General features: G+C 42.1%; 1 protein-coding gene across 1 annotated transcript; it reads right to left on the bottom strand.

Moving 5' to 3' along the window:
- Positions 1-12,054: 12,054 nt before the first annotated feature.
- Positions 12,055-70,158, bottom strand: STK38L (serine/threonine kinase 38 like). The gene is made up of 14 exons (XM_065417320.1): positions 70,079-70,158; positions 34,878-35,022; positions 33,477-33,528; positions 31,011-31,133; positions 30,289-30,372; positions 25,194-25,317; positions 24,444-24,598; positions 23,261-23,363; positions 22,053-22,114; positions 20,007-20,124; positions 19,416-19,539; positions 15,991-16,086; positions 13,814-13,905; positions 12,055-12,183 (listed from the first exon to the last, which is right to left on the bottom strand). The coding sequence occupies exons 2-14, from the start codon at positions 35,009-35,011 to the stop codon at positions 12,056-12,058; spliced, it is 1,395 nt and encodes a 464-aa protein (XP_065273392.1). The 5' UTR covers positions 35,012-35,022; positions 70,079-70,158; the 3' UTR covers position 12,055.
- Between the last annotated feature and the right edge of the window lie 1,931 nt (positions 70,159-72,089).

Below are 72,089 nucleotides of genomic sequence, written 5' to 3'. Positions count from 1 at the left end.
GTCCAGGTCATGCTTGTTGGGGATAAAGACTAATGCCAGCCAAGCCTACAGGGGTCTGAGGTGGGAGCCACACGTGCCGCACCACATAAGTACAGACTGCCATGTAGCCCAACAGCCTCAGGCACGTGCGACTGGTGGTGAGAGGTTGGGCCCTCACATGCGAGATCAGGTCGGACATAGCTCGGAAACGGGCCTCCGGGAGGAAGGCTCTGGCCTGCCTTGAGTCGAGTACCACTCCTATGAACTCTATTCACTGCAACGGTGTCAGTGTCGACACCGACACTGGTGACAACGGTGTCAGTGTGACAGGTGGAACGTACCAGATCGAGGTTTCTTTGCACCTGGTCCCAAGATCGTCCCTTGATGAGCCAGTCATCGAGGTACGGCTAGACCCGAAACCCTTGATGCCTCAGGTAAGCGGCTACTGGTGCCATACACTTAGTAAATACTCTCGGGGCCGATGAGAGTCCGAAGGGTAATGGCGTGAATTGGAAATGGCATTGGCCCACCACAAAATGGAGGAACTGTCTGTGTCCTTGGCAGATGGAGATATGACAGTATGCGTCCTTCAAGTCAAGGGCGACGTACCAGTCTCCTGGATCCAGGGAGTCGGTGATGGAGGCTAGGGAGACCATGTGAAACTCCAACTTCTTGAGATATTTGTTGAGGCATCGCAGATCCAGAATGGGTCTTAGGCTCGCTTTCGGGATTAGGAAATAGCAGGAGTTGAACCCTTTCCCCCTCATTCCTTGAGGGACCTCTTCTACCGCCCCCAGCTGTAAGAGGTTCTCCACCTCCTGAACTGGGAGTTGCTCGTGAGAAGGGTCCCTGAAGAGGGATGGGGAAGAGGGGTGGGGTGGCTGAGAAGGGTTTAGCCCAAGGATATTATACAGTCTGAGGTTACTCATGACCATGCCAACTGGAAGGGGCACAGGCAGTTGAGGAAAGAATAAGAAGGTGGATCCTGGGATCTGACTGGGGCGCTGACCTCGAGCACACCATCAAAATGCCTGCATCTGGCCCCCTTGTTATCTTGCAGGGCTGGACTGTGCAGGTGAATGAGAGGAAGAAGGGTGACAGCGTTTAAACCCCCTGTCTCTTTCTTTCCTCCTGTAGGCACTTTGTCGAGGAGGCCCCCAGGACCTAGGTGGTGGAGGGGGCTGGAATTGTTTTCTCACCTTCTGTGGCATGTGGAGGCCCAGCGAGTGCAGAGTGGCTCGGGAGTCTTTGAGGCCATCCCTCAAACGGAAGGTCCTGGATGGAGGACTGCATTTCCTGGGACAGACTCAAGGATTTTAGCCAAGAGCTGTGCCTCATTACCACAGCCGAGGCAATGACTCTGGCAGATGAATTGGCAGAGTCCCAGGCCATCTGGAGGGAGCCTCTTGCCATCGCCTTGCCCTCCTCCAGGATTGTGGAAAACTCCTGGCCAAGGTCCTGTGGCAAAGCCTCCTTAAACTTGCTGAGGGAGTTCCACAGATTAAAGTTATATTTCCCCAACCAGGCCTGATGGTTGGACACCCGGAACTGGAGACGGGCTGTCGAATAAATTTTCCTTCCAAAAAGGACCGGTCTCTTGGCATCCTTATTCTTAGGTGTGGCGCTTGCCTGACCCCGCCTGTCCCTTTCATTGGCTGCAGATACAACCAGCGACCGAGGGGGCAGTGTGTATAAAGGTATTCAAATCCCTTAGCGGGAACATAATATTTCTTTTCTGCCCATTTGGAGGTGGGCGGCATAGATGAGGGGGTTTGCCACAGCACCTTAGCAATCTTGAGAACCCCCTCATGGACTGGCAGTGCGACCCGTGCCGGGGCTGCAGCCGATAGCACATCAAAGAGGGTATCTGACTGCTCTGCCAGCTCCTCGGCCTCCAGTCGCAGGTTGGAAGCCACCTTCTTGAGCAGGGCCTGGGGCTCCTTAAAGTCATCTGGAGGGCTGGAATGGGAGGGGTCTGCCACCATCTCCTCCGGCAACAAAGATGACAATGGCATCATGGCGGAGGGGGCAGGGCACTTTCCGCCTCTGGGGATGGCTCCCTCAGCATTGGCACCTGCTCTTCCAACCCCGTGTCAGAGTCTGCACCGTGTTCTGAGCCTGGTACTGATGATGCAGGGGGTCGCTTGTCCGAAGCAGCTAGGGAGGAGTGGTGCGAATTAGGCACCGGTATCATAGACCCACCCCTATGGGTTCCAATAAGGCCAGTGGGCAGGCCAGTGGCCTGGCTGCCACGCGGCCTGTGCTGGTCTCTGGAGCTGAGGGAGATCAGTGCTTTCTCAGTGAGGGGCTAAACTCCCGCTTTGGCTCAGACCAATCACCTTCTGGGGACCAGGGTGGGGCTGTGGAGGCTCTCTGTCGGTGCAGGGGACCGGTGCCTGGAAGGCAGCAACCAACACCCTTCCAAGGAACTGCAATGGGGACCAGTACCGTGGCGATGAGCGGTGCCACACTGGCGGAGACTGATGCGTTGAGGGCCATCTGGGGGATGGGGACCTATGCTGGGACATTCGCTGGTGATAAGCATGCTGGTGCTGGGACTATGGAGACTGGGGCCTTGAATCGGCCCACATTGGTGGAGACAACGAACGCGGTGCCAGGGATCTGGGCCATCTGGTTGGTGACTGCGGCTGTGGGGTCAGGGTTCGTGGCAGCGGAGACGGGGAACTACGCCTCTGCTCCGGGGACCGGCGGTGCTCCACTGTCCTTTGAGGTAGCCCCATGGCTGGGTTGCCCTTGGATTGAGGGCCCATAGCCACATCTGCTGCCGGGCACAGCATAGGTGGTACCAGAAACCCCATTAGGTCCCTAGCCGCCTGGAAGGCCTCAGGTGTCGAAGGCACTAGTAGGTGCCGGCGTTCCCTACCGCTCCCAGGAGTTGGAGGTGGATCCCTGGGTGGGCTAGGGGGTCCGACCAGAGTGGTACCCCCTTGTAGCTCCAGGACGGGCATATGGCCTGAACTGGGTTCTTTGCTCAATGCCCCCTTTCCCTCCTTGTTCGGTGCCAGGGAGCCGCGTTGCTTCTTCTGTTTTTTTCTTGGGCACCGGCGAGGGGGAACTGTGTCGGGCGGAACCCGTCCTAGGGCAAAGTCCTAGCTGGGATTCTAACTTAATAACAAACACTTAATCACTAACTAAGTACTAACAATTATATACAAAGAGACAGTCAGTGGGCTGTTAGAAACCGCTATCCACTTGTGAAGCAAGAGAAAGGTGCTCTGATCAACCATTATGGGTGGTAAGAAGGAACTGAGAGGGCATAAGGCCGGTGGCGCCTCATATACTGGCATATGAGCGCGGCACTCCAGAGGACGCCACAGCCAGGACTATGGATACCACTAAGGCAAAAAATTCCATGGAATCGACATGAGCAAGCACTCGAAGAAGAATTGTTACCTATAATAGAGTCTCCAGGACTTTTCAGAGTTAGTACCCTCATTTTAACATGTTGGATAGGCATGATATGTAGAGGCATAAAAATTCAAGGCAGCTCAAACAGCTGCCAATAAATCCATTTGAGAGACAAGGAGGGTGAAGTAATATCTTTTATTGGACCAACTTCTGCTGGTGAGAGAGACAAGCTTTCGAGCTTACACAGAGCTCTTCTTCAGGTCTGGAAAATGTACACCCAGTGGCACAGCTAAATACAAGGTGGAATAGACTGTTTTGCATGAATAGTTAACACATTGAAGGGACCATTCACAGTGAAGTGGCCCTTTAACTCCCCTCCAGTCATTGGGAGAAGGGAAAGGCAGCTGGGGGAGAGGTTGTTAGTGGGTTATAGATCGTTGTAATAGTAATTTATGGTTTAAATCCATTGTCTCTATTCAGTCCTTGATGTTCAGTGTCTCTGTAATATCCTGAGCCTGACATGGCTACAACCTTATGCCCAAATAAATTTGTTAGTCTCTAAGGTGCCACAAGGACTCCTCCGTTGTTTTTACTGATACAGACTAACACGGCTACCGCTCTGAAATAAATCCATTGTCATTTTAATAAAAATTGTATAACTTGTGCACAATGGGCCAGAGCCTCAGCTAGCGTCAGAATAGCTCCATTAAGGTCTATGCCAATATACTCCAGCTGAGGGACTGTCCCAGTTTGTTCAGTGTCAATTTGCACGTGAAGTTTTGAAATTGCAGGTCTTACTGAAATACCTACTAGTTAGTCTGAGTCACAAGTGACTTCACCGTTTCCTTGTTTTAATGCCAGCAGATTAATTCAAACTCCATATTAATATAACATTAGGTTCAACACTGTTCGAGCAAAATTGTTTTATGTCAAGCCATGAACCCCTGAGCTAGCAACAGGGAAAAACTAGCAGCTGGCTTCTAATTTGTTCAATTTAAATAATAATAGGATATTTTGTAATGTATCCAATGTGGATTTTTTTTTAAATACCGTAAGTAAAATTTTCTCTTGGTGTTAAAGTACTGTGTAACTGTCCCATCTTTCACAGATCAAGCAAAAATGAATCCCAGAAAATGCCCAAATTCTGTTTGAAAATCCCACTTTAGGATTGTTTATTTAGCTGCTAGATTATAATTCAATTAAATATTTTACACCTGGACACTTTCAAAAACAGTGAAATGAATAAGTAAAATAACCAAGCTTAGCAATATCTTTGGGGGGGAAATAGCTCTTCAAAATTTTTTGTCTGATCCTTCCCTCCCCCTCTCCAATTCTTGCCCCCAAACTCAGATTTAAAAAGTTTAATAACTGACCACAAGACCCAAATTATGAATGGCTAGTCTCAGGTACAATTAAACATTACTTTTATTTCCTTTTGCCCAGGTCTCCTTTGAGTAACAGTAATCTATTTTATGCTGCATCTTTAGATGTGCTCAGAAAGTCCCAGCCCCATTGAAGTCAATGGCAAAATTCCGAGGCCTAGATTCACAGAAGTACTTAGGCACCTAAACCTCAGACTTAATCTGGCTTTAGGCACCTAGGAGTTTAGGCTCCACTGCAATTCACAAAACTCCAGCTGAACCCTGTAGGAGCCTAAACTCACTTGGCACCCGTTTTTGCACTAAAAAGTTTCCTAGCTACCTACGTTTCTGCTTCTGAATATGGCACTGTTGCCTCCTTCTAGGCGTCCAGGCACCTCAGGCCCAGAGCAATTCACAAACCAGGAGAAGATAGGCATTCAGCTTCTTGTGTTACATGTGGGGCCCGATCTGGTAGGCCTCTTTGGCTTAGTGAAGTACTATATTTTGTACACATGAATAACATGGCTAATATTTTCAAAGCTGCAGAAAACAGCCAGGGGCAGGGAATGAGGGGGAGGTGTTCCCTCATAACTTTTAGCCCACTGGTTAGGGTACTCGCCTGGATGTGGGAGACCCCCAGTCCTAGTCCCCCTGCCACCTGAGGGGGAGTCATTGGAGAGAGAGAGGGGAGAAGCATGTGAATGGCTCTGTAGCCTTGTGGTTAGAGCATTCGCACATAATGTAGGAGACCCAGGATCCAGTCCCTCTGCTCCAATAGCTCTAGTCTATTTGCAACAGCTTCAACAGGAGACCGAGGGGAGCCACGCATCAGACTATCCCATAGCCCAGTGAGGGCACTCATCTGAGAGGTAGCAGATCCCTGTTCAAAACCCTTCTCCCCCTCAGAGGCAGGGGGACTCGAATCAGGGGTCTCTCACATCCCAGGTGAGTATCCTAACCACTGGGCTAAAAGTTTAGAGGGAGGTCGCACCTGCCCCATCCACCAGCTTCTTGCAGAGGTGCCTAACTCCAAAGAGAAGTTCCTGGTTGAGAATTGCAAGCAAAGCTAGGCCCGTGTGACACTCTGTACCTCAAAACAGCACACTGGAAACCCCCTATTTACTACTGTCATATAATTATGTTTTGTACAAAGTAGGCCTTCTGAGGTATCATTTTAAATGTCTTAATCTGTTGAACATTGATATCCTGTTGGATTGTATGTGCTATCATTGTGTGTGAAGTTATGAAGTTTTGCTATGTGTGTGTTACTGAAATATATTGTGAGGTTGGGAACACCCACAACAAGCCTTTAAGATACGAGAGCGGAGTAGCCAGACACGCTGACGGCCCATTAAAGGGAATCCACTCTTCCAACAGCCATATCAGAAGACTTCTCAGAGAGAACACGTAGACAATAGAGACTGCTTGACCAATGGGGACTGCCTGATCCCCAGGTCAAAAGATCTTTCCAGCAAGCTGGAAGAAGCTATAAAAGAGGGGAAGTGACATGATCACTTGGCCTCTCCCCGCTCCCAATTAAACACCAGGAAATAAGTCTGGACTTGGAGGGCAAAGACTTTGAACTGGGGGAGGTGGTCCCAAGCCAGGAAGGAGTTCAAGCCCGTGTATTGAAGATCTGTGACCTGTTTGTACCATCTGTCAGGGTGAGACACTGCTTGATTCAAATCCTATTTAGTTTGTAGAATTCAGACTGCGAATTTATTTTTATTTCTTAGGTAACCAACTTTGGTCTCTACGCTTGCTATTTATAATCACTTAAAATCTATCTTTCTGTAGTTAATAAATCTGTTTTATATTTTACCGAAAACACTGTGTTTTGGTTGAAGTGCTTGGGAAATCTCAGCTCAGTTTACGAAGTCTAGTGTATGTCCTCTTCATATCAAGGGAGGGGCGGACTGGGTAATGAATTTGCAATGGTCAGAAGCCTGCCCAGTGTAAGACAGTACAGTTCTGGGGTGCAAGGCTGGAGAGCTGGGGGGGAATTGGCTGGAGCCTCCCTATCGATGGTTCACGAGTGCCTGGGAGATCCTTCACGTAACTCAGTTGGATGTGTCCCTGCTTGTGGATGTCTGTGTAAGTGCTGTACCTGCCAGAGGTTTGTGGCTTGACACAGCATCACAGTGTGAGAGGGATACCCCAGGTTGGTGGGGTAGAGGGCTCAGTGGTCCCAAGATCCAGTTTGCATTCCGGGGATCCCATCACAGCACCTCCCTGCAATCTTAACTTAGGTGCCGATCTCTGTGAGGGGGTGGGACTTAGCACCCCCCCCACTGGTCAGCATTTCCCATTGGCTAGTTTGGGCAGCTCCCCACCTCGAATTCTGACTTTTGTGAATCGCTTTTTAACACTTTGTCTATCCTGGAAAAAACAAAAAAACAAAACCCTGGCACCAAGTCTCAGAGCCCAGTTCAACTGACTTGAGCTCACCCTGTGGCACTAAAAATAGCAGTGTGGCTATTCCTGCTTGGGCTGAAGCCTGGGCTCTGAGACCCACCTCCTTCACTGGGTACCAGAGCCTGGGCTCCAGCCTAAGCAGGAATGCCTACACTATGATTTTTGGTGCCACAGCATGAGGCCAACTGTGAGATTTGCTGCCGCAGGGCTTTATTTTTTCCAGTGTAGACATACCCTCATGAGAATCTCTCTCCATGTTCATTGTCTAGGGCAGTGGTTCTCAACCAGGGGTCTGGGGTCCCCTGCAGGGCCACAAGAAGGTTTCAGGGGTCCACTAACCAGGGCCAGTGTAAGACTCGCTGGAGCCCAGGGCAGAAAGCCGAAGCCCCACCTTATGGGGCTGAAGCCCGAGACCCTGAGCCCTGCCACCCGGGCTGAAGACGAAGCCTGAGCAGCTTAGCTTCGCAGGGCCCCCTGTGGTGTACGGCCCCATGCAATTGCCCTGCTTGCTACCCCCTAATGCTGGATCTGGTTTTTATATGGAGAAAGAAAAAGGTTGAGAACCCCTGGTCTAGGGAACTCAGGTGCTGGACTGAAGCTTTGTGAACTGCAGTGTATTCTTGTGAATTTGTAACTTTTAGGTGCCATGACACTCAGTGTCACAATGCCTAACTCCTTCTGTGCATGCAGGTCCCAGAAACTTTAATAGGGCCAGGATTTCTCCAACAGTATCCCTCTCAAATCTCGCCTCAACATTACATCGCTCAGTCACCAAGTCTTTACTCAGTCAAAACTCCTCTTGAAATCAAAGAGCCAGATTCTTATCTGTTACAATACTGTAAATCCACAGTAACTTTCATATTACTGGGACTTTTGACTCAGGAAGGACTTCAAACCTAAGCTCATATGGCCTGATCCTGCCAAGTGCTGAGCAACTGTTAAGGATGCTCTGCATCTCAAGGAATTGCTCAGGACCTTGCAGGATCAAACCCTTTGGTCTGATTAATGCAAAATCTAGGGCAACCTTGGGAGACTCTGAGCACTTTCAACTCTGACTGAAGTCAATGGGAGCTGAGAGTTCTCAGCACTGTGCAGAATTGGGCTCCCCAGTGTACAGAAGACTGAGTATAAGATATCCAGCTAGGGAACGTTTGGTACAGGTCTTAAGTAGTCTCAGTGAATAACTTTCTAAAAACATGAAGAGAATCTTTGGAAATAAAAAGTACCCTTTAAAAAAAAAAGGGGGCAGGGAATAAATTATAGCTAAAGCAAGATGCAGCCAAAAAACAACAACAACACCACCTGCTAGTTTAGAATAGTCTGAAAACTCTAAAAATGCTTTTAAATGCATGATTATTCTGTGCAGGAACTAAATCTCCCAGTAATATAACTTTAAAAAAAAAAGGATGATTGCACACATACTATTATATTGTTACGGTGTCTCCCCAATTTCACCCCAGCTCAATTCTTTCTCTCATCCACATATTATATCTTGTCTTTTCACTTGTAAGCTCTCTGTCATTTATTATATTTTTGTATTGGGCCTACCACAATGGGACCCAACCTAGCTGAAGCCTTTGGGTGCTACAGAAATATAAATGTTAAACTATCACCATCACCCTTGGTCTTCTGCTTTTCAAAACCTGGCAATAGCGGGTTGTTAAAATGATATTTTGTTATCTGAAGTGTTGCAGTAGCTATATTGTGAATGGACTTGCAATAAGAAAGTATGTTTGCAGTGTTGTTGTAGCTGTGTTGGCCTCTCTCAGATCCTGGGACAAGGTAGGGAAGGGAATACTTTTTATTGGACCATCTGCTGTTGGTGGAAGGGACAAGCTTTCGTGCTTCATGACCTGAAGAAGAGCTCTGTAAAGCTCGGAAACTTGTCCCTTCCAACCCCAAAAGCTGGCCCAGTAAAATATATTACATGTAATCATTTGCAACAGTTGCCACAGAGATGATATGCGCCCGGGGAAGGGAGGTGGTTCTTCCCATAACAAATAGGTGGGGCAAGTTCTCCACGAGAGACTCAATTTTACTAAAATGTGGTCCACACAGGAAAAAGCCTGGGAAGCTATAATAAATAGTAATAACTATTTTTAAACATATGGTTGCGTCTATGTAATGATAGCAACAACAACATGGCTAATTCTTTTGACTGAAGGCAACTGTAGCTTTGACTGGTATATGATGGAATTCAATATGGGCATATCCAACACCGAAAGCCTTCAAATGTCTCAGAAGTCCTCTGTCGTCTACGCATTTGGAAAGTAAAACAAAATAACGTTATGAACTGGGTTAAAAAAACTGCAACTTTACAAAAGAATGCTATGTTTATTTTCAAATGCTGTAAAAAGCCTCATATAAATCTTTTATAATGCTTCTATGTAACTTTCCCCACCACAACTAATGCAACAGTCCAGGGAAAAAAAATATAGCAGTTGCCATTTAGACTCTGAGAATGAGCTTTTGTAATATGAACAACATTAAAAGGACAAGGTACAGTATGTTACAATGCTTGTAATTATCCCACACTGTATGCAATGACTTAGGTTTTTAATAATTGACCTATAAAAATAAAATTTACCTAACTCGTCAGCAAGGCAAATTAACAGTGCAAATGCAGTCTCAACAATATTCAATTCTGAATGCTGGCAACATTACTTTGTATTTTTAACCCCTTCTCACACACACAAAATAATCCCCCTGACCATCATTTACTGCCTGTACCTCAGTTCATTAACCCATGCTGATTCGAGATGGACCCAAGTCCACAAATTCAGCTGTATTTCAATCCAAACTTCCTCCTCAGTTTGTGGGTAGTCAGATACAGGATTTTGGTTCAGGCTCACCTCTATGCAACTGATGATTTAGCAGTTTCTCCTGCTGGAATAGGTTAACTTCCCAGAAAAAAACTTTTATGAATTATATACCCCATTCCACATTTAACAGAAGTTAACAAATCATAGGCATGGAAATCAAAACTTCACATGGTTGCAATCATCAAGCCATTTCAGGATCTTTGGTACTCTGAGAATAAGAAAGAAAATGGCACAATGACAAACACTGTCAAAAGAAAAAATTAACAAGCAAAAAGATACGTTGCACTTCCTTGTTTTTGGAAAGCCAGTGTAGATAAACCTTCTGTTGTCTTTAGATCATTACAGTGTCACAGTTTTGCCTTTAAAAAGAATTCCCACTACCGTTCTAAAAGCAGTACTCTAATATTTTCTTTAATTTGACTTGCTGATTAGATTAAAATAATGCCATTTTTTCAGAAAATAAAGAAATTCAACTATCACAATAAGGGAGATTATTATGCTAAATATACTGCAGTAAGTCTCCCTAACAGTGTAACTCCTATGTGAGCATTCATTTGATTAACCATCGGCAGTTTTATATGCAAATTATTTTTAGTGTTATGACTAGGAGGGTGTAGATTTTCCCCTGGTGATAAACCAATCAATATGTACAGACAAGTCAGTGTAGTAGGTAGCTTTAAGTTAAATGTATATACTTCTCCTCTCCCCCCACACACAAACCACCAGTTTTTCTGAGTGTTTGCTATTTCCATGAAATCTCCTTAATAAATTACCTTCATGTATCTTGCAAAGTTCAATCACATAGGGCACATTTTTGATAAAGAATGGCTACTTACTCTATATTAACTGTGGTTCTTCAAGATGTGTGGCTCACATGTATTCCACTTCTGGGGTGCATGCACCTAATAAGTGTGAGATTAGATTCTTTTGAAGAGCAGCGTCTGTTGAGGCCGCATCTGCGTCCTGGATGTTCTGAGGGCATAAGGGCCAGAGCAGGCCCAAACATCCCTCAGGGAAGGTGGTCAGGCGGTCAGGCTGTAGAACACATCTCAAAGAACCACAGGTACTGTAAGGCAAGTAACCTTGTTTACGTAATTGTCCACATATGTGCCACTTCTGGTGCCTCACAAGCAGTGACCTCACTGTCCAGAGGTCTACTTGCAGTCTGTTTAAACAATGGTTGCAGGACAGCTCTGCCAAAGTGGACATCAGATCTGGAGCTCTCTACTAAGGATTAGTACTGAATGAAAATGGTAGCTGCCCTACATAGCTCAAAAAAAGGGAATGCCACTTAGAGGAGCTGCAGATGCTGCTGGGGCATGATGGAATGGGCCCTGATCTGCAGAGGTGGAGCTACAGAAGTTGATTAATAAGGTTAAGTATAGGGTGGAACCTGTCCTCTAGTTGGTATGCTCTCACTGCTGAGCAAGAGGAGGAGTATCTTTCTTCCATAGGTGGAGCTACCCTTTCAGGTGTTCTCGGGATTTCTGAAATATCTGTACCAAGGCGAGGGGCTTCTTCGAGGAAAAGAGCAATCTTGTCTCTGGTTGCTTGATGACTGTTAAATTACTCTGTGCATGTACACCAGGAGAGGAATCCATGTGGACAATCACTCGAAGGAGACCTTTACAAATATGGTTGATGGTTTTTATACCGTATATCTAAAACCCACCAGGTCAGCAGTAAAATAATGGTGCTGCAACATTAGCCCATGTTGCTTTTTAAAATGATATGTTTTTCTCCTGGGTGGATTAGATGGCTTACAGTACAAACAAAGCCACAGTACACAGAGGCATAATTAACCTTTATACACACATAGGCAGTGCAGTTGCAAAGGGATGTATGATCCTTTTATTCCAGTACCTTTGTATAATAAAGTTAACAAAAATATTCAAATATTAAAAAAAAAAAAAAAAAAAAAAAAGCCAGCTGGCACTGCCAACTAATTCCTGTAGTAGTTTTAGAAATCCTAATCCTGTAGAATTTCCTTGTGAAGTCGATGCGCACCAGAGTCACTGTATTGATATCTACGCCAAGCAGGCCTGGTGATGCAGCTACCTGAGGTTTGTTTTTTGTTTTGTTTTGAATTTTATGGGGTTTTGTTTTGTTTCACAACTTCCCAGCTTTCATGTAGGAAGGGATAGAGCCACGCTGTGTAAGCCCTTCAAACCTCTTGTAGGTATAATTGAGGAAAACCCAGTCTTTGGATTTGTAGTCAGGTTCTGTGGTATTTGGCACTGGAATGTAGAAGTCAAAAAGAAAGAATTAAAAAAAAAATTAGTATTGCTGGTAAGAGAAGTCACCACACAATGTCAGGCAAACAATCCTGAAGTTGGTTCTTTCTAGCATTATAAAGACTGCAGGTGAAATCCTGGTCCTAGCAAAGTCAATGGAAGTTTTGCCATTAACTTCAAAAGGGCCAGGATATCACCCGGCATCTTTGAGGAAGGAACGGCCTTTATATTGCCTGCCACAGTAAGATCCTGATCCCCAACTGTCACCACAATTAAAAAAACAACAACTTTTAGGAACTGACACACACACACACAGACACACACACACAGACACAACACACACACACGGTATCCCACCAAAAACAGTAGCAAAAAATCAGACCTTTCCCAACAGGACTGTACCACTCTATACTTATACTCTTTTTGAATTTCTTCACTAATTAGTGCTTTTGTGACATTTGTAGAGCATTTAGGAGAGCTAACATTTTACTTTATGAACATCTAATATTATTCCAGTGCTGAACACAGAACTGTTCTTGTAAAATAATTATTCAGATTAATGTTCCTATAGTTCTAAGCCAAAATGTTCAGACTTGGTGCTGAAAGTTAAGTTCTCAAGTTAATATTTAGGCATCTAAAGAATAAGCAACATTTTCTGTGATACTGTGTATCATAAATGCCTATTAAAGTCAATGGGAGTAATAGAGCCTCAGAATTTATGAAAAGAAATCCATGTAATTTAATTAGCTGCCTAAATATAGAGTTAGGTACCTAACTTCAGGCATCCAGGTTTGAAAATTCTGGAATTAAAGAGGAAAACCAACTTGCCATTCTATAGGAGCCATTTCAGAGTTACAGAAAAAAAAATTAAGATTTGGGGTGAGTGGGATGAGCTAGAAGAATAGTAAAGACTGTTTGACGCCAACATACTTAAGCATGCGTCTCACTCAACACACATAAATAGTTTCATTGAAGCCAGTGGGAGCTGAGGGAACCCATCACCTTGCAGATTCAGGTCTTATACATTTAAGTATCTCCCGCTAAATGCTGACTTGGCACTTTTGAAAAAGTGCCTATATGACTTAAGTGACTTAGGAGCCTAATTCTCATTGTAAGTGTTTAACCTTAGTACTGCTGCTTGTCAATCATTTAGATGCTTTTGAAATTTTGCCCACAAAGAATATAACATTTGCATCTGACTTAAATTTCAATGTTACCAAACATCTGAAACCAATTAGTGCAATACATTTTACCAAAAATGTGGCAATATTGTCTATATGGTGAAATCCTGTAACTGCTTACCATTAAGGCAACACACCTTCGCGCTCACACACACACACACACACACACACACACACACACACACACCACACCCTTTTCCTCCTAGATTAAATCAATATTAAAAGCTATATTTTCACACACCCCGAGAAAGAGGATTAAGGAAGGGGTAGCTCACAGATTTTTTTTTAATTTATTTAAATGCAATTCACTAACAAAGTTCCCAGATAATCCAAATACAGTGCAGGTCTGAAGTAGCTGGATCAAGATACTGGAAAAATGAATATAATGGAAATAAAATTTATGGTTATATTTTGGGATGTGTTAGATAAGATTGCAATTTACAAGGTCTCACCTGGCTGTAAAATATCAGATTCAGGAAATTCATCGAAATTGGAAGTGTCATCAATACTTTTGATTTCTATAGGGATTGCAGCTGGCCTCTCCCTACACACACAAAAAAGAGAACTGAATAGTAAGAAAAGCTTCATTACTTTTAATTTTGCTACAGGATGACAATATCCCCCTTGTAAACACGAAGGGCAAGATTCTCAGCTGGTGTACAATGTTATACCTCCACTGACTTCAACTGAGCTAAGTGAGCTGCAGGATTGGGTGGGGTGACCATCAAGGAGAAATATGGGCTTTTACATATAAAGGTACAATATTTATAAGACACAGGTTTACCCTGCATCCTTAAAGGATGGTGGTAGCAGCAGCAGCAGTCTCTACTGGCCATATTTTGAGTGCCACTGAAGTCAGTTTTAAAAGAGATGCCCTTGTGTTTCACTCATAGTTGCAGCCTTTTCTCCTTTTCATTCTCTTTCTCTTTGTGATTTCTGTGTATGATTTTTTTGTTTGCTATTTTTATTTGCTGGATTTTTTTAATTTTCTTTTTCCCCCCTTCTCAAATGACCTGGTCAGAAGGCTACATGCGGGTGACCACTGGCTGCTCTCTGGGGATGGGCCACGTGTATTTTCAAAGCCATGAGCTATACTGTCAGCCTGTTACAGTATGGGTAGCTGTGGGAGCAGGGGGGGAGAGATGGCTGGCTTCTAAGGTCTGGCCCACTGCAGCCATGGGAGCAAACATGCTGGGGGTAGGTGAGTGCAAATCAGGAATCACTCTGATTTCCCTGCCACCACTGCTTTCTGTCCTGCATCACTGCAAACTAGTCTGGATTCTCTCTAGTTTGGGGAATGCTGCATAAAAAACGGATCAGCTCTATGAATGTCAGTTCCCTCCTCTGAGAACAAGGCTGGAATTGCTTGTTTTTCCAATACAGTAACTCCTCACTTAACGTTGTCCCAGTTAACGTTGTTACATTGCTGATCAATTAGGGAACAAGCTTGTTTAAAGTTGTGCAATGCTCCCTTATAACGTTGTTTGGCAGTTGCCTGCTTTGTCCACTGCTTGCAGGATTCTCTGGAAGAGCAGGCCCTCCTCGTGGGGATTAGAACCACGGGGAGCCGGCAACCCCAACCCAATCAACTCCCCTAAATTCCCCATAAGGTATGTGGCTCAGCATCTGCCCAGCAGCAGTTCAGATGGCCTTCCCCCCACTGCCGTGCTGCTCCTGACCTGCCCTCTGACTTGGAGCTGCTCCTGGGAGCTTCCTGCTTGCTGGGGGAGAGGGAGAGAGGAGAGGGGTGCTGATGTCAGGATGTCCCCCTGTTCCTGCCCCTCCCCTCCACAAAGTGGAGGAGGTGACAGTCACAGGGCTCGGGGACAGAAGGGGGCGGGGAGAGTTTGCAGGAAGCTGTTGCTTCATGTCTGAACTGGCTGAACAGCTTAAAAGGGCAATGTACTTGAAGTGGCGTCAGCGTACTTAAAGGGGCAATGCACATCTCTCTCTCTCTCTCACTCATGCACGCACCCCCCAGCACTTTGGAAAGTCAGCACCTGTGCAGTCGTGCATGTGCTGTCAGGAGGAGGGAGTGGTGCGCTCCAGCTGGATAGCGTGGGTTCATCATCATGTTCAGTTTTTGCAGGGAAGTGTTTGCAGCTACTGCCCTGCATCTATTGTATTTCCTCCCTCCTGCCCTCAGTCCATGCTGCCTTGTAGAGTGTGAGGCTACATTAACAACAGCCTATTAACCCTTGAGGGCTCAGCTGAGTGCTTGTTCATCATTTAGCAGAAAGGCATTCCCTGGGAAATATCCCACCCTCTTACTCCACCACCTCAACCAAGCTTCACAATCATTCATTGCTGTGTACAATATTAAACTGTTTGTTTAAAATTATTTAAAACGTATACTGTATATGTATATAAGGTCTTGTCTGGCAAAAAAAATTTCCCTGGAACCTAACCCCCCCCATTTACATTAATTCTTATGGGGAAATGGGATTTGCTTAACATCATTTCGCATAAAATCGCTTTTTCAGGAACATAACTACAACGTTAAGTGAGGAGTTACTGTAGTTACACTTTATAATAAAAAGCTAATTAAGATAAGTTATTCCTGCCTTTGCAGCATATGAAATTATTGCTACCAAGATTTCCATCCAATATACAAAGCACATCTATATACCTGATATGTCCCCAGTCAACTTCTTCAAAAAATGGATGATCCTTTATTTCCTCTACTCCATTACTACCAATTCTATTTTCCGAATCAATACAAAATCTGAAGGGGGGGAAGAAAGAATGTTACAATATAAAATAAATCATTGTACAATCCTGTAGCAGAAATTTTATAAAATCTATTAAATTGTTTTATCTTTGGATTGTTCAACATCCCATTACACCTAGAAAAATCACAGAAATAAAATGTTGTCAGTCATATTATAAAAGGCACAATGCTACAATGGTAATATATCATATTTCCCTTTCAGCTCCAGGCTTTTGTGAACAAGTTGCTGCCAGAGCTGGTTATTATTCCAAACCAGTAACAAGAAGACATTTCGTTTCTTGGAATTTCCAGTTTCTCCACATGGTCTGGCCCAAGAGAGATATCTTGATTTTAAAGCATCCATTTCTGCTAAGTACTCTCTCTTTTTAACCAACCTCCAAAACCTTCTTATCCTCCCACATTAAACAGCAGCACGTTCCACCAGACAAGTCAGTGCTGTGCTGTGATTCAGCCTTCTGGAACTGGTAGTTTAGCCACCAGACAATTGGAGAAGCAAGTGCCTTGTCAAGCATCCATAATGGAGAAAAAAACAAGGCCCTTTCAAACAAAGAGCCCGGTCCCTTTAGGTGCTGAGCCACCGATTGATCTAATGGGAGTTGAGTCCACTCAGCAATTTGCAGATTGGGCCTTCAGTTTGCTGCATGACAGTGTGCTGCCCTCCTATAAACTCCTTTGCTGACGGACATGCTGCTTTTGTATAAACTAATGTTGCTTCTGAAAGTTGATTTGTTTAACTAGATTCCACTTCTGCTTTCAAGTAGTCATCTGTTCCGCACTGAAAGCGGTAGACAATTTGTGCTCAGCAGCAATTGTTGTCCAGCAGATGGAAGATTCTCTCCATTATTTCAGGCAACAGAGTGACAAGAGTGTGTGTTTGGCAGTGGCTAACATACTCAGAGCAATTCATTTATAAGAATCAATATGGGTAACTGGCTATACCTAAATGATCACAACATCCAGATTCATAAAACATTTTACCTGCCAAACCTTCATAGAAACAAAACCTCCTTCTTGCCAGCACAAAGCAAGTTCTGACAGGCATTTCAGTAATGTGACAAGTCATTCAGGTTATAAATTGACTAAGCTATACTCCCACAAGAGTAATATTCTTATCTTACATCTGAATGGCACTTGTTGAGATGTGAAATTATTTCCTAACTTTGAAAATATCAAAGTACCCTTCCACCAAAAAATAAAAAGCCAAAGAAAAATTATTTCTAAGCTAATCCTTGAAATCAAATCCCTACAGGTCAATCAATATTAGGTAAGGAATAACCACCATCACGAAGAAATGGCTTTTGGAAAATGTGATTTTATCCATACAGTCCAACAATCTCTATATTGGGGTTTTCAGGACAAATTACTTAGTGACCTCTGAGTGCGGCCACCAACTCTTGCTGGTGGCCACTCTCACACTTTTTCCTAAAATACTTAATTAGCTTTAGGAAAAACAAATAAATATGCACATATACACATCCAAATTATTGTAATTTATTTATTGCTAGCTAGTAAGTCAGTTGTGAAAAGTGATATTAACAAACATACAAGTATCATTTACTCAGCCCCAGCAAATGTGGGGGCAAATTAAGCCCTGGATGGGGGAGGAGGGGGTCAGGGAAAGCAGGGGGGGCCATGGGGAACTGGGATGAGTGTGGCTGGGTGAGGCAGCTGGGGGCCGGAGCCTGACACTGAGGGGAGGGGGCCTGGGAACAGCCCGAAGCTGCGCGGACAGAGCCTAGGGTCCGCCACCATGCATCCAGAGCTCAGGGCTGGAGCCCGAAGCCCCACGGCCAGAAGGTGGGGAACTCACCAAGTGACTGCTCCTCCAGCGTTGTGCCCCAGGTGCCTCCAGAGGGGGACAGGGTCCAACTCCTGCTGGAGGCCCCAGCAACCAACACTAAGGCAGTGCATCCAGGAGCAATGGGGAGTGGAGGGAAGGAGGCACTGCTTTGCCCCTCTTATTCCCCATCACAGCCCAGGAGGCTGTGGTTGCAAGAAAAGCCCATGGTGGCCACATGCAACCACAGTGGCTGCATTTGAGAAGCGCTGATTAAGTCAAACTCCATTATATCTGCTGCGTTGTTTTGTTGGCTCTGAATTGATGTGCTTTATGTGCTGGATGCTGTTCAGTTTTTCCAGTTCCCCAATGGATAACTGAAAATTTGATTTTTAAAACATTCTTTTTCCTTCAGATCTGTTCTGTCTCTATTGCTGGAGACAGACACGCCAAGAGATTTGCAGTTGCATTATTCCGATTCCCTCACGCAAAGCATTCAGATGAGAATTTGGAACAAATTTTTGTGAGGTGCAACTGAAAAACTGAAATATTTACCAAGAATGGATGAAGTGGATAGGAGAAAGGGCAAAGTGGGAGAGGTACCTGGCTGGGGTCCTTCAACTTCTCGTTCAACCTAAAACTTTCTCTGTGTCTAAAATTAAAAGATGCTTTGATCTTCCACTTGATTGAATAATTTCTCCCAGATAACTGTGGACCATTATTAATACTTTTTATGGTGCTTGTCAAAAAAGACTGCTTCTAAAGTTATATCTTTTGAAAGGTAGCTGTAATAAAGACTAATGCAGCCTATGCAGTCCATGCATCTAATGCTTTACAAGACCAAGTATTACACAGAAAATCTATTATCACTGTTCTTTTCCTGCATCTTCATGATCCTCCCTTTATTCCTCCCCTCTCCCCATCTCTTATATTCTTTCAGGGCCCAGTCATGCAGTCCTAATACAGACAAAACTTCCATTGAATGGGGGTTCTGTCAGCCTCAGCACAGCAGGATCAGGTCTTTAATACATATAAATTAGTAAAAAGAACAGGAGTACTTGTGGCACCTTAGAGACTAACAAATTTATTAGAGCATAAGCTTTCGTGGGCTACAACTCACTTCTTCGGATGCATCCGAAGAAGTGAGTTGTAGCCCACGAAAGCTTATGCTCTAATAAATTTGTTAGTCTCTAAGGTGCCACAAGTACTCCTGTTCTTTTTGCGGATACAGACTAACACGGCTGCTACTCTGAAACATATAAATTAGTGTAATTCAGGACTTCCCTCCTTAGGGCCTACTCTTGCTCCCATCAACTTCAGTGGAAGCTTTTCATTAACTTCAGTGGTAGCAGAATCTGGCCCAGCGAGCTGAACTTTCCATCCCTGTAAGCTTGGCCTCCGGAAATGGTTATATGGGGAGAAGGAGATGAGTTCAGCACCTTTCCACCCTGCAGAAATGAGTTTCTCCACACACTGGAAAATGAACGTAATGGAAGAGGATCATGTCTATGGGTCTGAATGGCCACAAAAAGTTTTAGTTACTAACCTTAGAATTAAGTCCTTTGCTTTCTCTGAAATGGGCACCTCTGGAGGAAATACCAACGTTTCTTTCCAGTTCATAACTTTCCTATACGTTTCTTGTGGCGTTTCAGAGCAGAAAGGTGGATACCCTATATAAATGGAAAAAAGCTTAATGAGCTTTTCCAACATTAGAAAAAAGTGTACCTAGGCCCAGTCTGACATAAAACAAAGCCACTTTGCTATCTCTCCCTCAAAAATTTCTGCATGGCAACGTCAACTAAAAAAATTCTCTCCTTGAAAACTACAAAATACCTTTGGAATTGTAAAATTAAAGGTTAAGGGGACTGAATCTGTAACAATTTTTAACAGTGAGGGTGATCAACCACTGGACCAAACTACTAAGGAAAGTGGTGCATTCTCCATCTCTTAATGTCTTCAAATTAAGAGTGGATGCCCTTCTGGAAGATCTACTTAGTTGAGCACAAACTGTTGGGCTCAGTAAAAAAAGTTACTAGATGAAATTCTATGCCCTGTGTTATACAGCAGGTCAGACTCAGTCATCTAATGGTCCCTTCTGACCCTAAAATCTATCTTGGGGTTGGTAATGATAACATACCTATTAGCATTTCATACATAATCACTCCCAAAGACCACCAGTCACACAACTTGTTGTACCCAGTCTGCATGAATACTTCTGGAGCAATATAATCTGGGGTCCCAACCGTAGAGTATGCCTGGAAAAAAAAAAAAAAAAAGAAGTAGGGGTTGGGTGGGCTCTTTATATGGATTATACGCTCACCATTTTAAAGTTCTGTGGGGAAAAAAACAAAAACTTACTGGAATTAATAGACAGAGTACTGATATTTAGTGGAAAAAGGATAAGTAATTTGATAAGTCAGAATACATAAAACCCAAGAGACTGTTCATTTAGATACACAAGCACAGAACCAAAAATAACTTTGAAGTTAGACTGCCACCTCCCACCCCCAAGTGTGAAGAGACCATAGTACATACAGACTGAAATATCAATGATTTCTTAGATCACATTTCTTTATACATTTTAGCCTACCAATTAGTAATTAGTAAATTATAAAAGTAGTCAGAAAAAGTGTACATTCAACATCTGACTCTCCTGAAACACTAAAACTGTTCTGTATATGAGCGTATCTGCACTGCAGAATTAACTCAGGCTCTTATTTTGGTGTTTCCCCTAACGTGGCTTCCATTCACACACAAAAAAGTAAGGTGTGCTTTGTACCTGGGCTCACTGGCCTATCCTGGGGTACAGGTTAAAGCTAGAGCTGGTCAGGAATTTCCTGACAGATGGAAATTTTGAACGTCCTCATCTCTACTTAAAGCCCAAATGCTAATTACACTCAGGCTGGTAACCTGCCTACTTTGCAGTGAGGCTGCAGGCTCACTCAACTGCTGATAGTTCTCCAATGCCTTTCCACAGATTCCCCTCCGTGCCCAGAAAGATAGACAAGTTCTCCTATAATTCACTAGGAAACAATCACAGAGCGTCTCATTTTACTGCAGTGCAAAGAACCATGGGATGAGACCTCAGAAGTCCTAGTGCCTCACACAAGCGAGTGCAGTGCCAGTGTTGACTCAGTCTAGTGGACATACTCAAGTATGGCTTTACGGTTTGGCTGCTCACACCCGAACTAGACTCACCCAGGGGCTCACACCCAACTGCCAATCCCCCAAGTTAACCGTGCAGTGAAGACACAACCGATAAAATTATAAAACACACAAGTAAATAGGTGTTTTGAAAACCCAATGTTTCAGATTTTTTAAACCAGCTCAACCTCTAAGATAAATTTTATCAAGTCAAGAAATGCCAAAGTTAAGGATCAGAAAGCAATGTTTGCTTGGCTGTACTGCACACATACAATGTTTATTATTTTTTCTATTTATAAATATTTATTAATATTTTCAAATACAGCAAAGACATACTTGTGTTATTATTTTATGAGTTTAATATATGACATTTTGTGATTTACAAAGCATACAATCAATTATATGAACTCAGTTGTACAATGTGGTTGAGTTACCTTTGCTGTTGGACTGTTTTTGAATGTCCTCACTTAGGCACTGATCATGCAAACACTTGCTGTTAGCATTAATTCAGTGTATGATGATAGCACTTAGAAAACCCAACTGAGAGGGGGGCCCCACTGTGCAAGGTAATATACAAACATATGTAAGAGGCAATCCCTGCTCTGAAGAGTTTCCAGTCTAAATGACAAGACAAACGAAAGGTGGGGGGGGAAACAAAAGCACAAAGTAGTGAATTTGACTTGACAGCAGGTCCAGTGGCAGAGCCAGGAATAGGTGCTCAAAGTGGCAGATCTGTATAAGTTTCCATGGCTCCATGCTATGAACATTTATACCAACTGAAGATCTGCCCTCAGGTCTTGTGACTGAATTTGGTGCCTTAACCACTAAACCACACTGCCTCTTGACTACAGTGGAACTACTCACACAACGTTAAGTACATTCATGTTTGGGTGATCTGGGCCTTTGAGATATTAAGGCAGCAACTTGAACATTAATGCAGATTTTTTAAATTTGTCTAATGTTTGTCTTTACAAAGAGGTATGTGCAGACAACTTTATTTCTACAAAATTTAACTAGGTTCCACTGTGAAGTGACTCACCAGCTGTCGTCTGTTCTTCTTCCACGTCTCTGCTTTTCTCTTTGAGTTCATATTCTGAAATGCTTATTTACAAAACAGAATTATTAGACATTAAAAGATTTGTGAAAGAGTACAAGAAAAAAAAATCAGCCTGATTGATAATATGTCGTTTTTACAAAATAATCTTTTTGTACCTTTAAAATGCTTTATTACAGATTTTTATTTTTTTGGTAGAACTGGAGAGGGAAAAGGGAGGTAATGTCAAACAATCCTAAACTGCCAGGATGGGGAATGTTTAAAGTGCAACAGCAACAATAATGATATTTGATACAAGGATCCAAGGATTTCTTAATGTTTTACAAACACTAACTGAAGCTCAACACCTTTATGACGGGCCTGGTAATGTATATACACTGATTACTCCTTCCACCAATAAAATACAGGCACCTCTGACCATGGCAGCCATTGCAGAGCAAAGCTGGAAGTCAAGAACCAGGAATCCGAATTAAACCACAGGGGGAATTTAGATCAGTAGCATGTAATTAGTTACCTACCATTGAAATGTGACGAGGGCAAATAGGATGACACCCTTACCATTATGAAAAAAGTTTCATGAGATCATTACTGATTTCAGCTAGAATGTCCTCATCAGCTAGAAGAATATTTCCAGCAGCACAGGGTCCTCTAACATTATGGGGAATGGGTTCAATTCAGACTCAGAGAAAAGTGCCACCTACACAATCACTGGGCTGGTCTACACTGCGGGGGGGGGGGGGGGGGGGGGGAATATCGATCCAAGATACGCAACTTCAGCTACGCTGAAGTATCTTGGATTGAATTACCTGGGGTCCAGACGGCGCGGGATCGATGGCCGCGGCTCCCCCGTCGACTGCGCTACCGCCGCTCGCTCTGGTGGAGTTCCGGAGTCGACGGTGAGCGCGTTCGGAGATCGATATATCGCGTCTTAACGAGACGCGATACATTGATCCTGGATAAATTGATTGCTACCTGCCGATACGGCGGGTAGTGAAGACGTACCCACCAACACCATCTCCTTCCTCTAATTCCTAGCTATTCTGTGTACTGTTCTCCCGTTCAAAAAAAACAACTCAACCCAACCCAACCCAGTCTTGTTTATTCTGTGAAACCTAACAGGCTTACAATTACAGTGTGGAATGGCTGCAGTCTAAAGCCGTTTAACACTTTAACTAGAACACCTTTATACTTACAAAAGTCACTTGGTGGATTGTGTGTAAGGTTCCTGTAGAATTCAGTTCGATGAGCTTTCTTTAAACCAGTGCATAGTCCAAAATCAGATAGCTTCACATGACCCTACAGAATCAGAGAAGATAAAAAACATTGTTGGGAAAGTTGAGTGTTAGAGGGAGCAACACGTTTTAATAACATTACCTGCTCGCTTCAGAAATGCATGAACTGCAGATTTGTGCAGGATTATTTATCTAGAGGACATTATAGTGGCTGAATCTTTATACATCAAGAAAGAATGATTTGTAATGAATGAACTATGCTTAATTATTCCAAAGAATTTAGGAGTTTTGTTTGTTTATTTGATGCTTGGGGTTAGAGGGGAAAAGAATGGAAAAGTACAATATTGTTTACTTATGAAGTCTCAATTAGAATGAAATATACTTAAACAATTTTGATAGTGTGTTTTAATCCAGTTTTATAGCTGGATTTAGAAAGATTTGAGGTGGTCAACTGACTCACTTAAGGTAACAGACTAGTTTAGTTTCCTGGCTCTCAAAATTTTGCTCTAACCAGTAAATCTCCCTTCTGATCAGTTAACCGAGAAAAAGCCAAATGAAATAATTGCATCAAAAGTTACAATGATCATTTAAAAGAAAAACTGAACATTTATGTAGCATTGTCAGTATATTTTGTACTTCATGCTTTTCTTAAAGTAACAGACTGCAACAACAATTAATGTATGTGAATGTGGTTTTAGCCTGAGGCTACAGTCTGCAAGTACATTGGACCTTGTGGATGGGTCTTTTCTAGCGTCTAAGAAGATCCCCATTGTTAACACTTTCAGTAAAGTAAAACAATGTAGTGCTACTTTTGCTATGCTAATTGTATAGATGTTCTACAAGATAAAATATGGGAGGCAGATTCTGACTTCACTCCCTCCAGTTTAAACACTAGTGTAATGCTAATGGCTTCAATGGAGTTATTTCTGATTAACACTAGTGTAAGGGAGATTGGCATCAGACAGTAGAAGCTTAAACTTAAATGCATCCGAAGAAGTGGGTTGTAGCCCACGAAAGCTTATGCTCTAATAAATTTGTTAGTCTCTAAGGTGCCACAAGTACTCCTGTTATTTCTGCGGATACAGACTAACACGGCTGCTACTCTGAAACCTAAACTTAAATAGTTTACAAACAAGTTACATGCCTTGGCATCCAGCAAGAGGTTATCTGGTTTAATATCTCTATGGATGAATCCCAGCTGATGGATGGCATCTATGGCCAGCACAGTTTCAGAAATGTAAAATTGTGTTTCCTCTTCTGTTAAAGTGTCTTTCTTCATAAGTAAGGTCATCATATCACCTACCCACAGAGAAAAACACATTAGAAAGACCAGTGCATTTTAATTACCAAGGATAACTCTACTGGAAATAGCGGTAGATTCCATTAGAATCCTACAGCTGGCTTCTGCATGTTTCAACTGCAAGGCCAATACTCCAAGGAACTGCTAGCCCAATAGACCCATTGTTACTCTGCTTCAAAGCCTGTTTGGCAAATTGGACCTAGCAGGAACCAGCTGAAAATTATTAACTGGATTTTTAAAGTAGGGTACTCAGTGAAGTGGAGTCAGTTGAATTTCGTATCTCCTAACATATACCACACAGTAATTGTTTTCAGTAATAGCCACTTTCACAGTTATTGGCACCAGTAGAGAACAGCAGAACATCTGGTTACAGGAATTATTTAATCCAAAACCACAACTATTATTACAGATGTTTTAAAGGCTCAAAAAAAAAAAAAATCCAGGAATGTGGATATCACTGATACTGGAACTTAACATAGCATAAAAATCCCATGAGCATCAAGTATTTAAGATTGCTTTTGTTATCAACTACATAAAAAAAAGGAATAAATACTTTAATCACTGAGCCACTGAACTCATTGGTTTGCTTTTTACCTCCAGGTAGGAACTCCATGATCAGGTAAAGATTCCTTTTATCTTGAAAACTATAAAACATTTTCACCACCCAAGCACCATCCGCTTCGACCAATATATCTCTTTCTGCTCTGATATGGGCCACCTACATGCACAGATAATAAACAAATTGTCATTAATATCAAGGATAATTATTACTTTAATATTAAATTGTATTTCTAGTTACTGTACCAATCACTGCATTGTTCATGATCTCCGATGAAGAAACTGTTTATAATCCTGTGTCAGGATGCTGGGCAACAGCAGCTGAGCCAACACTCTGGTCACTGTAACTAATTAATTACTCTAGAGTAAACCTCATTAAGAAGAGCTGTGCCTAACTGATGGGCTGAGGAGAACTAAGAGGCTAATTAGCCTATCAGGCAGATGATACAACAGGCACAGGAAGGAAGGAAGGGAGGGGAAGCAGAAAACGGGAGAGAGATCTCAAGATCTCCCCTGCTTCCAGAGCTGAGGGCTCCCTAGGACAGTAAGCATAAGGCTGTACAGCATATAAGAGTGGTGGAAACACTGTGGTAAATAAACTGCATGGAGTGTTTTACCAGTAAAAGGTCTCTGAGCAGTTTGTGGGCTTGAACAGAGGCAGGAACAAGCCGGCCCTGGTACACATCTCCACACAGAATCCCTGTGAAGCCAACTGTGGGAGAATAACTCTGCCTCCAAAAAATCATAACTGCTGTGTAAACTCCTGATTTAAGAGACCATCTCAAAACATTCCCAAATGTAGAGTGCTGTTTGTAAAGGGTGTTTCTATTTGATGCATAATATTCAGTAGTTGAACAGAGCTTGTGGAAAAATGGAATTTCTTTGGATGTTTTATTGAAACTGGCTACTGGATTTTTTTATTTCAAGAAAGGCTTTTTTTTACATATTAAAGTATAAAACCATGTCAAGGTCTGGTCTGTAATGTAACTTTCCCAATTGTGAATTCATAGATACCTACAAATGTCTGGAATGTAATTTGAAAGTCAATGTGAAAGCCCGGTACAAGTATTGAGTAAAGTGTAGGATCCTGTCTTAAATCATGAAACAGAGGTAAAGTGATGGGTGGAGTATTATTATTGACGATAATTATCAGACCTCTCATTTATGTATCCCAAGTGAGCTGATAACTGGTTTGTATAATAGGTTCCTTATAGCATGGTTGAGGATGAATCTTCTCTAATAAGAATGGGTTGGTTGCTAAATTAACCACATCTGTAGAAATGAGAGATACATTGGTACTGCCAATTTCAGCAGTTTTTACTTCAGAGCCTGTTTGTCTGGCAGAAGATATAGGTAAAATACACGTGCCTGAGCTGCAGTGAAATATCCCAAATGATATTCCGTTGGTTGAATACAACTTACTAGCAAAACTTTTGAAAAATATTAATCAACTGTTCACAAAATGCACTGAGAAATATCCTAGGCTTTGGAACTCTTATCTGGAAACAGTCTACAGAGTAGTACAGGTGGAAAAGGAACTTGACGTATTATTTTTGTCTGCAGCACTGTCAGTTGGGTGAACTGTGGCACTGTAAAGGAGGAGCATTTCAGCGGAGAAGAGGCTTGGTGCAGAAAGACTATATGGTATGAGGTAACTCAGCGAGGTTCACTAGAACTTAAGGATAATGCAGCTAAGCGCTGTATCCCACTGTGCGTTTCCTAATTCTTAAAGAAATTGAAATATGAAGAGCTGAACAACAATCCCTGACAGCTGAAGGTTTTTCATGCATCAGATACAAGAAATTATTAAATAGAAGGAAATCATCTTACATGTTTCCAGCTTTCAGAGCTATTTTCACCAAGCAATAGAGACCTGAACTTTAATACAATTTTTTTTACACCCCTCCTCCCACTCAACTCTACTGGCCAGAAATATTTCTGTGATGACAGTAGACTTCACATTCCTCATTCTGTCACCTCCCCACAGCAGCCTACTCGCTTCAAGTTATTTGTCTACCCCTAGTTACGCTATCCCATATTACTACATTGAAAAAGATTTCTTTCCTCACTCCCTCCTTTTCAGAATGAGGATATTGCATACAATTAAACTTAGTTTAAAAACAAATCATGATGATCTCTCCCAGTGTCAACTGTAGATTTTATTGCATTTATCTTCAATGCGTTGTTCCTACAGAACACATTAGGCAGTGGAACATTCAGCAAATGTATGCTCCCTGTGGGTATGTTTATACTGTTGCTGTGGGTGTAATTTCTGGCTAGGACAGATGTACCTGCACCTGCTTTGATAGAGCTAACACTAAAAACTGCAGTGTTGTTGCATCTACACAGGCAGTGGCACAGGCTAGCCGCTTGAGTGTATAACCCAGGAGATAGGGTGGGACTGTACTTTGGCTACTAGTCTGTGCCACCACCCGTGCTGCCATAGCCATTTTTAGCACATTAGCTCAGCCAGAGCTAGCGTGGGTATATCTACCTGAGCCGGAAGTTACACTTCTTGCTGCAGTGTAGACATAACAATTATGTTTAATGCCACAGGTTATGTTTCAGTCATGTACCTATTCAATGGAACATCTATTTAAAACAAACAATGGGATGGACAAAACATTTGACCAGCAGAGGGTCTAACAACCATATCTCCATTTTTAATTTGGGCCAAGAAATTTTTTTCAAGAAGCCTCTTGCATATAGAGTACTGACAGAATGCCCTGTACTTAAGCCCCTTCTTTTTCAGTTTAAACTAGGGCTGTCAAGTGATTAAAAAAATTAATCGTGATTAATCGCATGATTAATCATGCTGTTAAACAATAATAGAATTATTTACATATTTTTGGATGCTTTCTACATTTTCAAATATATTGATTTCAATTACAACACAGAATACAAAGTGTACAGTGCTCACTTTTCTTTACTTTTGATTACAAATATTTGTACTGTAAAAAATAATATTTTTCAATTCACCTAATACAAATATTGTAGTGAAATCTCTTTATCATGAAAATTCAACTTACAAATGTAGAATTATGTACAAAAAATAACTGCATTCAAAAATAAAACAATGCAAAACTTTAGAGCCTACAAGTCCATTCAGTTCTACTTCTTGTTCAGCCAATCACTCAAACAAGTTTGTTTACATTTGCAGGAGATAATCCTATCCTCTTCTTGTTTACAATGTCACCTGAAAGTGAGAACAGGCATTTACAGGGCATTGTTCTAGCCAGTGTTGCAAGATATTTACATGCCAGATGTGCTAAAGATTCTTATGTCCCTTCATGCGTCAACCACCATTCCAGGGGACATGCGTCCATGCTGACGATGGATTCCGCTCGATAACGATCCAAAGCAGTGCGGATCGATGCATGTTCATTTTCATCATCTGAGTCAGATGCCATCAACTGAAGGTTGATTTTCTTTTTTGGTGGTTCAGGTACTGTAGTTTCTGCATTGGAGAGTTGCTCTTTTAAGACTTCTGAAAGCATGCTCCACACCTCGTCCCTCTCAGATTTTGGAAGGCACTTCAGATTCTTAAACCTTGGGTTGAGTGCTGTAGCTATCTTTAGAAATCTGATATCGGAACCTGCTCTATGTTTTGTCAAATCTGCAGCGAAAGTGTTCTTAAATCAAACAACATATGCTGGGTCGTCGTCAGAGACTACCATAACACAAAATAGATGTCAGAATGCGGGTAAAACCATGGAGCAGGAGACATACAATTCTCCTCCAAGGAGTTCAGTCACAAATTTAATTAACGCATTTTTTTTTAAACAAGCATCATCAGCATGGAAACACGTCCTCTGGAATGGTGGTCGAAGCACAAAGAGGCATATGAATGTTTAGCATATCTGGCATGTAAATACCTCACAATGCCGGCTACAAAAGTGCCATGAAAACGCCTTTTTTCACTTTCAGGGGAGATTGTAAATAAGAAGCAGGGCAGCATTATCTCCCGTAAATGTAAACAAACTTGTTTCTCTTAGCGATTGGCTGAAAGTAGTAGTCTGAGTGGACTTGTAGGCTCTAAAGGTTGCATTGTTTTGTTATGGAATGCAGTTATGTAACAAACAAACAAAATCTACATTTGTAAGTTGCATGTTCACAATAAAGAGATTGCACTATAGTACTTGTATGAGGTGAATTGAAATATACTATTCCTTTTGTTTGTCATTTTTACAGTGCAAATATTTGTAATCAAAAGTAATATAAAGTGAGCACTGTACACTTTGTATTCTGTGTTATAACTGAAATCAATACATTTGAAAATGTAGAAAAACATCCAAAAATATTTACTAAATTTCAATTGGTATTTTATTGTTTAACAGTGCGATTAAAACAGTGATTAAATTGCATTTAATTTTTTTTAATCGTGATTAAGTTTTTTTAAGTTTTAAATAAGTAGGAGAAAAGGATGAAGTTGAGTGTATGCGTTGCAAATGGTGTGGCCCAATTATTAAAATGTAAATATTTATAGGCTAATAGTTCTAAGTCTACAACAGTAAACTGTTTATTCAAATAAAGTTTTATTTGGGGATTAGAGGTATATTGTATTCTTAAACTCAGAGGTGGCATTGTGTTTTGAGTTCTGTTTTAGTTCTGCAGCAAACCACATTGATATACGGAATTCAAAGCATTAATCTACTGAATACTTTTTTCTCCTGTCTTTCCGTCCACCAAAATAAACCCGATATTTACCCAGAAAAATTATTAATACTTTTTTGCACTGATTTTCACCTGTTTTTGTTGTTGTGGTAATAAACACTGATAAATTCCCAGGAAAAATTAAATAAAATAAAAACTGAAAATGAAAGGCCCTATTGTACTATAAAATCTGAAGAAAAAGGGCATTGTCCCTGCCCCCAGGAGCTTATAAATACAACACTTTTCAAAATGCCATTATACTACCTTATTTTCTAACCTTTATTATTATTTGTATTACCATAGTGCCTAGGAGCACTAGTCATGGACTAGGAGCCCACTATGCTAGGTGCAGAACAAACACAGGACAAACTAATGGTCCCTGTCCCAACGAATTTACAATCTCAGTAATTTCCTAGTATAAGCAACAGAAACACAAAAAGTATTTACTATAAACCTAAGAGCATTCCATTCCACAAACCTGCTCTTTTTCCAGCATATCAGCTTTTCTCAATATCTTCATTGCATAAATATGACCCGTATCTTTCTTCTGGACGAGGCGTACCTAAAATTAAATAGAAAACCATCATTCTAATATACCTCACAAAATTGTTAACTGTAATATCTTGGAGGATTGAAAATTGTTGGCACTTAAAAGATGCATTTGATTTTAAAATCAGGAAGACGGAAGAAAGAAAAACATGACATCTAGACTGATTCTTGCCTGCATATTTATACCTGCCTCTGGAAATTTCCACCACATGTGTCTGACGAAGTGGGTATTCACCCACGAAAGCTTTTGCTCCAATACTTCTATTAGTCTATAAGGTGCCACAGGACTCTGTCGCTTTTTCCAGATCCAGACTAACGCGGCTACCCCTCTGATACTAAACATGACATAATCCATATTATACACTTTTACACCAAATCAGAAGTTGTCTTTTTAACTTTAGTGATCAATAGATTTTAGATCTCTCTTTGGGATGATCAGTATTTTGACAAATTCATAGTCAAATCAAATATCACGTTCTTTAGATCAAGAATGCTAATTTGTACAGTAAAACCTTAAGGGCTTGTCTACACTTGCAAATTTTCTGAAATAGCTATTCTAGAATAACTCCCTATGTGGACACTCTTATTCCAGAATAAATATAACTTTTTCTGATTTAGCTTAACCCACTTCCAAGCAAAGAGGACACATACTTCCCCAAATGCTCCTCTTCCTATAACTTTCAGCGATTCAAAGTCATCTAAGCCAAGCCTAGTCCTCTTCAGTCGCAGGAATTCTGTTTCTTTGCGTGCATGCTGTGACCGACGTAGTTTTTTCTAAGGAAACATATCACATGATAATTACAAAGTTTATTGTAAGTTAAGTAACATACATAACTGAAAATATTTTGAATATATAAAACTATATTTTAGAAAAAGAAAGTTTTAGACCATAGGAAATGTAATTCTCCATCAGATCTCTGGTCTATCTAGTCCAATATTCTGTTTCTCACATGACTTGCATCAGATGCTTCAGAGGAAGGTGCAAGAAACCCCACAAAAAGCAGGTGTGAATATTCTGTCCCCCCTAGGAAGAACTCATCCTAGTAATTAGAGATTGGCTTCCACAAAAAAAATTGCTTCAGTTCTCCATGTTTACGATAATAACATTGGTATTTTATGAACAATTATAGAGATGGTGGGGAATTCTTCAATGAAATTTTTTTTGGTCAGAAAGTACTGATTCATCAAAACCAATACTTTTTGCAGGAAAAAGTCTGTTAAAATGGTTTTGGTTTTGTTTTTTACTTGAAAATTTTTAGTTTCATCATCTTAAAAATGGAAAATCCTGGTTTTCCTGTTCAAAATGATTTTTTTTCTGATTTGCAATACAAACTAGTTATACTAAAAAAAATTAAATAGTTGAAATTGAAACAAAACATTCTGAAATAAATGAAACATATTTCAATTGACCCAAAACAAATTTTTTTTTGTTTTGATTTTCAGTTTACAAAAATATTTGAGATTTCAACTTTTCATCCGGATTCAGGACAGAAAATGTTTTCAAAATCTTCCACAGGACAGGAAAACAGATTCTTGCCCAGCTCTTACTGCACCTGTACTCCAGTCCCAGTTGTGTGTTTTTTGTGCTACTTGCGTAAAGAGAGACAGTTAAAAAAAAAAAAAAAAAAAAAATTTACACAGACAAGTCTGAGGGGAAGTTTAGTTCCTGGTTTCCACTATACATGAGAGAGAGGAAAGAGACTTTGCTTAAAGTACATACCACTGTGCAATGACCTAAATAAACCCAATTACAACTCTTGAGGTTGGGTGTGAGTGGGAGGACAGATACCAACTGATGGCATTTCAAAGTATTTTTTCCAGTGAGTCTTCAAAACTTGACCATTCACACACAAGAGGTTGGAATCCGCTACAGATGCCACTGGGTAAAATCCACTGGCCCAGAAGACAATTCTACTTTGGGGGCTGGACAGGTGGGAAAGGTCAAGAAAAGCAAAAGCACAGGTTCCATGACTTGGACAGGGGGAGAAAAGGCAAAAGGCAGCCATGGGTAGCCTGCTGGGCAGCAGAGTTCAATATTTACCATCTACACCAAAATCTATTTGTATTAGGCAGGCAACTGGATGGTCATTGCAAATCCCAATATATTTTAATATATGAAAGTGTCAAAGGGCTTCATTCTGAGAAATGCTGAGCACCTCACCTTCCAGTGATGTTAACAGGAGTTTTAAAGACGCTGAGCCCCATCAGGGTCAGGCAATGAAGTCATACATTTTTATACTATATTTTTATTATCATTTAAAGCCACAAGATGGCATTATATGCTCACTTGCTCTCTACTCTCTCTAAAGACAGATGTCATGTTAAATGCACCGATACAAGAACTGTTTGAGATAGATTTTATTGTATTCTTATTGCATCACGTAAAGTGCAATACAAGAAACAATGATGTGAATGACCACAGCATGGCAATTTAATGGAGGAAATGTTGAAAGATCCAGTGGGTGTGATTCTTTTCTCACTTACATTGCTGTGAAGCAGGGTTAACTCCTTTACTGCTATAAAGCTGGTGCAAGGGAAGGAAAAGCTAGGCCTAGTGTTTTAAAAAACAAAGGTTTGGTTCAGTTAAAATATAAAGCCACTGTGGCAAATTCAGCCCTCGGGTGAGTACGTGCAACTCCCATTGACTTCAGTGGAACTAGGCACATGCTTGATGTTGGGTACATAGTTAAACACCTTGCTGAATCAGGGCCCATAACCTAGATCCTCTCTGCTGTGTATTTTGTCTTCTGCCTGTATCATCCAAGTGTTTCTGGCCCTTTTTTCTTTCCTTCCCAACTCCTAACTGAATTTCAAACAGATTTGTACTCCAAAAAACAAGTGTTATGTTACATTCTTCTTGGGTGCCTCTATCATATTGGATCATAAATACTGAACAGGGGTGTGAGCAACTTTTTTTTATTAAAAAAATGTAAAGCTTATTAATGGCTAAACACTTAAATATGCTGTTTGTTTAAGCAAAACTTATATAATAAAAAAAATCTCCATATCATGTTAGATAATAAGACTGTTAACAGTCAACCATATACTCATCGAATACCAGCTTTGAACAGTATCCATGAAAGATAAGGCCTTCAAATGTATTTCAATTGATATTACCTCTTCATCTGCCAGACCTTCTTCTTCCATGGCCACTTCTAGCTTTTTCTGCCTGCACAGGTAGACATACAAGTACACATTTAAAAAAAAAAAAAAAAAGAAAGAAAGAAAAATACATCAGACAGTACAAAAATTCCTTTACTTCACAGATCTCCCCTCTTTATCCTTGACACAAACTGGAGAATGGAAGTGTAATATCAAAAATTTGCAATTTTAGAGTGCTCAATGAACCCATTTCTTGGAAAAGATATCCTGTATAAAAACAAGGGATTTGCACTATCGTTTTAAAGCGAACACCATGTACCTATGTCTGTCAGCTCTCTAGTCACAGAGCTCCCATTGACTACAGTGGAAGTTCCACACAAAGGCATACATGACGATTTGCCCCAGTCAGCATATGTTAGTTATTATATTTTGACAGCACCAGATGTCTACATAGCATTTCACATAAAAGATGACAAAGTCTTTGCCCCAAAGAGCCATCTAAGGCCCCAATTCTGCAAACACTTACGAACATACTCACTTGTGCCTTTACTCACATGTGACCAGACCTGTTGATGTCAATGGGTCACATGGGTAAGTTTATATATGTGCGTAGTGTTTGCAGGATTGGTATCTAAAGGTCCAAATCCTAGATACATGGGAATAAAGGGATGAGGGTGAAAGTATGAGCCTTTTGAAGTGAATGGGACCATACATGTGAGTAAAGATTTTGAACAATGAGTGCTAGCATGTTAAGTTCTAGGGTTTCATTTTGAGCCCTTCTCTAGTTAAAAATCAAGACTTTTCCCCATTTTGAGAAATATAGTAGAATCTCCTAAATAGGACTCCCCAGTGGACAATCTATCCTCCCAACTGGGAGTGAGAGGCCCAATTAATAGAGTACCAACTAAATAAGAAGCAGCTCAACAGATATTAAAACCTGTTCTTTGGTTGTATAACCTCAATAAAAAAAAATCTGTTACCATAGAAACAAATATTTTATTATAATGAATACTATGTTTCAATAAATGAAGACTTGGTATTTTGACACTTTAATCAGTAGCTTTACATTGTGATGTAGCTGGAAACTAGGGATGGATGATATGGAGGTTAAAATGAAGTTGGTTGGGTCTATACTAGTGCTTCTGCAATTAGTATCACTAACACTAGTGCAACAGTGAGAGATTTTAACAAATATGTTAGCCCAAACAAGGCCTTAGTGCCGAGATATATATACACCCTCAAAAGAATGTACACTCAAATGGTTAATAAATTTGGTTAGAAATCAATACAACTTTCTAAGAAAAACTTTGTGCAGGGACTAAAATGACTTTAAAGCACACACTTGGTCTGTAGAAACACCACACAAGGCCAGTATAAATAAAAAGTTAAAGGTGTGAAAGAACCCAGCCACAGTACCTGGTTTCTCTCTCTTCATGCTGTAAAATTAGGTTGCTGTAGAAGTTCTCCAGTGTAAGTTTGGCCACAGTCACTCTCTCCCGGGTGTGGTTGCTCATGGGAAAGGATGTTGTAGTCCCTGCAGTCATTGCCATAGTAACATGTACTGAAACAGAGCACAAAGTTACTCAAAGAAACTTTTTATTCCCCCAGAAAATGAGAGGCAATGTGAAATTCATGGGGAAGACACCTCCCTTATACGTAAACAAATCCAAAAACTTCATATTGTAAAGTTAGAGAGACTTAGTAGGGGAGGATATGCTACCCACTCACCAAAAAAATAACAGAAACCATTCTACTGGCAAAACAAGGAGTGAATCATAGCAGAGAACCATGCTGGCTACAGGCAACTAACCCTCATGTACTTGTCCATGCATTAATAGATTTACCACTGGCTGACTAGAGTCCTGCCCAAAACAAATATATAAAAATAAAATAAGTCAAGAGGAGAGATGCCATCCATGTACCTCTCTAAATGTAATATGTATGGATGGCACAAGAAAGTTTTAAGATTGAAGAAATGCAAATCCTTGCCAAAAAGAAATGGTGAAAATGACAAATGAGCAGACACCTAGGAAAGATAAGATAAGCCAGGCGTCAAAATTTGATTGCCAACTATCTTACTTTTAAAACCCATTTAATAGAACTGAGTATTGACACTTGGATAATACAGAATCTAGAAATCATCCCCTCAAAAAGGCAACTTCCTTAGTTTATGGAGAGATTTTACTTACTATAAAAATAATAAAAAATGGATCATGAAACTCCCCTTGCTGCAAATGATCAGACTCTGAGGGAGTTTTCAATCACAAGGTAAATACCTTTCCAGGTCTTCTCCTTCAGGCCCATTAACATGCCATATTGACAAGTTGGTAAAGAAGAACTGTTTAGGACATTCAGAAAGGTGTTTTCAGGAGAAGTTCCTCACATGTGGAAATCACTGCAAGGGGGTGTTTAGGCCTTTTCAAGCTGTGAGGGAATCCTCCTAGACCAGCACACAGTCATTCCAGGTTTGCGTCTTAAATACGTGCGGGACAGGGGATGTGGTTACAGAGGGGTAGGACATGGTTGCTAGGAAGCAGTCTGGGGGCTGGTTAAAAAGACCAAAATCCCACCCCATTCTGCCGACTGGTTTTAGGGCTGGCGTTCCATGAGCTGGAACTCCCCACAGCGGAGGTGAGCAAAGCCAGCTCAGCTCTCTCAGGCTCTCTCAGATCCAGGGAAGCAGGGCTGTTAGGAAGTGTTCTTTTCTCCTAGCAGTCATGTTCTAGTCCTCCTGGGCTGGGTAAAAGCATGCTGGGAAATAAAGCAGTGTATAAGCTCTGCCATTCCCCAAGAGAGAGAGAGAGAGACCTGGGAGGAAGCATTCTGTGCTGATGGCTACTTCCTGAAAAGCTACTTTCTTGTTTGTTTGTATAATCCTTTTGCTTCAAAAAGGGATTTTGAGTCAGCCTCCTCTGACAAATACCCGAATCAATGACTGATCTTTGGATATATATTGTAATGCCCTTCTTTTTTTATTTTTATTTTTTGGTGAACTGATAAAAAGCCCCAGACAGAGGTAGGCTTTTAGTTTATAAAATCCATGGACATGCCTTTTTTTTTTATCTGGCCTGTCACACACACACAATTAGGCAGCTTGTGAAGATGGCATGCGGTCTTGTTGACTTTTAATTGAATTGTCTCTTTGCTAGAAATGTACCTGCTGTGCAGCAAGTAGTAGGGTTTTACAATACTATGCGGATAGTAATATTTTAACTGTGCATTTTGGACTATGCCCATGTGCAGAGCCGTAACTAGGTATTTTTGCTCCCGAGGCAAGAATTTAAAATTGCGCCCTCCCCCAGGGCCGGCTCTTCGGCAGCAATTCGGCAGCGGGTCCCTCAGTCCCTCTCAGAGGGAAGGGCCTGCTGCCGAATTGCTGCCGAAGAATGAATGAAGCGGCGGCGGTAGAGCCTGTGATTTTGGGGGGTCAACTCATGATTTTTGAGCTCTTGGGCTGGTAATGTTGCTTCCAAGATGGTCTTTGGTTCCAGTCCAGTTCCAATCCAGAGAGGGACTCACAGGTTAAGAGAGGAGGAAGGTGCTGCATATCAGCAGTGGCCACTAGGGATCAGCATGTGTCCTGAGAATGCTGGGAGTTCAGGTTTGTAGGGCAGATTCAGGGGTGGCAGGTTTGTAGAAATTTTGTAGACCCCCCCCCCCCAAGCCCAAGGCTCTGGGAGGGAGTTTGGGTGAGGGAGGATGTCTGGGGTGCAGGCCCTAGGCTGGGGCAGGGGATTGGGGTGTAGGCTCTGGGAGGGAGTTTGGGGATGGGAGGGGGTGCAGGGGTGAGGGCAGTGGGTTGTGGCTGCAGATGAGGGGTTTGGAGTGTGGGAGGGGCTCAGGGCAAGAGTAGGGGTGAGGGCTCTGTCTGGGGCTGGGAATGGGAGGTTTGGGGTGTGGGAGGAGCTCAGGGTGAGAGTAGGAGTGTGGAGGGTGAGGGCTCTGTCTGGGGCTGGGAATGGGAGGTTTGGGGTGTGGGAGGAGCTCAGGGTGAGAGTAGGAGTGTGGAGGGTGAGGGCTCTGTCTGGGGCTGGGAATGGGAGGTTTGGGGTGCGGGAGGGGCTCAGGGCTCGGGCAGAGGGTCAGGGTGTGGGGGGATGAGGGCTCTGGCTGGGACTGGGGATAAGGTGTTTGGGGTGCTGGAAGGGCTCAGGGCTCGGGCAGAGGGTCAGGGTGTGGGGGGGATGAGGGCTCTGGCTGGGACTGGGGATAAGGTGTTTGGGGTGCTGGAGGGGCTCAGGGCTCGGGCAGAGGGTGCGGTGCGGGGGTGAAAGCTCTACTGGGGGTGTGGGCTCTGGGGTGGGGCAGGGCTGGGGATGAGTTTGGGGTGCAGGCAGGCTGCTCCGGGACAGGGGCCAGAGAAGAGGACTCCCCCCAGCCCTTTCCCTGCCGGCAGCAGCAAGCTCTGGGGGAGGAGCCCCCCTTTCCCGCCCCCCCCAGCAGCACACTCACCCCCACCACTGTCACTGCATGTGCTCCTAGGGCCCCTCTCAGGTCCAGGAATCACCCTCGCCTCCCCCGTGGTGCGTGCCGGGGGGGTGCTGCGTGCGCCTCCTCCCCTGCTGTTGCCCCTGACTGTAGCTTCACTGGGGATGAGGGATGGGGCTGCCTCCTTGCCCAGCATGGGGCAGGAGCGGTGACTGCAGGCGGGGGTGGGGGCTGTGCTGCTGGAGGGTCCCATTGGAAAATGAAAGGGTCTGAGGGGGAAGGGCAGGCTCAGAGTCAGTCTGCCCTGGCAGTCAAGATGTGGGGCACTAGGATCCTGCGGCAGGGAGGCAGCATGGAGCTGCTCTGCTCCAGGCCGGGAAGGGGGGGGGAAGCAAGTGGGGGCCGGGGGACACTCGGGGGAGGCACGGGGGGGTGGCAGGTGGGGTCGGGGGGGGGGGGGGAAGAGATCACCTGGGTTATAAATATCTCTGTGCCTGCCAGGAGCTTTTTATTTTTTTTCTCTCCACCGCTTTCTGCGCCCCCCCCCCCCCGCTTTGTGTGCCCGAGGCAAGTGCCTCACTCGCCTCGCCCTTGTTACTGCACTGCCCATGTGCCACTTACGAGAATAATGTGTGTGTATTTATACCTACACAGTGGGGATACTGATGAACTAGCAATACAGCAGATTTTACAATCCCGTAGCTACACCTCTACCCCGATATAACACTATCCTCGGGAGCCAAAAAAATCTTACTGCGTTATAGGTGAAACCGCGTTATATCGAACTTGCTTTGATTCGCCGGAGTGCGCAGCCCCGCCCCCCCGGAGCACTGCTTTACCGTGTTATATCCGAATTCGTGTTATATCGGGTCGCGTTATATCGGGATAGAGGTTTACTTCTGAATTTTTTATCAGTATTTTATCTCCTTTGATTTTTTCCCAACGAGACCTGCTATCTGTTCAGTTAACCTATTATAATCTTTATTAACTACAGATAAATACCAGACAAATAAAAAATACAAGAGATTATCCTCTCTTACACCAATATCACCAGGTGCGCATACTCTCTCTCTCATGGTAGCAAGTTTTCCAAAAGTCAGAAAACTGATCTACAAATTCTCTAGCCATTTCTATTAATTATATGCCGTTTTAAGTCACTCCGCCGATAGGTGGAAGTCTTGATTAAATATAAGTGTACTGTATTCCTATTGTGTCCATACACATTGTAAGAGTTTCACTACAGTTCTCTATTGACAAAGACAGTGAAAGGGAAACATAGACCAGGTGATTTTACTACTGAACTTCAGTATATGCACACATTCAAACTGAACAATTCCAATTACCTCTCCAGAGCTGAACACAGAGTGATATCAGTGATCAAATTATTTCCAGGAATGATCCAATATGGCAAAAACAGCCTTTTGATCCTTTAGGAATTTTGGCACTGAATGTACACCTCTACCCCGATATAACACTATCCTCGGGAGCCAAAAAAATCTTACTGCGTTATAGGTGAAACCGCGTTATATTGAACTTGCTTTGATCCACCGGAGTGCGCAGCCCCGCCCCCCCCGGACCACTGCTTTACCACGTTATATCCGAATTCGTGTTATATCGGGTCGCGTTATATCGAGGTAGCGGTGTATTGTTAACCCAGGCTCAAAATGGATTAAACTTTAGTTAAGGTATAAAGACTTTTCGGTTGTACCAGCCGGGTATTCATCATTTGCAAGTCTAGTACTCCTGGTTGGCTAAAATAACAATATAATTTTGTTTCCTGTTCATTTGTTTTCTCCGTGCTCCTATGCAGACACTACCAAAACAGGGAGTCTTAGTCACTTGATTTCATTAAGCCTGGAAAAAGGAGATAACAATTTTGGCACTAAAGCACTAGACTATAAATAGAATGGTTGATTCTAATTGAGAGTAGTTCTAAAATAAGAAAATACAGAAGAGCTCCTGATTAGTAAGTTAGTGATCTCAGAGAAAGCTATTTAACAGATAAGAAGCTTGCCATTACTGTCATAATATAGCATAAAACAACCAAGAAAAGGGGAGAATTACTGTTGCAAGTGTCCATTTCCAAAATCCCATTTGCCTTCCCCCCCCCCACTCTATTTTGCAATTAATTCTTCCTTCAGACTAAAGTTTAGAACACATTTTGCTTACATTGCGATAGTCACATTCAAGTAGACAGTTCCAGCACTGTAAACAAAATCATCCCCAAACCATCCTCTCAACTAAGGGCCTAATCCTAATCAACTCCTTTGATTCCCATGAATGAGAGATGAAGGAGCACAGAGGTCTTGCAGGAAGTGCACAGCACCTTTCAGAGTTGTGCCCTAAATTTCCACGTGTGTGTACACCCACACCCACACACACACCCCACACAGTTGGGAAGAGGCAAGCAAAATATTTAAATCTGGCCTTTTATAAACAACTGATGCGGGCAGAGGGTGGGGTGGAAAATCAAAGGAAGGCCTACTCAGAATTTTGGCTGAACACTGCATTCACTGATCTCACTATATCAATCAAAATGTTTTGAAAAGGTGCCACCCACATTTCTTGGAAATGCCCATAACAGAGCCATTAATCCACCCAAGATCATGCCTTTTACATAATGGAATCATTCAATTCCTGAAGTGCCATCAGAGTTGCATTAGGTTTATGGAACTACAAAGAACAGCATTTAAACCAAATAGTCATATTTTGCTTAAAGCCTTCTGGCTGAGAAACCCAAAGCCCTAAGCCCTTTTCAACATGTCTATTACTCTGGAAAAATTGATATAAAAGATTATGACTTAGAGACATCACCACAATCTGATCAACATGAAACTTTACATTTACTACTAGTAAAAATTGCTTAATCCATACCCTGTCCACGCTTTTAAATCTAAAATCTTTCCTTTCACAGTCCAATTAGAAAAACTAAGTACCAATTACTACCTCTTCAGTCTACTCTCAAATCAGTTGTATGGCTGGATTTAAATCTGTCAGTCCCCAGCCAAATTCCTGAAATCACTGCTCCACTGGTGAAAACCTCCACATAGCACAGTTTCTGCTACACAAATGGCCATGCAAAGCCCCCTGACCCAAAACTATTATTCTTCAGTGTTGACATGGACACTGAAATTTTGATTAAACCAAAGCATACTGGAGCATCATAGTGTCTGTGAGATGGAACCACTTGCTATAGGAAGCCAGAAGAGGAAAGATGGAACGATAAAGCAACTTGAGAACGACTGCCCTCTAATGAAACTGACCCTCAGGAAAATTGGTAGCATTTCCTAGCAAGAGAGAAATGAGCACACAAAGCCTGTCTCTCTCATATTCAGAGCACATCTCCAGACTTCAGAGATTCTGATGAGATCCAATTCAGAAAGGCCAGAAGAACTTAAGGGTGAGGTAGCATTAGATCTTGTGGGTAGCTGCCAACTGACAGCAAGCATGGAGTTGTTGAGTCCTGAGTCACTACATGATAATTAGAGCCCCATTGCTACTTACACAAAATAGCTATTTACACTGAAGGTGTGGGTGGCAGAGGGAAGTGGGAAAGATGATCTAGTGGACGGGACACTGGCCTTGGACTTAGACTCAGGAAATGTAGGTTCAAATCCTGGTTCAGCCACAGACTTCCTGTGGGACCTTGGGAAAGTCACTTAATCTACCTTGTGCCTCAATTCCCTATCTGTAAAGTGGTGGTAATACCTCCCTACCTCACAGAGATGTTGTAAGGATAAAATCCATTAATATTGTGAAACGTTCAGAAACGACACTGATAGGGCCATATAAGTACATGGCTAGAAAGAATAACCATGACCTCAGATCCTTCTCTCAAACCTTTCTAGCTCCTCATGTTTTGTTTTGAATATTTTTTTTATTTCAATCTTTTAATGGGAATTCATGCTTATGAAAAGGTGTTATAAACCCTGAAAACTGAAGACATCTATTCACTCAACAAGCACAGCATGAGCAGAGGAATGATATCTTTCTCAAATACACTTCTTATATTCTGGGGACACTATAGTCTCCAAGCCCATTCGATCCTTGACATCTCTCGGAGAGGCTGCCAGCAACAGGATAAATTAGTGAGAGTTGCAGTGGTAGTTTTCTTGATGTGGACGGCTCTCCAGCAAGAACTGGACTGAGGTTACCAGTCTCATTAAAGATAAACTGTCTGAACAACTGCATTAGATGGTACTATTTGCTACCACTCATCAAATTAAATGGCATTTGAACTAGACAATGCAAATATTCTTCCCAGCCACTTCCATTTCTGCAAACTGTATTTATGAAATTTTAAAAGTTAGTTTTTAGCTGCTCTGAAAGCCAAGGGGGATATTTACTAGATGGACACTGTTGCTAAGAGAAAACAATAGACAAATTGGAGCCTCTTGTATTGAACACAAAAACTTCTGATTTTCTTCCACAATTTTAACAAACATATGCCTACAGTACTACACATTAAAATGAGTTATTCAGACTACTGGGTCTCTCACATTTTAGTGGGGAAAACTTTTGAAACCCCTTTCTGCTCTTTTGGGTTTAAAATGCAATGCTTATGTATGTAGACCTGAGGATAGGGAATGCCTGTTCCTGTGACAACTATGGCCCTTTATTAAATGGTTAATAAAGGCTCATTAATGCAAGCCAGTCCGCATTGGCGCTCCTGATTCCTAGGCCTTGTCTACACCCAGCCGCTAGTTCGGCGGCTGGGAATCGAAGTTCCGGGTTCGATTTATCGCGTCTGGTCTGGACGCGATAAATCGATCCCGGAAGCGCTCGCCGTCGACTGCGGTACTCCAGCTCGACGAGAGGAGTACCGCGGAGTCGACGGGGAGCCTGCCTGCCGCGTGTGGACCGCGTCTGAACCGCGGTAAGTTCGAACTAAGGTATGTCGACTTCAGCTACGTTATTCACGTAGCTGAAGTTGCGTACCTTAGTTCGAAGTTGGGGGTTAGTGTAGACCAGGCCCTAGAGATCACGGGCCTAATTCTCTGCTGATGTAAACAGTCAAGACTGCACTCAAATCATGGAGCCATATCACTTACATTACACACCTGTGTGTAAGGACAATATTGAGAAATAGTTTCTCGCTTCAAATCATAGCTTCCACAGTGCTCTCAGTGTAATAAATTTTGTCACTTGATCCCAACTTTCTCCTGAAATTAGATATGCCAACTGAAGTTTCAAAGAAGACAGGGGGGATAGAAAGGAAAAGGCAAAGAGGAATGAAACAGAGTTATGCTGAGGGAGTCATTCAAATGTAAAAGCACACAGTCCAGTAAAACAATTAACTTCAGAAACCCAGTTATCACCACTATATACAACAATGAAGCATCAGCTCTTCTGAAGAAGAAACCACATTACCTTTACTGTTGTACAGTTGCTTGACCAATGACAAACATAACAGCAGAGCAAAATTGAGCACCAAAACAATGCTGCCTAGTGCTATATTTTTTTAAAAAATGCAAAGTGTTATCTATGAAACTAGCAAGGAAACGGCAAATTAAGAGCTTCAGAATATGAAAACCAGCTCTCCCCTCTCTAAATTGTTCAAATCCTCTTTAAGAGAGACAGAGGCAGGAGACCAAAACCAAACCAAACCCACAAAAGCCACAAATAACTACATGATTCACACCAAAAGGCAGTGGGCAGGGTCAGCTACAATGGATGAAGCAATCAAAGAGTCAGCAGCATGAGGTGATGTGACATGCTAGCGAGACACGGGGGAGGAGAAGCAATAACCCGGACACCAGAGGCAGCTTCCAAAATATGAAATCAGCCCCTACACTAAAAGGTTACCACTTCTGTCTTAGCTTTAGCAATGCCTGTCCATGAATATCCTAAAGATGAAACTGAGGGAGAAAGAAGTCAGCTTGCATTATCCACCCTGAAGAAAGGTGTGTCTCTGCACTGTCATTTGCCACTTGTGCCAAATTTGGTATTTGTGTTGCTCACCTTTTCGCTCTGCACATTCTTTTGCATCTACTCTTTTCTTGCACAGACTTCAAATCTTCATGTATATCAAACTTATTAAAACTTGATCTTCACCAACTCAATGTTTCTTTCTACAAAGGCTTAAAAATCCACTATCATAGCTGCATGACAATCCAGAAACTGGAAAAAAAACATTGATCTAAAATCTTTGTTGTATTAAGTCTCAGAGCAGTATGCAGACAAGAAAAATCCCACCTTGATGGACTAATGTGGACATGTCAATTGTGGAGCAACATTTTGCAAACTGCCTGGGGTAGATAATAAGACTATACCAGTGGAGGGCAACCTGCGGCCCGTCAGGGTAATCTGCTGGTGGGCCGCAAGACAGAGTTTACATTGACCGTCCGCATGCACGGCTGTCCGCAGCTCCCAGTGGCCATGGTTCGCCGTTTCCGGCCAATGGGAGTTGCAGGAAGTGGCGCGGGCCAAAGGGACATGCTGGCCACCGCTTCCCGCAGCTTCCATTGGCCGGAAACGGCCAATTGCAGCCACCGGGAGCTGTGGCCGGTTGTGCCTGTGGCCGGTCAATGTAAACACTGTCTGGCGACCCGCCAGCGGATTACCCTGATGGGCTGAGTGCGGCCTGCGGCAGCAAGTTGCCCACCACTGCTCTATACTATTGAAAAATATGATTTCGCTTTTTTGAGTGAAATAAAAGATATAGGACCGGATGCAAAGTCCACTGAAGTCAACGGAAAGATTCCCACTGACTTCAGTGAACTTTGAATCAGACCCATTAAGAATTAATCTTATTCTGGTGACCTGGGAAATATTAACTGCTAAAGTATTGTTACCCACAAGTTTAGTTCGCAGATCAGTAAAACTTTTCAAATGCTCCCTTGTGGGACACTGACCAGTACGAAAAAAAATTATATCCCTACATAATTCATGTTTCACAATAGTACCATCCTTCAAGGCCTCTAATTTTGTTTCCCCTTCTACTTTTAAGTAGCACCTTTTACAGTCAGGTATAACAAATCAGATGCTTAACACATACACGTTTCCTTCCTTGATAATATTTCCATACAGGTCCTTACTGATATCTTAGGAATGTGTTTTTACAACCATCTAAATTTAACAGAAGGGAAAATGAAACCCAAAACTTCAGTACACAGTAATGAAAGGATTAGTTCACTACCATTTCCTTTATCCTTAAACGTTCATTTACTTTACTTATTTCCCCCATTACCCAGATACTCTATAAGTATCTACATGGGGAACAAATATTGAGTAATGTGTTCTTCAATCTAGTAGATAAACGTATAACACAATCCAATGGCTGGAAGTTGAAGCTAGACAAATACAGACTGGAAATAAGGCATACACTTATGACTGTGAGGGTAACTAACTACTGGAACAACATACCAAGGGTCGTGGTGGATTCTCCATCACTGACAATTTTTAAATCAAGATAGGATGTTTTTCTAAAAGATCTGCTCTAGGAATTATTTTGGGGAAGTTCTATGCTTATGTTACACAGGAGATCAGACTAGATGATCACCATGGTCCCTTGGAATCTATGAATCTACAAACCTTTAGTTTGTCATTATTTTCCAATATGTATTAAGCTATCTGTAACCAGGTTCACATGAGTTTTACTATCTTGAGCTAGACAGAGAATGAATTACATTTGTTCTATCTGAGTGAACACCAAGCAATGCATAGTAAAATTAGTTTTCTCAGAACAGGCTTTACTATTAAAAATGAAAAGCACTCAAATGTTTTGGCCATTTTAAGTAATTCTTGCCCTCCCTGTGGAATGTCCATAATAAGTCGCCCATTATAACCACTTACAGTTAAAACCAGATATAGCTCCATGACTCGTCTGGCCATAGCTAATATATCAAAATAGTAGACACTCCCAATATCTGAACTCTAAGATTCTGAAAAAAATCTGCAGAAGGTATTCATAGACACGTAGAAATGAGAGATGAAAAAGACCTATTAGATAGATCATTCAATCCATCAGACATTGCAGCTCTGTTAATGGAGACACTGGGAATTCTCAGAATACTGAGAATGAGAGCCTAGAAAAGAGCTAGGAATTTAACCAGTTAAATTTATCCAAATGCCCGTCTGTTGTGTTCAGCATGGAAAAAGTAACTGTTCTGTGAGTAAGGCCATGTCTACACTAGTGAGCTTACAGTGGCACAGCTATACGGATGTAGCTGCACCGCTGTAAGATCGGTCATGTGGCCGCTCTATGCCAACAGGAGAGAGCTTTCCCATCAACATAACAAAACCACCTCCATGAGCAGCAATAGCGCTGAGCACACTGCCACTTAGGCTGGGGAAATTTATGTCACTTAGGAGTGTGGGTTTTTTTCATACCCCCGAGTGACATACGTTTTGCCAACATAAGTGGGAGTGTAGACATGGGCTTAGATTTTAGAAAAACTTTAGTAAGCATCTGAAACAATGGGCCAAATTAAGAGGGGATCTGTAAGATAATGTAACTTAGATCCCCTTACATTCAGACAGACTCCTAGAACTACATATATTCTGTCTACCCAAGTGTAACAGGGGGTCTTATCTAGACTAGGAAAAAAGGTGCTTTTAAAAAACATTGAGTTAGATACCAGGATTTAAAACATACCTCAATACCTAGAGTAGCCACAGTTTAACACTGTCACAGTCATGTCAGCTAACTGTATCAACCATGAGCAGCTAAATCTAGGTGAAAAGTGTTATCATCCTACATCTAGCCTACAAAAAAGTTGAGGTTTGTAAATACTCAACATACTCTCATCTGCTTTTCCTTATCTACATGACATACCCTTCATTAAACCACAATCAGCTAACAAAGTTGTGGTGGTGGAAAACTGTATCTCTTCTAGGTGTTGATTCCAAAGACCCCTTTTGTTAGCAACATTATTTTTAAAAAAACACCTTTTCTCTAGTCAAAACAGGCACAGAGTACAAATGAGTTCTCAGGGAGTTTGTCTGAACTCAGGGAGGACTAAGTAAGACCACTTTACTCACTGCCTTGTCATTGGGCCCAAGGAAATTAATTTTCATTTTCATTACAACACACTACCAGTAATGATAAGGAAATATTTCCAAATATGGACTATAAACTGAATATTGGAGTTCTGTTGCACTTAAGGATTTCCTGCTATTCAACTAAGTACAGCAGCAGCAACCTCCTGAAAACAACAACCTGTGATTCACTGCTATTCTACTTTCAATGAGCAGCAAGTAGGAGGACTGACAAATGCAAATTCATTTCCCCAACAGGAAAACAGACTGGGCGGGTAAAAGCTATTTACAAAAAAAAAGTTAATCTTTCATCCAGCTCAAGTAGTAAAGAAACATTTGACTCAAAATACCTCAGTATTTGTTTTGGTTAGCAGTGGAGATGGTGGTTACCTAACGTTTAGAACCACTGAACTACCAATAAGGTCACTTCAGTACCTAAACATTTAACAATACATACATATTGCAATTATAGCCTCTATATTCCACTATCAATAGTGGTTCTCTCTATTCCCATGATAACAGTACAATTTTGAGACATCATGTATCCAATATATACAGTCAAAGCTTTACTGTTCTGCTCAAGTATTACCAAGCTCAGTCTCTTCAGAGCTTTTCTCTTGACAAACTATTTTCAAAAGAAAGTATTTGCTCTTTGATTGGACAGGGGGCACTAAGATTTCAAAATGCTTTGCAAATATTAATGAATATTGCTGTGAGATAGGTAAGGATTATTATCCCCATTCTAGAAAGAAGGAATCTGGGAATGCGGCATCTATGCTGTACCACCACCACGGGTCATAAAGAAAGGGCCACCATGACAGGGAATAGAATAAAAGGTCCTGATTTTCAGAGGTGCTGAGCACCCATATTTCAGCCAACTATAATGGGAGCTGTGTATTCGCAGGAAAATCAGGATGATGGCATCCTGACTTCCAATCCTGGGCTGTGTTAACGTGTCTCTCTCAAAGGTTACTGTAAGATTTGAAACAAATTTAATTTTGTTTAGAAATTTCATTATTTTTGGCAAGCAAGGAAAATTATGTAGCGCTTTTTCTAGAAGATAAATACAGTTGTGTGCACTGAAACTGCATGTCACACATCACCTTAGTTTACGATGTTTTTTCCTCCTTGTCATAGGACTCATCTTGGACTCAACCTGAAGTACAAAATATGGGTAGTCAAACTCCTTTTAACAGGGTTTAAAAACAGAGAATTGCTCTCTGGCCCAAAGCACTTAAGCGTGTGCTTAACCTTAGGCTGGTGCTTATGTCCAACCCTATTCAGCAAAATACTTATTTTAAGCCCCACTGAATTCACTAGGACTTTAAGCACACGCTTAAACATTTTGCTGCAAAATCTGGGCCATGAAATAATTAAGAACAAAGCAAGATCAACTGTTCAGAGGCCTCTCACAAACTTGCTCTGTCTTTCTTAATTAATTATTGCGTTTCTGGTTCTAAGGAAAACACTCATTTCTTTTTAGACCCTCCTTCAAAAAGAATGTACCACTTCTCACCATGAATAAACTGTGGGAAAGTATCTAAAAATATATTTTTTTACACAGATAACCTTTCTGAGCCTGTGATACCATCATTGTGAAAAGACATCCCCTAACAGAGTGTGGGGTTTCTATGTATAAGACTATAAAAATAGTAGTAAAAATAGTAAGAGAAGTGGCTTCTGATAAGGGACTTTTATGGAAAATGGCCTGACACTGGAATTCCGTTCTACCCATGATCCAATAGAGCCCAAATCTGTTGATCTTCAGGGCATGCTGCAAAGACCATCTATTTTCCAAGGAGTTCAGGGAGGCAGGAGCACAAACAGAACTGGAATTTGTGGTCTGAGAAGGGTATTGTTGGGGCTTGATTTTCATTTTTTGGTTCAATATTTCTGTCGTGGAGGTTAAAAGACCACTGAATTTATTCTTGTTTGTATGGTTGCATTTTTAATGTATCCAAAGTCTTCCAAGTCTTGGACAGGCACTTTCAAATCATGTAAAATAAAATAAATGCAATAAATACGCATGGTAAAGCTATGCTAGCAAAGGAGAGGAGCTCTAAAGGAGAAGCAAAGTAGAAACTGGATGAGTTGCTGTGGCCTGTTTTACGCAGGTGGTCAGATTAGATGATCTAATGGTCATTTCTGGCTTTAAACATCTATGAATGCAGATAGAACTGTGTTACTGGGAGCTGGTTCAATTCCCACTGCTGACAGATTCTTTTCTGATTATGATTTTTGGAGTAGTAGCCAGTCAGTGGATAAAGCAGATGCTGTGTGGAGCAGGAGCCTGCTGGAGAGATGAGACGTGGGACACACACAAATGATTGAAAGTACCTTCCAAGTGCCTGGACCTGGAGCCGTGGAGGTGGATGTGGTGGGTAGAGCTCCTCCCCACCCCCTCACCTACAGCCAGGTTCAGCCCACCCATGCCGCAGAAGAAAGACTATTTCAGGAAGGGACCATGCGACTAGCAGCGAGGTCCCTACAACAATAAAGACAGATGCAAAGGGAAAACATTTCCATCCTGTTTTAGTATCAGGTAACTCTAGAGTATAAAATCAAGGGCAATACTATTCTAATTTTGCACTCAGACAGTAGCACCGTAGCTACACTCAGCATCACAAGCAAAGACACTCTTCAGCAAGAAGATGTCACAGGCTCAGAAAGGTAAATGGACTCAAACTTTATTTTCAGATCTATTTCAGAGAATCCAAGGGCATCCCCAGCAAGGTGTGTGTTTTACCTCTGAGCTCTCCGATGCTTGGACTGAGAGAAATCTTATTCTATTCTATATAGCTTCTTATACTGCTCTCATGACTGTAGTCTCTGAGTGCATTAAGTAACATGATAACATCTGCCACACATTTGTTCTCTCATCCTTCCCCCAGGGAGAGAAGTGTGTGCAGTGGAGTGTTTTGTTTTGACTTTTTTTAATACTTGCACAGACACACACATTGCTGTATGTTTATATTGGAGCAGACAGGTCAAAAAAGGCAAAGCTATGTCCACACTATAAGAGTGACAGCAGCAAAGCTGCAGCGTTGTCACTATAGTACAGATGCTACCTACGTCGATGGAAGGGGTTTTTCCATCAGCATGGTTAATAGACTTCTCGGAGAGTGAGTAGATGGAAGAATTCTTCCGTCAACCTAGCTGTGTCTACAGTGGAGGTTAGGTCGACCTAAATACAGAGCTTGAGGCACAACATTTTTCATGGCCTTGAATGACATAGTTACGTTGATCTAATTTTTAAGTGTACACCTGGCCTTAGAGGGGAAGGTGCTAAGGTTTGTGATGGGCCTTCGTTTCTGTGGGACTTCACTCCAGTCTTGGGCTTGCCCTGGAGACAGCTCAGTCAAATGGGTGGCGTTTTCCTTTATATTACTCTCTACCACTCAATATTTCAATGAAACTGTTTCCCCGTTAAATGACTGCTGCATGCCAACGTGTGGGCAAGTACAAATAACATGAACAAACTGCCCAATGACGATTAGTTACATTCTGTTTAAACCAACTTTTGCCTGCTCGCTGTGAAGAGGAGCACATTAAAAGGCTTCGAAAACATAGTAAGTTTATTAATACATTCCCATGTTCCCCTAGTTCAAACTATATTAACAAGGGAGACCATTCTTTTGATTGATCTCACTGAATACAAGGTTAATCATATTTAAAAATTAGAGACAGTCTCCTAGATGATGTCTCATATATTGTACCTCTCCATATTACTGATGAGCTGTTACATATTGTTGATAAATAACTATGGCCACTTTTACAAAGCCTAAAAAAAGCTTTCTAGCATGCGTTGCTTAGTTCCTGCATGCTGTTCAGAGTCTACACATGGACAAGCAAGATCAAACAGTGGTGTTGACATGGGCAGAAGCCTCCTCCATGCATTCCGGGCTGACATTTCTTATGTTTTTATCTGGGCAGTTTGATCATACAACCTAGTGTTTGCTAGCCAGCTTGTCACTAATGAAAGCGATGGCTGGAAGAACATATATGTTTGACTTAAGACACAACAGCAGAAACGTCCAACCCCAGGGGCCTTCTTCAGCTCTTCTTACACATTCCTTATCCTGGCAAATCTCCCATTGTCTTTAATAGGAGATTTACCTGCAAAGGTAGTGCTGAATAGGTCATCTGCTAGTGATAAAGTTGGACAATCCCTACTGCAAAAACAAAAACACATGCTTGGGTCCTGGCTGCTGATACTAGCATTTAAGAAATGAACAACTGAAAAGTTAGCCCTGTTTTAGATGCACATTATGCATGTACAAAGAGAAAGGATGCTTCTGTGGTTAAGACAGAGGAAATTGTATTAAGTAACTTAGAAGATTTGAGTTCTATTTCAACTCTGTCAAGGATTTCCTGTGTGACTTTAGGCAAAACACTTATGCTGTGCCTCAGTTTACCCATGTGTAAAATAGGGATACCATTTCTCTACCTCACAGGAACATTATTAATGAATCCATTTTAGAAGTTACCTTAAAATAATTTATATTATTTAAATTGGTTGAATAAAACTCATTTCTCATTTCTTGGGGCACTGGGTTAAATGTTTTAGCGCGTATCCTGCAAATACCCAAATGGGCAAACCCACCAGATCTGACTGCAGTGACTGGAAGCTATTATTAGTATGCCTATTCCATCTGAGTCATCATTGTATATATTGGTGCATATTTGTGTATTTTTTTGATAGCATGAGATAAGTAATTATGATACTTTACTCTGAAAAGTGTATATTACGTAGGTGCCCCGAGCACAGGATGAGCACATATTTTGGTTTCATAAAGTGAAATAAAGAAAAGATGACAAAAGGAAAAGAACTTCTCTGAATATTAACAATTTAATGCAAGTGACCAGTTAGGTTTGGCAATAACATTTCCCGATGTGGTTACATTTCCCCTTGGCTAAAAGCAAAATGTTGCCACTAGGAGTTCAGTAGAATATATTTAATTGGATCTCTCTCTAATCAACGTTTACATATTCTTTTACTCATATGCAAACAGTGTCAGATACTTTAAATCAGCTCTCTTTAAAAATATTGCCAAATGCATGATACTTGGATATTTTTCACGTTTCCTTGTAAAGACGTATGTGTAACTATATCAGAAATATAGTTTGCTGCAAATATTTTTTAAAATGGCGAGAGCGAGCATTTTTATTTCACAACACAGAACAGAGCTAGCACCATTTTCCCTTTATGCTTCATGAAGTAACAAGCCACATTATCAAAGATAAAGAAAACATTAAGGCTGATCATGTGGAGCTGCTCCAAAATCAGGGTCAAGCCATCTGACTGCTTTATATTTATGATTATTCCTAGATGATAAAAATGAGTGCTGGAATTATAACTTTTACTAAAACTATTTTAAAAGGACTCTTGTGGTCAGAAGAGCGATTGCATGAAAGTAGCACTTATTTACTCAACCGATCAGCTCCCCATTTGTATTCAGAGGCCAATCTGCTTAGTCTAGTGGCAAAAATACGATTTCACTAATACGTACCATCTTCGCCCTTAGACATCAAGACAGCTATAGGAAAAGGAGCTGGATTTTATTCTAACTCATGCATCCTCAAACAGTGGTGTTGGAACATTTTTTATAGTGGGGGTACTGAAAGACTTTGAACAATACTATAAACCCCTGTATATAATGGAAACCACTTCAAGCCAGGGGGTACTGCCGCACCCCCAGCAACCCTAGTTCCAGCACCCCTGTCCTCAGACTAACTAACTAAGATCCTTAGTGGGGCTATAAAAGTAGAGAGGAAGCTGCTGCGGTGGCAGCTCCCTAGAGGGAAGGGTGTGTCTTCTCCCTTCTCAGCTTGTTGAAAGTTGCAAAGGTTGTTACTGAGTGTTCTGAGTTGCTTTGTTCTTGTTTTGAATATTCTTTGTGTTAATAAAGTCAGAAAGATACTTTAACTGAACTATAGTTTGGGGGTTTATTTTACCTCCTCAGCAGCAGATGTTTAATTTCTTTAGAATCTTCCATCCAAAAATCTCAAAGCACATTGCAAATATTAACTAACAGAGCCATACAGCACATCTCTTATATGAGTGGGTCAGTAGTATTATCCACATTTTGCTACTCAGGAAACTGACCTTGAGAGGGCTAAATCCTGTAGTTACCAGAACTCTATGGATTTCAAACAGATGTAAATTAGGGCAGGATTTGGCCAGAGACACCTGCATCACACAGGATGGCTGTAGCAGAGCTGGGAATTCCCACTCCCTGTCTTCATAATAGAAAGTCAATACTGGGCATATATACAGTGCTTACCATCTGTAGAGATCAAAGCATTTCACATTGGAGGATAAAGATCTCTATTCTCATTCAATAGATGGGGAAACTGAGATACAGCAAAATTAAGTGAATTAGCCAAAATCATGGTGTGAGCCTAGCGTTCAAGACCCAATCTCTAGTTTTCTTTCCATGTATTTATGTTTTGTATACAGTGCCATAGTCACATGGCCATACTTTGTCCAAGTCATTATACATACAACACAGAGAGCCTATTTTAAATCTTGGTAAGAGGAAAGGAAAAAGTTTTATTTGAAGATCTTTAAAAAAAAAAACAATCAAGCAAAATACGTAATTTATCAAAACTACATACTCAGCAAAGGAAGAGTTGAGAAACTGAATCTCTGTAATCCCAGATGTCACCAGCTGCTCACAACTAAGAACTGAAATAAGGTCAATACTTGAACCTTTGGGAGAGGCAACCTATTTCTTTGGAAAGACATCTGCATGTTCTCACAATGAAACGTGTTTGAAAAGTGAAGATTGTGCACTTAAGGGGGAAAAAAAAAACTCTAAATATCTATGGTTGCTCATAAGATTTAGCATTCAAAACTAAGAGATAGAAAAAAGCTCTATACAGTTTAAATAAGAGAAGACTGAACAAAACAAACAAAAAAATCGACCATTTAAATGAAGACTGAGCCAGATTCTTCACGAGTACAAGTGCATTAATTGCAGGGGAGTCTCATCTTCTTCTATCACTGGTATCTCTTGGGCTCAGAAGTTTTAGTAACTGTTATTACGAAGCAGATTCTGATGCTCTTCCAGAGACAGTTAAGACCATTCCAACTACATCATGTACCACATACAGTCTCTGAATTAACAAGATTTTGTTTGCGACTGCAGTGATATTTTATCAAGGTTATGCCAACTGAATATCAAAAGAAAAAGGAACAGTGTTCAAAATCATTTTTGGGGCAGCAGCAAAGCAGTGCATGTACACTGCACAGCACAGCTGGGACTTCACAGCAGCCTTGCCTTCACTGGCTTTTTTCCTGGAAAATTTTAATCCAAACTCACAAACAGTTAAATGACTATTTTTAACTTGTACTTCACTTTAGAATATTGGGTAATTTTAAGAGGAACCAGATGGTGACAGATTCAGAACCTGAATGCACAGGTCATGTAATAAACCAGACTATTTCTCTTCCTTCCCCACCGACTGAAATGGACCTTTGATTTTAGTTTGTTAGAAATTCAACTAAATTGCAAGTACTACAAGTACAATTCAGATCAGTGGTGGGCAACCTACGGCCGGCAGGGTAATCTGCTGGTGGGCCGCCAGACAGTTTGTTTACATTTGCACAGCCGCCCGCAGCTCCCAGTGGCCGCGGTTCTCAGTTCCTGGCCAATGGGAGCTGCGGAAAGCGGCGCGGGCCGCCGGGACGTACTGGCCGCCGCTCCCATTGGCCAGGAACGGCGAATTGCAGCCACTGGGAACTGTGGGTAGCCGTGCAAATGTAAACAAACTGTCTGGTGGCCCGCCAGCGGATTACCCTGATGGGCCGCGTGCGGCCTGCGGGCTGCAGGTTGCCCACCACTGATTCAGCTCAATGTTGGTGGAACTTGATCATTGGTATTGAACTCTAACATGGACATTCTTTGGCTGAAATGACAAAAACTTATTAGCATGATTAATCTTAGTGCAGTTGGCTTTGCTAAGCAGATAGAGATATACTAAGGAGAACAGAGAGAATGAGTGTCCTACAAGGAGGGTTTCAGTCCTTTTGAATTTTGGGTGTTTAGTGAACTGCTCCTAAATTAGGTGAATTAATTAATTATGGCTATGAAATTTGCTACTGCAAAAGGCAGCCTGAGGAACTTAAAGGGCAAATAAGAATTGTATTTCTAATGTTAAAAAAAAGGGGGGGGGGGAGGGGCAGAAAAAGTAATTAAAAAAAAAATTCCTTTCAAGGCTCTTTATATTTCATACACAAACAAAAAAAGATCATTTGAATCCTTTGCATATCACTTTTTAAAAGTAACATGCAATCAAAATGCAGATTATTATTTCCTTTGTCAAAAAGCTCTTGTTCCAATCCTGTTCCCACTGAAGTCAATGAAAATTTTGTCAGATTTTAATGTGAGCAGGATTGGGCCCTATATCAACAGACCAGACTTTTTTCTGGGAAACAGCAATTCTCTTTGAGCAACTAACCTGAGCCACATAGGACTTTTGAAGGTGTGAAGAAACAACAACAGGTATTTCTCTCTCCCCCCCTCCCCCAAGTGTTTTTAAAATACTTTCTTCTGCTTCTTTAGTAAATACTCATTTAGAGCTTGTCTACACTACTGCTTAAGTCAATGTAATTTACATCACCCGGGGATGTGAAAAAGCCACCCCCCGGGCAACACAAGTTACATCGACCTAAGTGCTGTCCACACCACTGCTAAGTTGGTGGGAGATGCTCTCCTGCCGACATAGCTTCCGCCTCTTGCTAAGATAGAGTAATGCCAATGGGAGAGCACTCTGTCGGCATAGTGCATCTTCACCAGAGATATTAGAATGTAATGAATGCAGTTTCCCCTTTAAATAATATTGGCTAGCTAAATTTTGCATCGTTTAAATAGGAGTTTGAGAAAAAAAGAGATTCCCTTGGCCTTTTCTCCCCCACCCACCGTCAAACACACAGCATATTATATTCTTTTTTTTTAAAGCGAGTGGAAAACCCAAGAAAAAGCATAAGCAGGTGCCGAAGTTAATTGACCATGTGCTAAATAACACTCCACATGTATATGGAAAGTCTACTTATTGTAAGTGACTTCATCTTGTAAATCAGATGCTTTGTTGACAAGATGATCACCACCCTTGAATACAAGGAAGCTGCACCCAAAGTACAAATTCAATCATTCCAGACAGAAGTCTGACCTTCCATCCAAGACAAATATGGAATTTAATCTGTACTGCACTGACTGGTTTATTAGTTTGCAATATCTGGAAATCATTTACTTTACCATTAGAAGTGTTACTTAACCAATCTTTTTGCAATAAAACCCAGCCCTGCTGCCTTGGCAGCAAAGAGTAAGGGGGGAAAAGCATTTAGATTTTCCTCAGACATTGCAGAATCTCACCCGGCACACTTCAGCTGCAGACAAGGCAGATATATATGCACTGTAGCTCTCTCCTCTAGTATATTCTAACCACTCTGCATAAGGGTATAATATTTTTTCATCGTCCATTGTCCAGCAGCAGTTTTTAAAGATAACATTTTAGAAGTCTATGGCTAGACTGCTTTTCACAAAAAAAAGCATTTAGATTACAGAGACAAGAAAACATTGTGCTTTTTAGATTAAAGCAGTGGTGCCCAAACTTTTCCTCTTCTCTCTCCCCCCTCCCCATTGCCTGTAATGGAATGTGCCCGTGCCCCTGCACCCCCTGCTGGGAGCGGAGTTGGGCCAAGCCATGGCTAGGAGCGGGGTCAGGGCCGGGACCGGGAGCGGAGCTATGGCTGCAGCTGCAGCCAGAGAATGGGGCCAGAGCAGAGCTGGGTGGCGCTCCCTCACCACCACCAGTGGGGACTGGCTAGCACCCCACCGCACCCCCCTGGACATTCCTCTACACCCACCTAGGGGGGCAGGGACCACTGGACTAAAGGAATGTCCTCACCCTGACTATGTGTGGTGGTCCTTGGTTCTGGCTGGCTGGAAGAAAATGGGCAGGAACCAGGTGGGGTAGGCAGGGAGGTTAGGTTAAAGTGTCACAACTAAGTAACTAAAAAAATGTGGCAGGTATCCAGAGTAGGTACTTTTTACAGAAAAGATATGGTTATTGTGTAAAATGAATTGGAAGAGGGTTTAGAGGAAAGCATCCCTTAAGGAATCTGGGGAAGAGGGGGTTCAAAGCTCCTAACGTCTGGTACAGCTGGAAGCCAAACCCTGCTCCTTTTCCAGCTGCTTTCTCTCTCATATTAGGGGAAGCCAGTGAGGCTGGCTGGGACCAGGTTGAGAAGGGAGAAGGCTGACATTAGCCCTCCCAAATAGGTGGAAACGATTAAGGAAATAATGATGATCTGCGCTGGATGATTTATTGTTGAGTACTCCCAGATGTTTTAAGTCAGTGGTGGGCAACCTGCGGCCCGTCAGGGTAATCCGCTGGCGGGCCGCGAGACAGTTTGTTTACATTTGCACAGCCGCCCGCAGCTCCTAGTGGCTGCGGTTCGCTGTTCCCGGCCAATGGGAGCTGCGGGAAGCGGCGGCCAGCACGTCCCTGACACAGTCAAGTCAAATTTGACCCAAAATTTCATAGAAAGGCTTCAATTAAATTTTTGAAAAAGAGAGAGAGTTCCAACAATTTTTTTTTTAAAGCAAATAACTTTTTCCTTGCAAGCTGTACTATACTGCACTGAATTCTAGTGCTTAAAAACCAGAAAGTTAAACTGACTAGAACTGGATTGTAAACAAAAGTGAAATTGGCTATTTTCCTTTCATTGCCAGATCTGATAAAAGTAAACTGTATAAATCATGAAAAATAAATTAGATTTTTAAATTGTTATACAAATTAAAAAAAAAAATTAAATGATTGTATCTGGCTAATTATGCCGCCTACTTTTTCTTCTTTTCCATTTCTGACTCTCCAAAATTTATAAAATCCTTTCAATCAGCTAGTGGACAATGGTTATAGTGTCATATCAGGCTAAATGGCACTTCATTATTTTTAAAATTGAAATTGTCTGACTATATTTGATTGTATCCCACTCTCTTCCTTGGGAATCACGGATATACTTGTTTTGATGCCCACACTCTGCGAAGACTTATGCAAATACACATTAACTTTAAACCATCTCAATAGGGCCACTGGGAGTGTAACAAACTTCCATGTTTACCAAAACTAAAAAGTAATAGAAAGTCAACCTGAAATAAAGAGGAAATGTATTAAAATAAAAAAATTTATATAAACAAACCAAGTCCATTTTATATTATTCATTCCCAAGAAGACTAAGTCACATGGTTAAAGTGAAACGAGTGTTTGAAAGACGGGGGTCTTAGACAGTAAGCTCTCAGGGTAGAGGCAGTGTCTCTGAACATGTTTTAACAGCACTTAACATAATGGGGCTTGATCCCATAGTATAAAATAATAAATCAAGGCATAGTATTTATACCACACTCCTCGCTGTGATATCTGAGCATCTTAATAGGAGTAGTAGGAGTAGTAAGAGTTCTTGGGTGAAATCCTGCCCTTATCTGAAGTTAGTGGGAGTTTTGCCATTAACTTAATCAGGTCTAGAATTTCACCCCATGTGTAGAGCTCCCACTGAAATTATGGGAGATTCATATGCAAAGGGTTTAAGGGATCAAATTGATTAGTAGATGAAGCTTTTGATACGGACTCCCACAGTATTCTTGCCAGCAAGTTAAAAAAGTATGGATTGGATGAATGGACTATAAGGTGGATAGAAAACTGGCTAGATTGTCGGGCTCAACGGGTAGTGATCAACAGTTCGATGTCTAGTTGGCAGCCGGTATCAAGAGGAGTGCCCCAGGGGTCGGTCCTGGAGCCGGTTTTGACAACATCTTTATTAATGATCTGGATGATGGGATTAATTGCACCCTCAGCAAGTTCTCAGATGACACTAAGCTGGGGGGAGTGGTAGAGACAATGGAGGGTAGGGATAGGGTCCAGAGTGACCTAGACAAATTGGAGGATTGGACCAAAAGAAATCTGATGAGGTTCAACAAGGACAAGTGAAGAATTCTGCACTTAGGAAGGAAGAATCCCGTGCACCGCTACAGGCTGGAGACTAACTGGCTAAGCAGCAGTTCTGCAGAAAAGGACCTGGGGATTACAGTGGATGAGAAGCTGGATAGGAGTCAGCAGTGTGCCCTTGTTGCCAAGAATGCCAACGGTATATTGGGCTGCATTAGTGGGAGCATTGCCAGCAGATCGAGGGAAGTGATTATTCCCCTCTATTCGGCACTGGTGAGGCCACACCTAGAGTATTGTGTCCAGTTTTGGTCCCCCCACTACAGAAGGGATGTGGACAAATTGGAGAGAGTATAGCAGAGGGCAACAAAAATGATTAGGGGGCTGAGGCACATGACTTACGAGGAGAGGCTGAGGGAACTGGGGTTATTTAGTCTGCAGAAGAGAAGAGTGAGGGGGGATTTGATAGCAGCCTTCAATTACACCTCTACCTCGATATAACGCGACCCGATATAACATGAATTTGGATATAACGCGGTAAAGCAGCGCTCCGGGGGGAGGGGGGGGAGGGAGGCTGCACACTCCGGCGGATCAAAGCAGGTTCGATATAATGTGGTTTCACCTATAACGCAGTAAGATTTTTTGGCTCCCGAGGACTGCGTTATATCGGGGTAGAGGTGTACCTGAAGGGGGGTTCCAAAGAGGATGGAGCTAGGCTGTTCTCAGTGGTGGCAGATGACAAAACAAGAAGCAATGGTCTCAAGTTGCAGTGGGGGAGGTCTAGGTTGGATATTAGGAAAAACTATTTCACTAGAAGGGTGGTGAAGCACTGGAATGGGTTATCTAGGGAGGTGGTGGAATCTCCATCCTTAAAGATTTTTAAGGCCCGGCTTGACAAAGCCTTGGCTGGGATGATTTAGTTGGTGCTGGTCCTGCTTTGAGCAGGGGATTGGACTAGATGACCTCCTGAGGTCTCTTCCAACCCTAATATTCTATGAAGATATTATAATCCTAAATTGGACAACTCCATCCCTCTGTATATATTCATACAAGTTTTTGCAAAATTTAAGTAAAAATTTTAATCCCATTAATTTTGTTTTCCTATACAGTGGTTATTACATAAGAACTTTCATAGTGGGTCAGATCAATGGCCAATCTAGCCCAATATTCGGTCTTCTGACAGCAGCCAATGCCAGAACCTTCAGATGGAATGAAGAGAACCTGGCAGTTTTGAGCGATCTATCCCATCATCCAGTCCCAGTTTCTCGCAGTTGGAGGTTTAGGGACACCTGGAGCATAGATTGCATCCTTCACCAAACTAACAGCCATTGATGGACCTATGCTCCCTGAACTTATCCAATTATTTTTTGGACGCAGTTTATACTTTTGGCCTTCACAACTTCCTCTGGCAATGAGCTCCACCGGTTGGCTGAGTTGTGTGAAGAAGTACTTCCTTATGTTAGTCTTAAACCTAATGCCTATTAATTTCATTGGGTGATCTCTAGTTCTTGTGTTATGTAAACGAGAAAATAACACATCCCTATTCACCTTCTCCATACCAGTCTTGATTTTATAGACCTGTGTCATATCCCTCCTTAGTCATCTTTTATCTAAGCTGAACAGTCCCAGTCTTTTTATTCTCTCCTAGTATGGAAGCTGTTCCATATCCCTAATCATATTTGTTGCCCTTCTCTCTGCCTTTTCCAATTCTAATCTATACTTTTTGAGATGGGGTGACCAGATCTACATGCTGTATTAAAGGTATGGATGTACCATGGATTTATATAGCAGCATTATGACATTTTCTGTTTTATTATCTATCCCTTTCCTAATGGGTCCTAACATCCTGTTAGCTTTTATTTTTTTGGCAGATGAATGTTTTCAGAAAACAATCCATGATGATTCCAAGATCCCCCTCTTGAATAGTAACAGCTAATTTAGACACTATCATTTTGTATGAATAGTTGGGATATTTTTATTCCCTAATGTGCATTACTTTGCACTTATCATTGAATTAGCCACAACACTTGGAATCTTTGCCCACTCCTGCATTCCTTACACACCTGGAGCTCCAGGTAACATCCATGTGTTCCTTCCTGTGCAAGGAATGCAAGATCAGGCCCCTTATTGTGCATAGTTAGCTGTAATTAGAGCTGACTGTAAAGTAGTCAGTAGGTGCTACAAAAAGCTTTAATATTTTTTAAAGAATTTGTGCAAAATGTTTCCAACTTCATTGATTTTTATCAACAAAAAAGACCTCCTGAAAAATCAAAAAACACTCAATTATTTTCCTCTGTCTTTTTTCAGTAATAAAAGGGAAATAAGAGAAATGGGGGAAAGTGGAGAAAAACAGGAGGAGCCAAGATCCTATCTCATGCCCCTCTGAAAACAATTTTTAAAAATCCTGACTATTTTGGAGGGGTGAGGTGGAGGAAGTTCCTCTCCCCACCCCAATCAAAAAACTGCAAAAGGTTTCATTTTGGGGGGGGGGGGAAACAGCTGTCATTTTAAAAAGTTTTAAACACAAGAAATTAAATCAGTTCCAACCACAATTTTTTTTTTTTTTTTTGGCATCAAACATTTCTATTAAGGCACATGTTCTGTCTATTTAAATCCTTGCACTCCTACCAGCATAATATAGAAGAGATATCACCCAGGTTTAAAGCTTATATAAAGAAAAAAGATACTCTTTGTAACAACCTTTCTTCCGCTCTAAATTCTACATAGTAGTTTAAAATTCCTCCTTTTGCTGAAAAGTATTGTAGGAGATGCAATATTTCTACATTCATTGTAGCTAATCCCTTAGCTTTAACTGGTGGCTAACAGTCAAGTTTTGTGTAATTCTACCTTAATTACTTGTGGGGGAATTCTGTGCCATTGCGCATGCACAGAATTCATGTCCCCCACATATTTCTTTGCTTCCCCGCAGAAAATTAAGGGAAAGCAAATGGAAGCCACAAGAGCCATCATGCACCCCTGCCCGGCAGCGCGGGCGCATTGTTTCAGGCACCCAGAGCAGCCAGTGGAGAGTTCAATCACTGGGTGGGGGAAGAGGGCTGGAGATGCTGCAGCTGGTGGCTCCTACCCTGCACCAGGCTCAGCTGGGGGGGGGGGGGGAAGAAGAGAACAATGGGACTTCCTCTTCCCCTGCAAGGAGCAGTAGAGGCCAGGTCAGACCCAGCCCCAGAAAACTCCCTGGCTGCAGGAAGCTCTGCACCCATTGCTCTTCAGTCACAAGGGAGGGGTCCCTTTACGGGGAGATGCTCCCCCAATCCACCCAACTCCCCTGCATCCAGACCCCCCTCATACCCAGAGCCCCCCCTGCACCTAACCCCCATTCCACTGAGCCTCACCCCCTATATATGGAGCACCCCTGCACCCAGACCCCCCTCTGAGCCCTTCCACACTGCATCCAGACCCTACCCCCTGCACCCAGTCCAACCCCGCTGAACCCCCTGCACTCAACCCCCCTCCCTGACAAACCTAACCCCCCCACCTGGACCACACTAATGAGCCCCCCAAATCCAGACCCCCCCCCACTGAACTCCAATCAGCTGCATCTGTACCTCCCTCACCAAGTCCCATTCCCCCAACACCCAGACACCCCCCACTGAACTCTCCACATCCAGACCCTCCTCTGCTTAGCCCTAACCACCTTCATCTGGATCTCTCTGCACCCAGAACCACCCCCAAAAAGCCCCTGTGCATCCAGATTCCCCCTGACCCAGACCCCCCACCAAGCTGCTCACACCCAGACTGCCCCACACAGAGACCTCTCATCCCACACCTGGATCCCTCCACACTTGGATCTTGCTGGACTGAGCCTACTTGTCCCCCACCTGGATTGGGGGCCACGGCTGGGCATGTCCGAGAGATTCCATCTCTCTTGCTTACTGACTTGGTGCACCTGGCATGGAGGGGCAGAGCCCAGGGTACTTCTGGAGCAGGCCTGGCCATTGTGCTGTGTCAAGGTTGGGTGCAGCCTTATTGCTGAGTCTGTTCAGGTGAAGGAGGGGGCAGCTCCAGGGTGATCTCCCACCTCTGTGCAGCCAGTGGCCTGTGCTCCCCACTGCCATGTTTAAGCCTCCACATTTATTTATTGACAAATAAAATTTGCAGAACTTTAAAATATTGTGTGCAGATATTTTTTCCCCACAGAATTTTAAATTATTTGGTGCAGAATTCCTCAGTATTAACTTAATGATAGTTATAATATTGCGGTTCAGATAGAGAATACAAGAAATGGGTTACATTTAACTGCAATACTGTACATTTCTTCTAAACAGGGACCACTCTAATGTCAGAACTACTGTAAATTCGTTTTACTTCTTCCTATCAAAGTCTGCCTAACTTTTCATTATTAATTATAATTAATCTTCAAATGTAAGTGTGTCCACTAGGAACTGTACAGACACTTCAGGATGGTCCCCGTCCGAGGAGATCACAATTTTTATGAATTTTAGTATCACTATTTTACTTCATGTTTCCCAATTACTATTCTTAATTATCCAAACTATTAATAATCTACCAAGAGACTGCTAGTGGTGTTTTGAACTGTTTGTAATGAGGGAAGACACATGTTGGGTTGTTTTCCAAACTACCCTGCAACTGAGAAACTGGCTCACAACATCCAAACTTTCTATACTGCCATATCTGTTGAGTTGAGATGCTTACATAGGAAGTGTTACAGAAATGCAAATTACTTTTCTTATATTCTAAATGAAGTCTCCTTTCCCATCAATGGAAGCACCTGAATATCTTCTGAGGGAGGAGAGGGAGAATACCACACAAAATGAATGATATACAACAGAACTTCATTAAGCCAAATACCTTATAACAAGTTTGCATAGACAAATGGCAGTCTATCCCATTGATCAAGAAAGATTTGAGAGCAGAGGTCTTAGTGAGATCACATACATTAAGACTTACTGATTATTGTACAAATAATGAATTTATAATGGTTCTTCATTGCTGGGAGGCAGCCATGTCTAATGGTTAGAGCAAAAAAGACCACCAGACTTTACCTTAAATGACACTTAAAACTAGCTCTAAACAACGACTGTTTGCTATTTTTATTTTTTGTATACCTGAATGTCTGAGAGATTCCCTCCCCACAAACACACATTTTAAAGCAGGCTTGCTCAGGCTTTTTTTTATAAAGTTATAGTAGAAACCAAGAGCCATACTATGAAGATTTTCAAGTGGTGAAAGAAACAAATGATTTTAAATAGCAAAGGCAAAGCTTAATTTAGCAAGTTTCTTTAGACACAAAAAACCTTTCAATTTACAGAAGTGCTATACGACAGGTCAGTCATGAGAAATGCTATGCCAGCTGTTCAGTCAGAACGTTTTACCACCACAGCTGGGCAACCAAGACAGTGCAAAGAAAACCTAGTGATAAACGTGTATGTGTAGGATGTTGCAAAAGGGTGAAGCTAGTGATGAAAATTCCTTCTTCCCTTCCCCCGTTAACTTCTCTTAACAGTGTGAACGCAACTGAACACACACTGCTTTCTAGGACATGCAGCTGCTGTAAGACCTGAGATAAAAGACACCAGCCCTAGGAAACAATTCCTTCAGCGTGTATTTGCTACACAAACATCTGCAAATTAAGAGTCACAACTGCACTAAATAGTAACTTGGGTCAACAGTTGGCCATTACATGTCTTAGTAACAGCAAACTCTTTTATTGGTGTCCGATTGCTTGGTATCCAGTAGAAAAGCTCATTTTCATCTTTTAAAAATCCCTGACTTTTCAGTGAAAGATTTCTGTGCTGAGTAAATTACATTTTCAGCATAGAACTACCACTCACACACAGACTTTGTTCTGACTCTTCTGCAACTATGGCTGATAAAAATGTTCGTATGTTATACTAAATCACCACCTTTTGACTGTGTTCGCTTATTCTCCTCTCCTGCTTTGCCAAGCTCTAAATAACACCAAGCACAAGTTGTAGAGCCTAGCAGTGCAACATGTTGGCCTTTAACCTCAAGAAATGGCGACCGCCTCCGAACGTACCATTGGATTGATTTTATCCAAAGAGCTATGAATGAAAGCAGTCCCCACACTGCCTGCTAAAACTAATTACATTTTTAGGTGGAACAGACAATTCTTTCACTATTAGACTGATGTTTGGCTCAGGTTGCAGTAACTCCCTGATCAGACTCCAGGCTGGGACTAGGTTTCACAACTGTTTATTTTTAAGAAAACGTTACTTTGTGAGGCAGGCCTCTCTCTCCCACCCCAGTCTTATACATCTCAAGAGGGAGGTTTCAACTTGGGATCCACCACTTCTATCTGGCTAGTATGGCTGGGGCATTTCCTCCTTCCAATACCCTCCCGCCTTGCCTTGGAGAGAGGGTGTAGTGGAAAGAATTCTTAAACCTGATGGTTCCTCCTGTCTTCTCTCCTTTGGGGGAAAGTTCAGTGCCGGCTGTGTGATTCTCTTTAAGGAATGTCCCTGGTTGACTCAGGCAAGAACCAGACTTGCTAGGAGACAATAGGCATACTTGTGCCTTCCCCTGACATCATCTCCAAGCACCTAAATGCCATACATGACAACCAGGGGAGGCGGAGTCCCAGAGTCACGCTTGGGAAATGATAGGGGAGCTGTGTGGCCAGGTAAGCTGTACGTGGCCAGCTTGTGGAAAGCCCTTCTCCCCTGTAACCTTTCTGTGGGCTCAGATATGTAAAAGTAACTGTGGTCATAAGGGGGCCCTTTCATGGCAGTGTAAGCACTTGCCCACCACAGGGTGGTGTGGTAAGGCTTAGTGAGTTAGTGCTGGTAACGTGCTTTGAGGATGAAAGTGCTAAGTAGCAATAGTATTATAGTAATGTTACCTGGTGATTGACTCAGATCTTTAGCAACAATATTAAGTTCAGCTCCATTAATTTTCTAAAAATCAGATGTTAATTCATACGCAGTGCTGCCAAATAACACAAACTAAAATGTGAAACCTGCGGGAAAGATCAGCCTCATTAAGCAATCCCTCAAAATCATTGGGCTCAATTACCTCCATGAGTTGCACCAGCAGAACCCAGGCCTTGCGCCCCTGGGAGCAGAAAGTCCACTCAGATGTAGCAGCAAAGGTTTCCATCTGCAACCCCTTCTCCACTGGTAGGGGCCCAGAATTAGCTCACATAGTTCCTGAATTGGCTGGGTGTCTACCAGAGATACAGCACATCTCCTGGACAGCCGCCATCTGCTCGGTTACTACGGAATCCCAGATGGAATTTAAAGCCTGAGCATCCCATTGGGTGAAACGTCTTTCCTCATCCTCTGATGCAGCTGCCTCTACGGGGGATGTGGGTATGTGCTGCAATTTGCAATAATGGGAGTGAATCTGGCCCATTTAAGTACACTTCTCCTCAACCTTTGTTAGCAGGCCTTCTTCTTTCAGAAACTGATATTTGCTGGTTTGAATTTACAAGGAGGCTATATTTCCCCACAAATAAGTAGTATCTGTATTAGCTTAAGCATCATTCCACTGCAACGGCTCAGAAAAAGTTGTCAAGCAAACATTTTATTGTCTGACCACATCTCTCTAATGGGCAGTTTCAGATGTTTTAAAACAAGGTTTGATATGACATGATAGGAAATGATCCAAGTTCATGCATAAAACACAACATTAAATACTACAGTCACTAATTTTAATGCTTCCTGAATTGATCAAAATATTCGTAAGAGGTACACTAACAGCTCAGTTTATTTCTCTATCCTTTATTTTTACTGTTATTCTTGGAGAAAAGTGTTCTTTTGGAGAGAAGTATGCAGGTGCAGGAGCACGAGCACTGGAACTGCCAAAAGTTACCCTTTAAAGCTACAGAGACATCATATTTGCCACATCAGATCAAAGCATATAATCTATCTAGTATTCTATCTAGAGCAATATCCAGAATTCAGTGCTTCAATGGCAGATGAACACCCCGCTACAGAATTCAGTGCTTCAATGGCAGATGAACACCCCGCTCCTCAAATATACACCTTGTCAAGTGTACAGTGCTGTACACAGAAGTAGGAACTGATTCTTCCCAGAACTTCAGCTTATGCCCTGAACTATGAGATTTGATTACAGTCACTGTTATTTTAATTTGCATAGCTAAGACAGTTACTGATGATGCAGTTATCCAGCTCTTTTAAAAATCCTGCCACAGTGCATCTTAAAGAATTAAGCTTCAGTTACTTGTTATTTACCAACTCCATATTTTTATACTACTGTAACGCAATTACTGTTGATGGCAGGTCTTTTCTAAATGTAGCTGTACATTAAAATGAGTAAGGAATGAATGAGAGACAATTAAGTGATTTTGTGTAAAATAGTATGTTTGATTTATATCAACTATCATTACCCTGTGATACACAAAGCCTCTTCTGGGGGAATAAAAGCAAACAATTTACCATATCATTACAGCTTACTCTTTATGTTGATGAATACTGTATTTAAAGAAGTAATTCTTTTTTATCATCATTTACAGGCTTATCATACATCTGTCATCATACAATTTCAGAAGTTTATCAACCAGCTTCACATTTAAATAATCTCCCTACATTTGAGAGGGAATAAAGCATGGTCATTAACAAAATAAATATGGACAGAATAAAAAGTTAGGGACAATTAAAAAAAAAAAAAACCGGGCCCAATCCTCCCTGCTGGATAAAACCCATTGGGTTAGATTGTTCATACCCAACTCATGTGTGTGAGAAGTCATACCCCTGCAGTTCACCATTTACTCCAGTGGGCACAGGATCAGACCCTCAGTGATCACCAATGTAAGGGTTGCACAATCAGGCCTATGATGGATGATGTTATCGGGGTCCAGACTGCATACCCTGCTTGGATTACACTATCCCTGTTGTATGCCTAGGCACAGGGGCATGATCCAAAAGTATTGAAAGTCAATAGGAGTTTTACCATTGACCTCTGTTTTCTTTGGATCGGGCCTCAAAGCGAGAAATATGAGAATACCTATCTGCCATAAATATTTGCTTCCCATATCAACTTAATTCATATTAACTTGTTTTCCTTGAAATAAAAATGCCATTCAAGGTTTGCTTTTAGGGATTTTTGTTTTTAAAATCTAACAAGTAATAATATTTAAAATGAACCCCAAAAGCAGCATACACTGAAGCCCACTGAAGTTGACCTTTCTTAATTCAAGACACATTTTAATTAAAGTCAGGAAGTCACATATAGCACAAAAACACAAGATAAAACCATATCCATTATATATGCTACAATAACATGTTTCTCATGCTTAAATATTTTGGCCAACATTCACCACTAAGAAAGATAATGAAATGTAAAATTGTTAAGTATTTCAGTTATTGCTGTAAATAAAAACAAAACTGATACTGTTTCACCTATTGTACTTCTGGAGTGGAGAGGATGAAACAGTTTAAGATTTCTGCTTATTCTGAGGCACACATCATAGAGTATGCACAGCAAAACATAGTGATGTTTTTATTATTGTATACACTACCAAACAAGATTTATCCACAGCCTGGAAATTTGCAAAACTGCATTCAACATTTAAATAGGGTATTTAAAAACAAAAGACAAACAAATAAACAAACCACATCAATACTTTACAAACAAGATGACCCACTCATTAGTAAGGCAGAAATGAAGAAAATAATCAAAGCTCAATACATCCCACCAACAATCTGAGAATGAGGAAACTGTATCTCTGGTTAAAGACACACATAAGAAAGAAAGAACGAAAGAAAGAATAACTACTAAATAGTAATACACTGAGAGGCTAAACCTGTTTAAAGACTTATTTATTTCCATTCGAGATTTTAATCATAGAGATATCGGCATGTAATGCCAATGGAAAGTGACTTTTGGTGTGTATCTGAAATATACTGTTCTAACCCAAAGGTTGATTTGTTTGGGGTTTTTTTTAAAGCATCAGATTTACAGCATGTACAAGACTCTTCTACTTCTGTCTGCATTTTCACTTTTATCCCAATCACTGCCACTGTAGTTCAGTTAAAAATATAAACCAAGCAAAAAGCTGAGCTGGCAAGCTACGGGCCTGATCCAAAACCCACTGAAGTCAACAGAAAGGTTCCCATTGACTTCAATGGGTTTTGGATCTGGCCCTATGAGCCAGATTTTCTTTTTTCAAATGCTGTATCCGTGTAGAGATTAAACAGGCACATATTTAAAATAGGACAGAACACTCCTAAACCAGACTGTGTAATCGACTGCCTCCACACCCCACAGGATCTCATACCTGCCAGACACACCTGAACCTATTTATTGACCTTTACTGTTTAGAGTACTTTATCTAGTCACAGATCTGACTGAGTTCAACTCCCATCCCAGAGAGGTCATACCTGCAAAACAACTACAGATTTGGGTTCATCTCTCACTATGCCCACTCCAAAGAGCCCACCCAGTGACAGGCACCCATGAAACACAGATCTTCCCTGTCTCCCGAAGTCTAAGAGACATGCTGCCCTCCAGCCTTTTGGGGAGCATCTCTCAACCATCTGGATTAATTTTAAAGGCAGGTTTTTAAAGCCTCTCGCGTGGTTGAAAAAGGGGTTCTGCTGTGTATGTGAGTCTCACTCATTTAAAAACTGTACCTCAGTTGCAGCCCTGGAGTCTCTATCTAGCCCAGGCTTTGGAGCTGGGGGAAGAGAACATGAAGAATAAACCTGCCAAGTTAGAAATTGAAAAGGTGACATGGGAGAACCCCTTATTGGGAATTTTAACTCTCTCTCCCCCTGGTGGTGATGAATTTTGAGGTGGCAGATTTGGTAAGAGATTTTAAATCTCACTTGCCACCTTTTTAGAAATCTCAGCTCATTCAACTTATCCCTCACTCACAACACAGCCTGATACACACACACACACACAGCCCCCGTGTCCCACAGGCTCTCCACTGGGGCTGAGAGTGCAAGGGGGAGAAAGGAGTGGAGCCAGGCCATTGTCCTTATTTCCCTGAACAAGTACGGATTCCTCTATTACTCTCTCCCGTCCTTAGTGTCTCTCTCCAGCAGCCCCACACAGCTAATACTACCCCCCCCTGAGCCTGAATGGCTATGGCTGCGATTGCTGCCTCACGGTAGTAGGGAAGGGGGGGGGGGAAGAGATTCCCAGTCTCCAATGACAGGATCTCTCTCTCTCTCTCTCTGCACCAAAGACACAGGCTCCTTCCCCTCCTCCCACCTGCAGCAGCACAGAGACGCTCGGCGGGTGGCACTTCCCCGGGCAGAGCTCTGCCTGCAGCCTGGGCTCCCTGCAGCACTCACCTCCCTGCGCCTGGCTGCCGGCTCCTGCGTCCCCGCACTGCCCGCTGCAGCCTCGCTCTGCGCGATCACTTCCCCCGCCTGGGCCGCTCATGCGAGCAGGGGGAGGGCGGCAGCGGCAGCAGGGATCTAATCTGAGGGCTGTTTACTAGCCAGCTCTCGCGAGAGCTCAGGGCAGCAGCAGGGAGGGGGGCGAGGGGGGGGGCCTGTGACAGCTCTTTGCAGGCGGGAGTCCTCTATTTACCCCCAGCACATGCCGCTGCGCGCACCGCGCCGCCCCTCAGCATGCAGCGGGGCCAGCTGCTCCCCGCTTCCTATGCGCTCCTCCCTGCCACCTCCCCGGCCCTCCTGCTGGCAGGGGAGCGCCTTGCAGCGGGGGCTGGCTACAAAGTGTCCTCAGCGCTCGGCGACACAGTGTCCGCAGGACAGTGCCCGGGGGCGGGTCGCGTGTGTCCTGTCGGACAAATTACCGCCCAGTGGCAACCCCTCTTAAAGTCACTGTGCGCCCGCTCCTCGGATGGGAGATTCATCCTGGCGCCCCATTGACCTCCGAAGGGCTACGCTGGTTTACACGAGCTGAGCAGCTCGCCCCCCTTTCCTTTAAACTCAGCCAACCCCCCTCAAAGCTTTTTAACAGCCGCTCGTCTCCGTTGGGCAGCTAGGGCTTCAGTCACGGGCTGGCAAATGTAGGGAGATCTCAAAATTGGGAGGGAGGTGTCAATATTAGGGTTCTTTAATTAATATTATGCCCACCTTACACCACTGTACATTAGGTTTAGTGGACCAAATTGTGTGGTGACTTACAAGCCCTTCAAGTTCATTGGGGTCCTGTAAACATTAGTGCTCATTGATGAGGATTTATTTAATTGCCTCATTTAAAGTGTCACGGTGTTCATTTATTTTTATCTCATTGTTATAAATGTAGCAAGAGTAATGTGCTAGGCATATTACAGGATATTGTTCATGCACCAGAGATTCTACAGTCCAAGCTAATGTGCATGGGCAGAGCCATGTATTCAATCATCAATCAGTCTCTGTCTGGACCCAAGAGTCCATCTGTGTGAATCAACATTCAGAAATGTTGTGTTTGGTCTAGCTGACATGACAAAAGCCTTAAAAAAAAATCACTGCATTTTGATCTGGAGATGTTTCTGGAGAGGACTGGAAATGGAAAAGCTGCACTTTCTGATTATCAGCAGAGAATGACACCACTCTATCTAGTTGTGGGAGAATGAGTAAATACGAAATTTCAGAAGAATTAGCAAGGGACAAAAAGGCTCTCTCTCCTCAAAAATAAGCAAATACAAAATAGAAGGCTGGTAGATCTGGAGTAGCAGTACTTTCCTAGAGCAGTCCACTGTGGGCAAAAAAGTCTTTTTACATCTTTACAAATGATGACAAGAAACGGGAGAATAGAAAACACCCCTTTTAGAAAAAAATACTGGATATGGCTATCTATTGTGATCAACTTCCCCTGATTGTCTGGAAGTCTGGATTTCACCCCCTTGTTCCTTAGCTGCTAAACCCCTTTAATGTCATCACCTAAACAAAGTTGGGGTTAGTGTAAAAGATGAGCACCAGCTGAGACAATGAAAGTTGAATGAATATTCACAGCATGATGTTACAGTTCCTGACTTGCTGCTACTGCTGTTCCATTGGGTCCTGCCAGCACAGCAGATGGCAAACACTGAACAGTTGTTTTACCAGTGGAAAATTACTGAGTTTTGGGACAAGGGTGGTGAGGCCTTTTTATTAGGAGGAGGGGAAAAAAAATAAAAAATACTATTAGTCCCTTGCATCACATGTCCATACTCACAAAAGCAAGTAAAGTCTATGTGATCCCTTTCTCATTTTAGAAAAGCAAAAGTGATGCACTATTTATTACTTAAAATACATAGTGAACAAGCTTTGATGAATTTTAATGGTCATGAAAAAAGTAAGGTATTTTAAACAAACTTCTGAATCCAACATCAGCCTGATTCAGAGAAATTATTTACTTCAATTCTCCTACTTT

Source organism: Emys orbicularis, chromosome 1 (genome assembly GCF_028017835.1).
Source record: "Emys orbicularis isolate rEmyOrb1 chromosome 1, rEmyOrb1.hap1, whole genome shotgun sequence".
NCBI lineage: Eukaryota > Metazoa > Chordata > Testudines > Emydidae > Emys > Emys orbicularis.
Note: the sequence above shows the minus strand (reverse complement) of the source record. Positions and strands in the feature narration are given on the sequence as shown.

Bases quoted from the DNA above. Each gene is read 5' to 3' on its own strand.
- STK38L (XM_065417320.1), bottom strand. From the start codon at position 35,011: ATGGCAATGACTGCAGGGACTACAACATCCTTTCCCATGAGCAACCAC. The intron at 23,364-24,443 runs GCATGTAACTTG...CTGATTCTGTAG, and splicing joins ACCTCTTGCTGGATGCCAAG to GGTCATGTGAAGCTATCTGA. The intron at 19,540-20,006 runs GTATGTTATCAT...CCATTTATATAG, and splicing joins TATGTATGAAATGCTAATAG to GGTATCCACCTTTCTGCTCT.